General features: G+C 46.0%; 1 protein-coding gene across 1 annotated transcript; it reads right to left on the bottom strand.

The window, feature by feature from the left end:
* Positions 1–20,256: 20,256 nt before the first annotated feature.
* LOC144138569 (multidrug resistance protein mrp-7-like) lies at positions 20,257–61,187 on the bottom strand. Its single transcript, XM_077670921.1, has 17 exons — positions 60,562–61,187; positions 54,692–54,837; positions 52,965–53,058; positions 49,143–49,360; positions 47,838–48,014; positions 44,690–44,857; positions 41,451–41,635; positions 34,887–34,962; positions 32,540–32,747; positions 32,044–32,354; positions 29,744–30,070; positions 29,035–29,136; positions 26,130–26,324; positions 24,709–24,867; positions 24,233–24,399; positions 20,972–21,166; positions 20,257–20,524 (listed from the first exon to the last, which is right to left on the bottom strand). The coding sequence occupies exons 1-17, from the start codon at positions 60,620–60,622 to the stop codon at positions 20,374–20,376; spliced, it is 2,940 nt and encodes a 979-aa protein (XP_077527047.1). The 5' UTR covers positions 60,623–61,187; the 3' UTR covers positions 20,257–20,373.
* Positions 61,188–69,931: the final 8,744 nt, after the last annotated feature.

The raw sequence follows: 69,931 nt of genomic DNA, 5'->3' as shown, positions 1-69,931 counted from the left end.
AGGTGGGTTTGTGGTTGCACAATGGGCACACGTCCCTATTTGACACGGGAAAATTTTCTCATTATGAGAACGTACCTGTATGACACGTATGAGAACGTACCTGTCTGCAGCGGTCATTAGTCAATGGCTCATGCCCTCGTCAGAAGCCTCCCTGTCCATGCTTATTACAACTCTACCAAACCTCCTGTACGTTACTGGGTATATGTAGTGCCAAAAAGGGCGAGGAGCTAAGCCTCTTCACACCACTGTACACACCAATCACACCACTGTACACACTTTTTTATATATGCGCTGTCTGTAGTACGATCATTTGAGTAGCGTCAAGTTCAACGGTAGCTGTGAGGCTTGATTATCCATACCACTACGCTTAAGAAGAAAACGCAAGGAAACTACGACACGTACATCCTACATAATAATTAACTTGGAAGTTACCACATCACTAGCAACACAGCCATAACTCGCCAGTCACCGTGAAGGAACAAAATAGACGAGGCCACGCAATCTGTACAAACCTTACGTGTAAACGAGCCTGCACGGTTTCCTTTCGACGGGGACTGCTATGCCAGGAGGGGTACTCGCCCATGAGGCTAAACCCTTCGCCCGCCAATGCCGCAGACATAACCTGCAACATATAGGCACCTAAAACTAAGGAACCTTGAGAAGGGGAAATCCGTCGCAGTTGTCACCAGCTTGACCCCAGTTAGCACCACGACCGGAAGCAGCGGTACCACACACCATCAAGTAAAACGCCTCATCCACTCGAACCCAGGTGCGGGAGACCAGTTGGTGAGAAGTATTCAGGAGCCCCTTCAAAAAGACCCGATGCAAAGCTAGACCTCCTGTGGAAGAAAGGAGTCTGAAGCCGCCGTAAAAGGAAAGAATAAGTCTATTTACATGAGACCGCTATGAACGTACACCGAGTCCGATCATCATCTTCTTCCGTCTTTCTCTTCACACAAACGCTGCACGATCAGACGTCCTCTTCTTCGTTGGGGTAATTGCCCTACATCCACCGCAAAAATATAACACCCTTCCACCCCGGCACAAAAAATGGAATTAGCAAATCTCCCCTGAAAACAATGACTCCCACGACTTCTGAGCGTTCATCCGATGAATAAAATGTAACATCTCATCCCCACGCCACAGATAAATGAAATTAACCAGTTACCCTTGAATATCCGAACCCCAAGGTTCTACGAGTGTCTGTCAGGTAATCGACCGCACCGGCTCCGAGCACGGTATACATTAAAGCCATTCCTGTCAAATCCGCTGAAGCAGTCAGATAGATAGAGTGCTGCAAGAGCCCGTCTTTTGCGCACATTATGGGAGTTTGGGTGCAGACGCCGTATCCAGTTTGCATCTCGCATGCCGTCTTCTACGGTCTTGAACTCTGATGCGAATTTTTCAGATATATTCCCAGGGGCCTCAGACGAGTTGCTTAGCACCTTCCGCGTCTTTCATGGGGTTTTGGTCATTGGTGTGTTCTTGTGGGATTCATTCTTGCCACCCTTCCGACAACAACCGTTGTGACCTGTTTTAATCAACTTGCGGCGTCCATTATGGGTAATGGCAGTCTGTGGACCTTTGAAGAATCTGTCGTAGTCCACTATAAGTGTCCCATCTCTACGTTCTACTTCCGCAGGACCATCAGTTGTATTTACATGTTCGGGACTTTTGCTATATGGGACTTGTGGAGATGGTTCCGCTCTTGATGAGCTGACTATGTTACTTGGGGCCATTTCCGGGGACTCTTCAGGTGAACGTGCGAGCAAAGCATCTTCAGTTTGGATGTCCAGTGTAGCAGGGGAACGTGACATAGTTCGCCCTTTCGCTTGTGAAAGAAAATGCGATGGGAGCGAAGTTGCGAGCGAGTGCAATCCTTCAGCAGCGTATTCAACATCGGGAGGTTCGTAGCACATCTTAGTCAGTGTAAAAAACTCTTTGAAGTTTGCCGATGCCTTCAAGGTCTTCATTATCTTGCACTGTTCGTTGGTGTCAGCCTTGTCTTTTAACCGGTGGTACAATCGGCTCAATATGTCAATTATCATGTCTTCATATTCAATGTTGGTATTGACTTCCTGCTTGAAGTAGTCCACTTCTATAAACGGTCCAATGTTCTCATTTAACCACCTCAATGAAACTTCAGTTTTTCGTAACTGGCGCATGAAACTTATTAACCTAACACACTGTCCACTGGAATTTCCATTCAAGCCTAATGTCTCCTTTGCGTTGTTGCAAAGTTCTCGGTCCGTTATCCTGTCTTGGTCCCTTTTTGCCTTTAGTTCTTCGAACACAAGATTAGGCCATGTGAAAATTCGCTCATGCTGTCGACGTACTGTATCTTTCATTGTATGATAAGTTGCGACGCTCACCTCACCGTTTGCGGAATCACTGTCTCGACCCACCGAGGGCAATCGTGAGAGGTGAGGATGCATAAACGTTGCGCTTTCATCTGTCAATTCTGTTGTTCGCCTTTGGGAAGCACCACCGTGGCTCTGCCCATTGTAGCCGTCCGCCGTCTGCATCGTTGGTGTCCTTCAAGAGACCGATGGTCCGATGCCTTGGAATATTTGCCGAGATCTCATCCACCGACGCCGCCACTTTCACTTTGTTTGATACGCGTTCCGGCAGCTTGGGGGCCCCGACTTCTTTCTTCCGGGATTTTCGGCACCATAAGATGTGGAAGAAAGAAGCCTGAAGCCGCCGTAAAAGGAAAGAATAACTCTATTTACATGAGACCGCTATGAACGTACACCGATTCCGATCATCATGTTCTTTCTTCTTTCTCTTCATACAAATGCTGCACGATCAGACGTCCTCTTCTTCATTGGGGTAATGGCCCTACACCCACCGCAAAAATATAACACCACCTACCCGCCCTACGCGGGACCCCTTAATCCCCCCTCGCCCCTCCATGCACGCTGGAAGTGCTAGAAGTGACACTACGTGACGTCACTCGCAAGACCATCTTAGACAGCGTTCACATTGCACTGAAGCCTCTTGAAAGCCTGGACCGCACGGAACGACGATCTCCTTGAATATTGGACTGCTGGCACCATCCCCCAACATGGCGTCATGCGGCGCCCTACTTATCTTAGATTAAAAAACTCAATTGGGATCGAAAAAATTTGGCCACGTCTTTCACAGACTGCACTGACAAGCTGTTAGAGCACATGACGCTGAAGCACCGCACCGCTTACACCATGGGCAATGGCAACATCCACCCCACCATGTTCGGATTCGGCCTCACCTTTCTACTCGAGACATCCTATTACAAATGAAAGAAGACACTATTGATCACCTCCACACCTCCAGCCCTCCAGCAAGAAATTAAAAGGGGGCTAGAGACCAGATATTGTAGTCCGCAAATGCATTACTATTTCATGGCATATCTTAAAACCACATGGCTACCGCAGGTCTTGGCCATTTCAGATCGTCGCCGTTCCCACCCTGCTCCGGAAAACACCGCAAAGATCACTGGTGTATTCGCCACTGTTGGACTCAGCCTTGAAAAATTCGCCACAAATAATTAGCGCGACATCCATGATAAAGCACGTGCTGTGAGATTACCTTATAATTAGAGCCTCTACCGTCTAACAGCAGCACGCACTGAAAACTGCCATTCAGGTGATCCAGAAGTCTCCACAGGGGAGGGGTATCACATGCGCCCCATACAACTTTGCTCACCTCTTGCACCTTTGGAAAACGCGCGCAAAACGTTCCCGATCGGCACCTTCTCACCAAAATGCACCCGGTATACAATGCAGTTTTGCTAAGAATACAAAGTCTAGACCACACAGTATCCAATGTAACCTCACGAAGTATGCAGACAAGAGTATTTTCCAAACCAGTTGTAGCTCTATCACTATTTACCAACATCAACCGAAGCAGACTTTAATCGCTCAGATAGTTCATCGACTTGCCTACGTCCGCGCTGCACCGAATATTAGACTGTACCTCCACCACTAGATACACAAATCATACCAACAGTTCTGTACCAACCAATCCTACGTGGTCACACTAGTCGGCCACCACGTGTGACAGCTTTCGACGTCCACAATCGACACCACCACGGCGAGAACGGTCGAAAAAGCAGTGCTCGCGCTATTCATCCAGTGCAACACTAGACTACATCACTATACGCACAGACTCTGAGACAGCCTGGAACATAAACCTTAGGAGACATTTTTGGAGCGCCCCTTATACTTCACGCACACCCCAAAATACTCGACATCAAACCAGCCCTGCCTACCTTCCCGCAAACGGCGTGGCCCACGCAGCTACGTGCAAGTCCACTCGCCAGGTTGCCTTCAACTGCCAGGCTGGTTGTCCACATACCCCACTGCTCCATTCCATTACCACATATGTACAAGCCAGGAAATTATTGTGCACACCCAGCTGCACATAAAGTTTCGTTTCGAACCCCCTTTTTTGAACAGCTGTAAAGAAAGCTTTCAACCTCAGTTGCCCATGAAAAGAGCCTCAGGTGTTGGTGCGAACGGTCTGAGTTATACATACAAAATCATTATTATCACCATCATCATAATCATCATCATCATAGCATTCATTATCATCATCCGCCCGGTTGTATCCACTCCAGGACGAAAGCCTCTCCCGAAGATCTCCAGCCACGTCCATCGAGTGCTAGATTAGTCTGTAGGTTTTCGGCGAATTTCTGCTGCTCATCTTTCCATCGAGACCTCCGCCATCGTCTAATGCACTCACGGTCTTTCGGGAGCCACTATTAAGCGGGTAGGCTCCCTATTGTCCCCTATGCGCAGGACGCGACCTGCCCATTCCCATTACTTCCGCTTAATTTCAACTAGGCTGTCTTCCACCTTAGTCTGCTCCCTAATACACGCTGTCGTTATCTATCCCTTAGCGCAACACTTGGCATTTTCATTTCCATATCCCGTCGGGAGTATCTAAGCTTCATTTCAAGTCGTTTAGTGAGATCCCAAAATTCTGCCCCGCATGCCAGTACTGGAACAACGCATTGAATAAATACCAGCTTCTTGAGGTACCGAGAAAGTTTTCTAGTTGGGATATCTGAATTCCTGCGGTAAGCATCCCGCTGCATTCTGATTCGGCGGGGCATTTCCTTTTCATGGTTTGGATCAGCAGATATAATTTCCCAATACAGACGTAATCGCCTGTGGTGTCGAAGACATTGTTACGTAGATTACATTCCCATGTTCTGGCATGCTAATTGAACGTTACCTTCAATCTTTCAACACGAAAGTGTTCTATTCCCTGATACACGAAGATTTCGCTGACGTCATAACCGTAACAGAAAAGACGCCAGTACAACAAAGCAAGTGGCCTGTAAAGGGTGCACCACTGCAACCAGGGTCTTCTTGCGGGGAAGCAACCGTTATTGCCAGAGAGTAGGTTATATTTAGGGTTCGTTTTTGTGTTTTATATTTTAACACGAAAGTGTTTTATGCCGTGATACCCCAAGATTTCACTCAAGTGATATCCGTCAAGAAAATGATGCAGTACACTTTTGCCGAAGCGACCCACCAGCAGGAAGTCGTTTGCCAAGCACATCCAGGAGACAGCCGCCGAACTGCAGATGATGTTCAGCTGCAGATGTTGCTGTACATTTCACTTTCGTGTTTTGCCACAGTTTTTTGTATTTATTTTCCGGCCTGCTGCCATACTTTCCCTGTATAATTTGGATAACATGCACTGCAAATCGCTGCTACATTGACTGAACAGGACAATGTCGTCTACAAACCTTCAATGGTTGAGATATTTCCCATTATTCTCCCCCTGTTTTCCTCCACTGAAGATTTCTGAACACATTTTCCAGACAGACTAAATACTTGAGAAGATGTTGTGTCCCTGGCCGGGCACGCTTTTGTATAGAAAACCTATCAGTTCTTTGATGGAGCTGTATAGTATCATGCTTCCGTCAAATAGGTGTATGGGTCCCGCACTGAGTTGGAAACCCAGCAGTTCTTGATATTTTTTTTTCAAACTCCTCAGTTTTTGTGTTATCAACTGTTCTTCGAGCACAATGTTCCAGTTATATTTTGTACATTGGGTTAGTTTATTGCGTTTTAGTGAAGTTTTATGGTGGGGTGGGGCGTAAACCCCGATTTTAATAACGCTGTGTATCGCGCAGGAAGTGCCCAGGTCGAACATATCTTGAAACAAAATCGCCATACCATCAACCCTCCCGCTCTCTTCACTTACCACTACTGCAGTAGCCGCCGCAAATTTTCTACCCACATCGCCCTCGCCTCACTAAGAACAAATCCACTACCCCCCCCCCCCGAAGCCTATGAACGAAATCTTAACCCCTCGTACCCTGCCCAATGCAATCTACTGTTCTCCACACTACATGACCTGTGCCTCTTGCGCATCTCCTGAAACTCTGTTCTACGTTCCAGAGGAGTGGAAACAATCCCCGTCGTATCGGCCATCCCCCCATACCAGAAGTTGCGGGTGAAGCGGTTAATGAACTCGGACAATGTGGGCCAACAATAGGTCGTTGCTAAAGCCCGGAAGGCCGCCATGACCAGTTCATCTCGAACTAAGGACACCTCCAACACACCCGGCGTTCCAGCCATCTTGCACAAAATTCACATTTGCTAAAAGTGTTCATTTATCTTCCTCTCCCAAGTGCTGCTCCACCCCCTCCTGCAGCAATCCCACGGAGCAAGACGGCGCTCATTGAGGTGGACTTTTCCCAATTAAATCATAACAGATGGAAAAAGAATTTCGGAACATTCTTTTTTGAGCATTGGCCAGAAAGCTCTGAACACCCTGCCCCACTAACCTCGCAATAAAATATCAATATGGTACAGACGTCGGCTCATTCCGCCCTCCTGCGCTACGCTAACGCCAACGAAATTACCCTAGATCTATCTCGCCGTGTGGTCCGACGGTAGCAGTCAGAAACTGCTCATCCTTAGCTCATGTGTTCGTCCGCTTACATGCCATTTTCCGAATATCGCCTGCTCGGCCGGTCAGACTGTTTGTGGCGCTGTTTCGAGTGATCCTGCCTCATTTCTTCGAAAAACGTTTCGATAATGGCGTTCGGCAGCTCAGCTTTCAGGTTCCCTGGTGTCCGTACAAGGCTCCCAAAGTAAGTGCTAGCCGACCTCAGAACATGTCACGATTGGGTTTTCTAACGTGCAGACCGTCAAAAGCAAACTGCTGCATTTTGCCCGCTGGGGTTTGAAAATGAACGTCACGTCTGTTCAAATAAATTTCATTATTATTCCTAAAAATTCCCCGGTGAATAAAACTCACCACCGAGTATTCTTCCTAACGCCACCAGGAATACGAAGATGCCATCCGCATTTGTGAGTTAAAAATTCGCAATGTTACAAGCATTTAAAGAGGACCAGTGTGCTTTTGCTGCTGCTGCTGCTGCTGCCCAATTGCCCCAGCATTTGGCAGCGGCGGCAAGCAAGAACCTGATCTTGGCTTTTAAAATTTTCCAGCTTCTGCGAACTTGTGACCAGCTGCGGACGAGGCCGGTACCGGATGCGCTGAAGCCTCCTGCTGCCTGCCTGCCTGCCGCTGAGACAAAGAACCAGTCCCTGCTTTTCGTGTTTTTTTGGACTGATGTTGCTCCTAATTTCGTCGCCGAGAAGCTGACCAGACCAACGGCATCGCTACTGCATCAACGATAGCAGCGACACCGTGTGCTACTGTGGACCAACGAGGGGCGGATCCTGGCATTTGGCAGCGGCGGCATCGAGGAGCAACAACTTGATCTTGGCATTTAAAATTTTCCAGGTTGGTTCATTTTACTGGCGTTTCTTTTTGTTATCCCGCTGTTCTCTGCCGATGCTGCCAAACTTGTACCTACTAAACTTTGTGCTGCTTTTCGTTTGAGTATGTCACGCTGCTGTGTGTGTCGGTCGCCATTTGATTCTGGCGGGCCGGTCTTGACTTGTGTGGAATGTCAGTTTGAATTCCATATAGGATCATGTTCTGGCGTTACTGAAAAAACGTATAACTCAAAACGTAAGAGTTTCCAGAAAGCATGGAAGTGCGACAAGTGCAAGGGAGCGACCGCGGGATCGGAAGACGACACTGACAAACTAACAGCTCACACTGAGCTGATGGTTCGACTGCTAGCGATGGAAAAAAAGCTGGACGCGCTTCTTGTTTTACCTGACAAGGTTGATGCACTTGAATCGTCTGTGCAGCATATGTCAAATAAATTTGATGAGTTTCAGACGCGTCTGGCTGATCAAGAAAAAACCACAAAGGATTTGTCGAAGCGGCTCGACCAGCTTGAAAGAGCAGGCGCAACTGCCGATATAGCTCAGCCTTAACGGGACGTACATGAACTTGAGTGGCGTAGCCGCCGTTCCAATCTTGAAATACACGGTCTTGCAGAAACCCCGGAAGAGGATCTATTGGTTAAGTTAAATGAACTGGCAACACAGCTGCTCGTCCCGCCGATAACACGAAGCGAGATAGCTGCCTTACATAGGCTCCCGTCAAAGCCAGACAAGATACCCGGTGTCATCGTTCGTTTCGTAAGCCAGAATCTACGCGATTCTTGGTTGGCAGCTAGGCAAGAACTGAAGAAACAAAAAAGCGATGTGTATATCTGTGAGAATATGACTCGGTTCTCCCGTAAACTGCTGGCAGCAACAAAAGAATGGGCCAAAACGTCAGGCTACGAGTATACCTGGCATTCAAATGGTAAAGTGCTGGTGCGAAGGAAGAGTAGTGACCGGGCGGTGGTTATCCGTTGTGAAGATGACCTTGACGGCCTTCCTCAATAACTGTGACACTTTCTGCTGACTGAAAAGCTTTTCTTCCTTTCATGTCTTCTGAGCTTGACTTTTTACGCGACATCTCTGATCTCAACTTTCATTCAAAACTGTCGGTATTTCACTTAAACGCTCGCAGCTTGCAAAACAAAGTTGACGATGTTTCAGTGTTTTTATCTGGTTTAAACCACACTTTTGACCTTGTTTGCTTCACGGAAACGTGGTTTTCCCATAATACATACGTACCGATTACTGGCTACGAATGTGTATCGTTAGGACGCACACGAAAGACAGGAGGAGGTGTCGCTATATACATACGCTCTGGGTTAAATTATACGGTTCTGTCTGACTTTAACCTTATTCATGAAAGTTACGAATGCGTCAGTATCAAATGTTGTAATATCCTGTTTGCAGTTATTTACCGCCCCCCTTCTGGGTCTGTAAGCGATTTTTTCTACTTCATTGAAACGATGTTAGAAGAATGTGTCTCTCGAAAGTTGCAAAACGTGTTAGTGGGAGACTTCAACATGCATGCCTCAATTGAAAATTCAACATATTTTACTTTCCAAGAATTATTCCAGTCATATGGCTGCTGCAACACTATTACTACCCCAACTATGATAACAGAAAATGTTGAATCTATTCTTGACCTATGCATTACAAGTTTCCCCAGCAGTGAATTGCGATCAGGGACTTTGTCGTGCGATCTCAGCGATCACTTGCCCATATACTGTGTTCTGCATACTAAGTATCCCTCCACTTTAAGAAACGGTACTTTAACCAGGGAATTCTCTGAAAAAAATATGGAACCTTTCAAGGTTAGCCTCCTGTACCAAGACTGGAGCTCGGTGATGGGTGCAACAAGTGCTGATAGTGCCTACAACAACTTTCTAACGATCTTTCTCAGAATATACAATTTCTGCTTTCCTTTAACAAGTCCCCGAAGGCATAAAAGAACGCGGAAGCAATGGATCACACGTGAACTATTCGAACGAATTAAATATCGTAACAAATTGTTCCATGCATTCCTACGCACCAGAAACAAGAGTGATATGAAATTGTTTAAAACCGTCAGAAATAAACTGAACGCTGACCTTAAAAGAGCCAAACGTGAATATTACATACATAAGTTCTCGGGAATATTAGGAAATTCTCGATTAATTTGGCAAAGCATTAAAGAACTAATATCGTGTCAGCCACCTAAACAAGTCATAGTTGAAAAGCAGGGGTTCTCCGATGTAGAATTGGCTAATATTTTCAATGACCATTTTGTCGACATAGGTGCTCCTTCCTGCGACGTGACAGAAAAACCTTGTGAGCAATTCATCTGTGTAAACAACCCTAATTCCTTGTATTTGTTCCCCACGGATGAGAATGAGATTTTGTGCATAATTTCTGACCTGAAAGACGGTTGCGCTGCTGGCCCAGATGAGGTAAAAGTAAAGCCACTAAAACTTGTTAGTAACATCGTAAGAGTGCCGTTAGCGCACATTTGTAACTTGATTCTCACGACGGGTGTCTTTCCTGACAAAATGAAACTTGGTCGCGTTGTAGCAATACGCAAAGGTGGATCAGTAGAGGAATTGAATAACTACAGACCTATATCAGTCCTGTCAGTTTTTTCGAAAATAGCGGAACACATTATAAAGAAAAGGTTGGTAGGATTCCTAACAGCAAATTGCATTTTAGCCAGGGAACAATTTGGGTTCCGTAGAAATAAATCTACAGAAAGCGCTCTCCTTGAAATTAAGGAGCAGATACTTGAAAACATCGAAGCCAAATGTTTCACGCTTGGTTTGTTCCTTGATTTAAGGAAAGCTTTTGATTGTGTTCAACACGACATTCTTGTACGAAAATTGCCTTTCTATGGAATTCGAGGAGTGACCTTGTCACTGATAAAAAATTACCTGTCCTCTAGAGCCCAGTACACCGTTATTAATGGCGTAAATTCTGAAATTAAGTGTTTAAAGTATGGCGTACCCCAGGGATCAGTTTTAGGGCCTACACTATTCTTTTTGTATATAAATGATATGGTAAACATAAAAGGTCACGCTAAGTTAATATTGTATGCGGATGATACGAATGTATTTTTTTCCGGAACCAACGTACAAGATCTAGTTGCACAGGCAAACAGTTGGATGTCAGATCTAAGTTTTTGGCTTGCATCTAACAAACTGTAATTAAATGTAAAGAAAACCACATATGTATTGTTCAGAGCTAAAGGGATACCCGCACCTTTAAATATAAACATACAATTTCGCGGTTCCCCAATTCAGGGATCAACATCAACCACGTTTTTGGGAGTCCTGTTCCAAGAAAACCTCTCGTGGACACCACACGTAGAATCGCTTAGATCAGATCTCTGTCGTGCAATTGGTATTTTAAACAAGTTAAGACATTACCTACCGGCAGTTGTTAAACGCGATATATATTATGCGCTCGTCCACTCACGTATAAGTTACTGCTGTTTAGTTTGGGCGATCACAACTCACACTAACCTAAGAAACCTTTTAATCCTACAAAAGAGAGGAATGCGGGCTATTGCCAACCTGCACAGAACCGAAAGCGTAGCGCCGTACTTTGAAACTTATAAAGTATTCGATATCCGAACTTTATACAAATTCAAACTAAGCCTAGAAATTTTCCGCCAGCATAGGACCGATAAAGCATTGTTTGAAACTAACTACTGCCCGAAAAACACCTGTTATGAACTACGAAGAAATCTAATTGAAAAACAGCGCTCCCGAACAAATTATGGTACTCAGAGATTAACATCTCAAATACCTGATCTGCTAAATGAAAACCCAATTTTAATGCATCATTTAAATAGTTCCATACGAGTGATAACTTTCGAAATACTTGTAAAAAAATACTATTTGAAAAAATGGCATCTGAAAGTTAATTTAGAGTTGAAATGTGTGACAACCTATTCGCAGTGTTGTATTTTATATACCTCACACGACTGCTTTGTTAAATTGTTTACATCAGTTCATGTACAACAAAATTTAGTATCCTAATTTCATTGTTTATGCAATGCCATAAGCAAAAAAACTCCTGATTAAACTGATGTGATAGTTATTTCGGTTCTGCAGTTCTGTACATCTTTTTTGTTGTTGTTTTGTGTGGAAATTGTGAACAAGTGCCACTAGAGTCAAGGTCTTTTTGCGTAGCATATATCTGTTATCATTATACGTTTTTTGTGATTTGTCATTGTTTTTATATAACCAACAATTGCGTTGATATAGTTTGCCTATGTTGTCATTTGGTTTTTTGCGTGCTCATAATTTCATTGACTGGCGGTTGAATGTGCGTTGCTAGTGCTGCTGTCATTGCGCTACAACAGGGACGGGGCCTCGTCAGGCGGCCCAATCGGGCTCGATCAATCGGGCTCAATCAAATGGGCTCAAACGCCTTTTGCCCCGTTCGCCTTGGCAGAAGATTGGAAAATATTCTGTTTTTTGCACGGTGTACTTGTACTCTGCCTAAATAAAAAAACAAACAAACAAACAAAGCCTAACACCTGGCCGGCGAGGCCACAACGCCACCGGCTCTTTTTCCAACGAGCATGGCGTCATTGCGCAGCCCAACCGACTATCCAATTGCAAATCTGGCATCCCCTTCAAACCCACCTGACAAACTTTTGGGAGCATGTGACATAAACACCACGTCCACGGCCACCACGAAAATTGAGAGGGAAATCTCCAGCCAATGCAATGACGTTGTAGGCCACTTGCTTCCACGACGTGCTCTTTCCCCGTCTAAGCCTGCTCTCGAACCGCAACCAGCACTAACGCTCCGCCATCGCCCGTCAACACGTGAACCCAAGCAACTGCCTGTACCAGCTGACGACCTTAAAATAGGCATCAGCCCAAGAAACACCTGCAGCTTCCCTGGGCGGATCCGATTTCTACCACTGAGTCAATCGCTCGAAACAGCGGGTTCCTCACTCCACCTGCACCTTTCCAGGTCTGCGTTTCCAAAGAGCAGAACCTCATAGTTGTCAGCAGAGATTCTTCAGGAGCTGCTAGAACGTTCAGGAACCTTCACAAGATTGTCGTCTTCGGCAAGAGACACGAAGTCTCAGTATACCCGATCACTCGAAACAACTCTTGTGGTGGCAGCATACACAACATCGCACAAGATCATCCAGAAAAGTGTGTCAAGTCCCTCATTACACTCCCGGCTACGACATGCTCCCAGCTCGGCACCTCGGTCGGCCCAAAGTCGTCATCATTACATTTCGAGGCAAGCCAGTACCGTACTACGTATACGTCAATCAAGTCCTCCTGCGATGCTACCCTTATCTCCGAAGGGTCGTGTTTGGCGGGCTCTGTCATGAAATAGGGCAATGTGGTGTCGTGTACCCCTCGCCTCCCTCCCCGCCCAACTGCAAGGTATGCGGTGCCTCCCTCAACGAGCCTCACAACATCTGCGTAACGTACTGCGGGCTTTGTAAAGGTACACACACCTCCGCATTTAAAGATTGCCCCAAGCGGTACCTTTCCACCGTGTACATGGTCAAGAAAACTGCAAACAAATCAAATAGGATGAGTCCTGCCGGTCGCAGTCACCCCCTCCTGGCTTACAGCGCCACTGAGCATCTAATCGTTCGAGTTCAAGACCTAGCCAAAAGCAGGATCACGTGCCACAACACAGGTGGTTCCCCACCAGGGAACGCCTACCAAGCCAGACAAGCAATTGAGATCAGGCCCCAGGGACCAACACTTTACAAGCTGCTCAGTCAACAAGTCCACCGGCCACAAGGAACCACGCCAGAAAGACTCCCTCGTGGTGAGCTGGGCATTGATAGCGGCCACCAGACCAGAGGATAATTAGGCACAGTCATAACACAACTGCAGGCTTAAAACGCGGCTCTGAGACAGCAGCTCGCCGAACTGCGTGGCTCGTTAACAATAACCGCAGTCAACTCGCCTTCACTTTATCGGCAACGACAATCCCCCACTATGCAGCGCCGCCGCTAATCCCACCAACCCTGCGGTCGCACAACTCCCCCTCTTCTCACAACCTTCCCCCCATTTCGGGAAAGGCAATGCCAGCAAGCCGCACGCCATTTATTGCTGGAGGCGAGGTGGTGGGAACCCGTTCTACCATATGGCAGCGGGCCTCCTCGCAAGAAACAATTACGAAACACCTGTATGAGACCATGCAAGCCCTCAAAGCAATGTATGCCAATTTCGAGGAAAGACGTACAAAAATTGAAGCATCTTCCAGTCAGTGCCCTCGCTTCCCTACCTCCCTTCTCCCCCCCCCCAAAAGACCATGGGAGGAGATGGGTCCTCTTAATAACGATAGACGGAACTGCTCAGAAACAATAATTCGGCAATAGAACTGCCGCGCTTTCGGCGCAAAAAGCGGAGCACTAATCTATTTAAACTAGAGGAACACCTCCGCGAGTTCTCGTTTTACTATCACAATTACATATCTATCACCACCATCACCACTCTATGCAGTTGAGACGCGAGTTTTACACACGCTGGTATCCAGACCCATCACCGCCATACCCCGCGCACACTGCCGATAGCGGGAGCCCCTGGCATACTCCTATAACTACTGCCCCCCAATGGCTCAAAGTCCTCTTTACCCATCTTCCACCTCACTGTAAACTGCAGCACCAAGTGTTCCCCACAGGTCTTAAATGACAAGCTGAAACTGGCTCGAAAGAAAGCAGGCAGGCACCAAGTCATTGTCAGTGGAGACTTCAATGCGATTTACTTCCTTGGGGGTTACTTTTACACAAATCGAATTGGCAACTACCTTCACAATTACAAAAACGACACGGCGTGGCTGACACTCAACGAGTTCTGCGTATTCACTCGCACGGGCAGAAGCTCCACCCTCGATACTACGCCAGACCCATTCCTGAGCAACCAGAAGGTAATGTTCGTATGGCGAAAGAAACAACCAACACTGTGCAGTGATCATTGCATTACTTCAGGCACTTGACTAGCCCGCACAGTGGGACGTGCTTCCCTCAGAGAATGTGTCGGTTTTTTGAAAATGAGCTCATCTCGGCATACAGAGAACCATTCAGATCCGACGGAGGAATCTCATTATTCCGCATATAAAGCCTAACTTATTCAGGAGCAGGTCGCCTGCACAACAAACTTACGTTCAAATACTCACAATCCCTGACCGAAAATCCCGACAATCCCTGCATGAACAGACACCTTCTACACATACGGGAACCTAGACGTACCGTGAAAGAGCGGGGAAAAAAGCAACCATGCCATAAAAAACACCGCATGCGCATTGCGCAGGTCTCTAAAAATGGGGCAAAATACGTACCCGCAAACTATGCAGGTACGCACGTCCTCATCATGCGACGGTTTCCTCTACACTGGATACTATAGTCCGTGACATGTCTTCTGAACGGTGGCAGTGGACCAGATTACGTGATACCTGGCAATCTGCGTTACCTTCATTGTCCACCACACTATGACATGTGTCTCAAAAGAACTCACAGAATACCTAGTACAAATGCCCTCCTCTACCCATACCAATTCGGCTTCCCACCTGGCCGGTCTTGTGCATGAGCACTTGCTCTTGCAGTCCACACCCTCAGCGACCACATCGACAGCAAGGTGTCCTGTCAGGTCGGGCAGATCAACTTTCGTCAAGCCTTCTACAGGGTAAACCATGCGCTACTTGCAGAAAGACTTGCTCTCTTCGCTGTGCATGGCAACGTTCTGCGATAGCTTACGGACATAGCTGCCCAATGCCAGTTTCAGTTTCGTTTTCATGGCTGCCCCCCAGAGCGCACACCAGTTAACTTAGGTGTCCCGCAGGGCTGTGTGCTTCTACCAGTATTCTTAAACATCGTCAGCAACGAAATAACTAACACCTTTGAGTCTTTGCCCCTACTATACGCTGACGATGTCCCCTTTCATACAACCGAATTACACATCCCAATCTTTTCTTATCTTGCGGAATGCCTTGAACAAAATCATTTGCTGGTCTAATCGTAATGGTCTCTGGCTAAATCTTTGGAAATGCACAACAACGATCGGTTCAGCAAGCCATCCAACCAACTTACACTTCCCACCGATAAAGATGTTTAACGTGCCACTCACGCAGGTGACAAGGACAGAGTTTCAAGGCGTTACTACTAACCACCGGTTCTCCTTGAGTGCCCACACCGATGCCACCATTGCCTCTGCGTCTCACCTATTTGTATTATCAGCTGTGTATGCGTCTACTTGAGGCTACGCAAGAATGACCTGGAGACGAGAAATACAATCATAAAAAGGCCTGCAAGCGAGCATTGCCATTACCACCGAATACTTCTGCCAAATGCTTAATTGACTTTTGTCTGCACAACACGGCTGCAGAGCTCATAGAAGCGCATCTCTCCAGGCATCGAGAGCTCCAATGGCTGAGGCTCCCGGCTACGCAAGTATAACCCGAATCATAAGACAACGACACATTTTGTCCTACCCTACATCAAAAAACCGTAATATCACCGATACCTAGTAATATGCATCCGGAACACTACGCACGACGAAGTCAAGCACGAGCAAAAGGCCTGTAAGAACAATATAGAAACTAGTGCAACCCAATTTACATGGATGCAGCCAGCTAGCAAGGGCTCCAAGCTATAGTGTCTCACCGAATCAACAGTGCCCTTACTGGGGTTGGATCTGCAACGATGAAAACATCAATGGTTTTCAAGGAGAGGAAGCGTCTATCTCTTTGGCCATTGTTAACGCGCCTACGAATGAGCATAGAATTACGGTAATAACACATTCACAAGCTGCATGCCGTAGCTATGGCATCAGCGTATCAAGCACACAGGTTGTAGAATACTCACAAGCAAGCCAAGTTACCTCACTCCACCCACATGCCTTGTGTGGACGACCGCACACAATGGTTACGCGGAATTCTGCGAGCACAGGCTGTTGCTCGAGCGGATACCAACTGAGCACCGCATCAGTCACAACAAGATGTCCCGCAACCCATCCCCGCACAATACCGCAACGTCCTACAGCACTACTGTCTCTCACTCCAGAAGCTCCCACCGCCACTAAACACCTTTGCAGAGGAACAAACACATTTGTCACAAGCCATCAGTGGAGAACCTAATTTCTCTACAGTGAGCAATAGGCTGTTTCAGGACAGGTCACAAAGAACGAATATAGATGTAGTGATCTGCTTGCGCAGTATAACTTATAAAAAACAGAAATGGATTATTGTTCGGCGCATATCGTGATGCAACTTTGCACCTAAGCGTTATGAAAATTATTCCGACTCTTGGGCGGCCACTGACACTGACGGCATAAAATTGCCGGATTGGGGTATTTTAAACGCACTTTGTGATGTTAACTTCTAATAGTAAGCACGTGAGCTTTATGCGCAATTTTAAAGTCTCAGGTTGCCACTGACATTCACAGCATAGAAGCGGCACCACACTTTCTGCGTGTTTCCACCTGTCTTCCACTCCCCAACAGGAACGTTTAGTTACTACGCTACTGCTAAGACAACCACTGGCCATTCCTTTTCTTACACGTCAGGGAGCTAACTAAAGTTGACTAGTGCAAATAAAACATCTGAATTAATCAAAGGCATTGGAATTAATATGGAACAACTACACACACAGCACAGATAAACGTAAGCAGTGCGGCCGCTAACCCGTTGAAAGCCCATATAACATTAGACGGAATAGCGTTACCTACCCTGCCGCCCTCTTAGGTGCATTCTACGTTTTGTGCGCGTGACGGGCAAAGTATAAGATTCATGGTTTGATTGGTACAGTAAATTTATGCTACTCAGCAGATCAACACAACGCAATTACCACGGAAGTTGGAAAATACCTATAAGTCTAAAGACGGACGCTCTGACGAACAAGTTGTTCAGTGTGTACGCGAGAGAACTGGAAATGTCAGATCAGAGTAGGATATTAAATTGCATATAAATAAACTGCGAATTTCAGCACGTGGCTTATTTCGACTCCGTATATGAATGATATTTTTTTCTGTTTTGTAAGTCTTGTTCATTGTAAATTTCAGGACGGAGTAAGGTTAAAATCCCTGTTTTTAGAAGGCGTAGTAACTTCGTTTTTAAACAAACCTTACAGTTTTCCCAAAGCTACTATTCAATACACATAACTTGATGTACCGGGGTATTTTTGTATATATTGTCACCGACCAGCCTTCTGCTGGCCTTCTCCCGTGAATTACACCACAGGCAGGGTATTTCACTCGGCTCTACGCCTCCAAGAGTTTCATTATTCGGTTACCTTCAAATCTGGTAAACTGCACACTGATTCCGTCTGCTTACCTCGTTATCGCATCGAACAGCCTAACACTGATGATCGCGACCCAAATAGATGGGTCTTTTTACTGTCCGACTTCAACTACATCGATGAAATCCAGCGCCGTCATCGCGTGATGACGGCATCCTCCCCCTTTTACACCAGAATGTTGGCCTACCCCACACCTAACCAATTATGTCACGTGAGAACGCAAAAATAGGTTGTCAGGAGGGAGGTATATTTACAAAAGACACCCTAGTCACCGGCACAGAGGCAGGTTGATGGCACAAACCCAGTCCAGCGGAAACTCCAACTTCATCTCCCTTCTCTTCCTTTCCGTCACTTCTTTAACACCAGCACATACCCAGACAGAGAGAGTGGACGTAGGTGGATCTCCAGCTGTGATTAGCATCAGCTCCTGGTGATGCTGTCTAAGGTCTGCGACAGTATTGTCATGTAGCTAAGTACGGCGCATGTTTTCTCAAGGAACAAACGTTCATTGGAGCGAACTTGTGGTCCGCTAGGAACTCAATACACACGCGTCGAAGGAGCAGCCAACCAGGTGACATACCCAGGCGAGTGTCGGCGACCCGAATGCCCCAGCATCTGCTCTGCGAGAAGTATGGCTAGAATAACCAATTAGGTAGGGATGAACGGTAATCAAAGTAAAACATTCCTGGCGAGTGAAGACGGGGCAATACACCATCCCTAAAAAATGAGATAGCGTGCTCGCCATACAAACAAAAGGAAAGGATACACGCGTTTTACTCCAAACGCAGATGACGGAGCCGAGGCGGCAAGATGGTGAAAACCAAACACAAAAAAACACAATACGGGTTTTGTGGCATTACCGGTCTCAGAGAGGACCGAACCGATCATAAAATAAAATTAAAGCCGTTCCACTCATTGGGAAATCTGTTGGATGTACAGAGCAGTTATTCGCCATAACGGGCTGTAGCACCTTTCTCCGCTCACTGTTACCACCAAATGCAATTCCAATTTCCTGCCTTCGCAGTGCTCGATGGCCCCTTGCCTGAAACTTCGACAGCGGGAGTTCTGTGTCTTTGTGCTTTTCTCCCCGCACGTGCCGGCGTTGCACTGCACGTTTTGTGTTTAACCGTAAAAACCAACCCAACGGTCCTCCTTAACTAAAGGAACGTGGGCGCTGCGGGTAATTAGGTATACTTTTCATGAAATGAACCTATAGTTTTCTTTGGGTTAAACAACGGGAAGACGTGTGACAAGCGCCAGCGTTTCACGAGTTTCGAACGCTTATGACTATACAAACCGCTTGGCTTTCGAAGCCTCTGGGGTACGCCGCGTACAACAGCGTTACCCCGGGACGCCGCCTTGGTGCTCTATATACTTGTGTCGAGCGAGCAAGCTAGGACGACAAGGCGAGCGCCTAACGTCGTCTGCACATAAATAACAGTCCAAATGAAACTTCCATTCACCGGGCATACAAAGGCGGGAGGCGAACAGCGTGGAATTCGTGCAGCAAGTGTCTTCGAGATAGGCCAGAATCACCTCCGGGGGCAACCTCGTGGATGACTTGGAAAACACGTCGTTGATTTCTGCAGGGTCTTAAATACGAATGCAGAAGCTTTTCACTCAGTCCGCGTCGTCTGATTACGGTCCAAACTGACAAAATATCACACGGGTGATACTCGGCGTGTCTACGTCCAAGGTTGTTGCGTCGGGCGCGCACGAGCTGCTGGTCCGCTGAACGAACTAGAAAAAGCTTCGGTCCTCCTACGCACGTTTTAAGGTACCATTTGACGTCGGTCTTGCGGTCATCTTCGACGTGAAGCAGCATAGCGTCGAGCACGGTAATCGGCTGGCTTCTGTAGATAAGCTCGAACGGCGTCATCTTTGTAGTTTGGAAGATAGTTAAAAGCATCGCCAACGCAACAGAGCAAGCATAGTACACGTATACATACACATTGCACAGCACGTAGTACATTATTGACATTTGTATAACATTCGCGTTATTACAAAACACAACTATACATTAAAGTGCGATAAACTCAGCCAAAAGAAACGCTTTTGCGAAAAGTTATGCTAAGGCATTTTGTTCGACGTTTCTGCTTCGTACTTTTAGGGAACGTATAGCACGCAGTGGTATATGATAGCGTACAGATGAGCAAGACCAGCAGCTGCCAGGTAAAGGCAATTTATTTTCACCACGTTTCTCCAGAGCATGTTGTTATTGAGTTGCAGGACGCAGTGTTACCAGCTAGCAGCCTAAAAAAATATCACATCTTTCCGGCTATTGTCACATTTAGAGGCCGTTATTCCCGATTTTACAAAATTGACTGTGACATTTTGTAAGCTTGTTGAACCAAACTTCTCTATTTATTACAAGTGGCTAGAAGAGACATTTCCATGAAAGTTGAAAAGGTTGATTCCTGCAGCACGCGCCATGGCTCCGAAGATTGAGTCAGGGTTGTCGGCAAGCTCTTCTATGGTGCCGAATTCGGCAATTCTGCCTTCTTTCATAACCAGTATCCTGAAAATACCGCAAAGAACAAAATTTCGTCATAAAAGTTGCTCACAAATACCAATGGGCACCCAGGTGCATGCCCACAAACGCTTCCACCCTTCCACGTATGAGACACTCTCGATTAATAGCTCCGTTGGTCCGGGTTAGTCGGCGTCATGTTCAACACTGTTGGTGAAACTGCACATGCGCACATGGCCCAACACTGGTTGTGCTTGGCTTCCAAAGGCACGCAGGCTGTACTGGGTGCCACATGGTGCCTATTTTCCTGGCGGTCATAAATGATTTAAAGAGTTCAGTAAATAGTACCAGTACACGCCAGCGCAGCCGATTACAACACCAGCGCATTTTCAAACAACCGTCAAGTGGTTTACCATGGGAAAAGATTCCTAAGAATGGACTGGGGGCCATACAAGTGCTGACTTTTGTGTCTTCAATACCCATATCATGACCCACCTATCGCAACGTAGCACGGTGTGCAAACGGTGGGCGACTGTCAGTACGGTGCAGGCGGAGAAGCACTCATTTAGTGTCTGCTGGATCAGTCGGTCCGTGTCCCCGTCCATGCGAGAAGTGGCTTCGTCAAGCAGCAGCACCCGAGGAGTCCTGAGGAGAGCCCTTGCTAGGCACAGTAGCTGACGCTGGTCAGCACTGCGTAAGGTGAAAGCATTCAGATGAACCTCACCATTATTCATAACTCAAAAGAAGCAGAACCGTTAGCAATTCGCATCACGATAAAGGGTCTCTGAACACAAACCTCAAGCTTGATTCATTAGAAGGATTAGGTTAGGATAACACTGATAGAAATTTGAGCGCATGCTTCATTGAAATAAGCCATATAATAAGGAAAACAGACAACAGACATGCGACACCATAGCTAATTTTCGCGCTAACTTGAGGTGCATTTTCTGAAAGTCGTTCCAATTGGTTGATGCAGACAGAATTCAACGGAGCCTAAATGGGAGATTATATGTTTAAAGACGAGATATTTATTTGCGTTCAGATTTATTCCGCATCCTTTTCATAGCAGAAAATTTCTTGGATATACAACGCAAGATAGGAACGAGCACGTAAACATTGAATAACCAGTGCGTACGGCGTGATCTATGCCGTCTAAAGCGTCACAGCCATTGGGCGTGGTGGGCGTGCCTGACACCACACTTGCCAAATGGCAAGTGATATTGCCATAACGTGACTCTGCTCATTGAACCCACCGATTCTTTATGAATCATTATTAACCACCCAAACAAAAGTAAGCCAGGTACCAATTCGTAAAAATATTTAAAGGGTGAACACTTGTCTGAGCGGTATTTTAGCGTCCCCTATTAAAGCGGACAGTAAACACAACACAAGAAGGCCCAGCTTACGCCGTTCGGACCTGCTATAATCACCATGGTAGGTTCCGTTTCCGTTACCTTTCTTGAAAAAAGTCATCGCTTACTTCACGAAACACGTGATTTAGCGGGGACCAAAGGTTTCGGCTTAAGTTGTTTTATTATATAAATTATTGCTTGTGGCCGGACAATTGCAAAGGGCACTATAAAACACCGAATCTTTCCAATAAAACATAAGTGCAGTTTGTTTTGACGGGCACCTCAAAACGAGGAATGTCGCCTTTCAACTCTCGATTTTCTAACCACCAGGTCTGTGGCAACGTAGTGCATTTACACCCTGCCTGTAAGACATTATTAACTTTGTTGTGTGTTTGTGCGTGCATACCACCACAGATTCCTCGAGGATTAATTGTTACTCGCAAGCAATCGGTTTGCCTACTTATATCAACTACAAAAACAAGAAGTTTACTACTCCTTCCAAAAGTATGTTTGGAGACGCGCGAAAGCTCTCTGACATTGAAACTGCGTTATAATTGCGTCCACCTTTCGCTGAAAGTGCATCCAATCGATCGACAAACTTTCAAAGGCCCTAATCGCAAAGTAAGAATGAACCAACGCGACGATGTTTTGCTCATCTAAGTAAACACATATACGATACCATCAAAACTCACACCGATTCGTGGTTTATGATATAAAGAATTACGGATCTACTCCTTCTTCATTACCGATGCGTGAATTTTCTTATCTATGCCCATGCCTTTTTCGCGATTGTCAAGTGACTGTTTTTACTCGATGGCAGCCGGCTTTACCGCACGCGCGGTGTATCCAGAGATCCTTTCAAAGTTTTTCTGTAGACCAACCGGTCTACGAGGAAATGCATTCGTACATTGACAGTACGCCATCGGTTCCACTGAGAAAGCTTTTGCTTTCAAAACGCGAAATAAGTCATCGGGGCACCAAGTCCTCTCACGTGCTTTGAAGGCTAAATACTGGCGATGCTATATAATCAACCACTGCCTTGCTGCTACATCACATGTTAGTCTGTTGCACAAGTTTCGTTTCTGTGTTTTCGCAAAAGCTACTTCGACCCGCGTCTTTTCTCCGCTCCATAGTTTCGTGTTTGGGTGGGACGCGCAACACACTATTCTACAACTTTACGCTTAATTTTCGGAGTTTTGCGAATTGTGTAAAGCGGAAGCCCTTCAAAGCTACCAATTCTTGGGCAGTCCCCTAATGGACAGGTGCCACAAAAAGGAACAAGAACAATGAAAAAATCTTTTTTTCTACCTCCAGCAATTTGCGGAAACAGTACAGTAGGCGCACACAGGGATGCTAGGGGGGTGAGGGAGAGGAGGGGGTACGCTGGTTCAAGTACCGTCGGAATGCATAGGTGTTTAATATTTATTTGCAGCTCGTGCAATGGTTTTTACTGAACAACAATGAGGACGACGGCTGCATTTCGCACAATTGTGCACTTGTGGCATTCGCCTAATATTATAAGGGAGCCACTGAAGCTAGAAGATTAGAGCCTGCATTTCAGCGCCATTACACGGTTGTGCCCTTTCAAAGTCAGTCGAAGAAGCTCACTGAAGTACATTAAACAAGTATTACAAATGTAAAAACATTACATGTACAGGTAGCAAAGTTGATGACTGCACCATGACCGACGGTTCGGTTTTTATCCAATATGGGTTTTATTTTAAAATAGTTTTCATTCCGGCCTGTGCGATCAATACTTGGCAGTTTCGGCTTTAGGATACATATTTCAACGCCTGAGATGTAAGGAAAAATAGAAAGGCCCCCTACTAGCCAACCAGAAAATAATGTAGAGAAGCTTCCGGAACATTTTTTTGGCGAATGAAAAACCAAAGTTTAGCCACACCAAGTAGCCTCCTGGCAAGGACAACCGTGGGTTATCCTAGCAAACCACTGAGCAGTTTTATATGCACTAAGCAGACAAATCAGGTACAAGAAAAAAAACTGCGACATATTCTAGGGCACTGCTTTGCTTTTTCAGGCTTGGGGAGGTGTTTTTACACCAAAGAATGCTTTGTGGAAAATATACACAAATTATAGTTTATATGTGGCCGCGGCGTAAACAGAAACAAATTGGTGCACTCTGCTGGAGCATTATAATATCATTCCATATGTATTTCAACGGAAATATCCAGTTTTTTTTTTAGGATTCGGATTTACAAAAAAATTAAAAAATGAAATAAAAGCCGTAAGATGTGAATAAGACACTTTTATTGCTGCGAGCTAGAAAGGGAGAGGACGATGTCATTTGGAGCAGGTGCTTTTTAATACCAATTTTATTATAAAAGCGCGTAAATCGGTTGATCATTATATTATCATTAGTAACCTACGGGAAATTGTAATATACCTAAGATTCTCTGCGCCGTCCTCGATCTCCATAAGTAGTCCGTCTGGATGACTTGCGATAAGGTCAGCCATGTGTGCCTTTCTCAGAGCTTCCCAAACCTGCTCGTCTGAGTGACAACGCTTTCCGTCCAAATTTTCCCGCAGGGTTCCTTTCATGAGGTATGGTTCCTGTGCAAACAAAGTTATGAGGGAGATGAGCTCAACAAAGTAGTAAGGATAAATCTGCTTCAGTCCTTCTCACAAGGGCCGTTAGAACTGCTGAAACTGCGCGCATTGAACAATACTTAGGCGGGGTTGGCTATAGTCAGGTACGCAGCACCAGGCCAACCACCAACCTTAACCAATTTGCCGCAATGGCCTACAAGGGCAGATTGGCCAGAAATAAAGCAGCGTATGCCTGCGACCACTGGCGCACACCAAACGAATTGTTATTACTTTAGAATACAAGAGGTTAAACAAACTCGTTGCTTTGTTCACCTGTGGAATTACTGTGATGACAGACCGCAGCTTTCTCAGTGGAACCGAAGAAATATCCACGTTGTCAATGACTATACGTCCGAACGTCGGCCGCAGGACCCTCAACAAAGCGAGTACAAGGGACGACTTGCCTGCTCCTGTCCGTCCAACCACTCCAACCTTAAAAAAATTGCACAAGACCGTTAAACTCAAGGCGAATCTTAGAGCATGTTAACATTTTGCGTATGTACGAAGAAGACAAGGAAACAACAGCAGAAATGAAAAAATTTAGATTCGCTCTTAGTATCTTCCCTTGCAATACACATAGAAGCGTGTTGAGTCCATACGTTATCAACTAGTTCAAAAGATGTTTGAAACTTGGGGGGTATCCTTCTTTGAGCGTTACTTTCAAGGGAGCCTTTGTTAAAAATATGACAAGAACAACGGAGAATGCAGCACAGTGATTTCTAAAGCGAAATCTCCAAACGTGCAAGCCAGCGCAAGGAAGCGACCCAGCAAAAGGTGCAGACGACCAAGACAGCGTTGGGCAAGCAATGAAATTGTGAGTGAATGCCCAGAGAGGGAGGATTACAGCAGAATTAAATCCCTAAAAACGAATAATAACGAAAAAGTGGTTATTACTGCAAACGTCCTTTTTCAATAATTGCACAACTGACAGGCAGCTCATTACGAAAAGACGAAGCGGCCGCTTTGGGAGGCTCGTTCCTGCATGAGCCAAGCTTGCGGGGAGAAGATACACCACATGATTCACGAAGTGCTCCGCGTCAGGTGTGTGAGTGAGTGAGACGAGGTCGGGGCACGGACCACCTCAATCCACATCGGCTGCGGAGAGCGACTGCTGAAAGCAGCGTGACGTCAGTGGGTAAGCTTGTTTCAGGTCCTCCCCTTCCGCGCTGGCTGACCTCCACGGCTAAGGCTTCGCGGCAACGTGACAAGCAGGGTGGCCGATTTAGAATGGTAACGAAAAGTAAAAAATGTTGGCTTCGCTGAAAACTTCACTGTGTTGCGAAAATTTGTGCAGCACTAGCAACCTCCGAACATCACAAGGGCAAATCTGCTATAAAATTTGTTATCAGATCAATCAAGCATGTATAGCGTGGACACCAGGCCCCTGTATAAAGAGCAATTCTCAACTTGACCCGGTGACCAGAGATCAGTTATCTGCTATTGCCGACGGTCGACAATGCAGGCAAGTTACTTAACAGTGAAATGCAAGTCAACATCAAAAGTCTTGACTAGGGCTCTGTGTTAGCGTTTCTGTTGTTGACAGATGGTCTGTGCACCTTTAATGGGTCCTGTTGAGAGGCTTTAAACACCAGAAATTCACAACCTTCCTTACTTCAGCAATACAAAGAGGATTTCACAACCCTATTGACTACAAAAGTAGAAGGCATTAACTACACATTCACGATTATTCTCACCTTCTCATTAGGTTTTACGACGAAAGAAATGCTGTTGAGGACCGGTGGTAGGATCCCTGGTTTATAAGACGCGGTAAAATTATCGAATAATATTTTTCCTTCAGCAGGCCATGTATCCTCGATTGTATTTACTTGTGCTATGCCAGTGGTTGAGGTCAGTTTTGGCTCTTCAGTCTCGTCTTTGCTGGAGTCATCCTGAAACAATGCAGCCCGGGTAATTGTAAGTAAACGTTTTGATGTCGAAGAAGATAATCCATGTCAACAAAAAAATCGTTTTTTTGGAAAAGCTTCGCGGAACCTAAGCTTTGTATTGAGATGTAAGTTTTCGGAGCAACTCACCAATCGTGGAGTTGGTTAGTTGACTTGTGTCACTGAGCTCAGTGTTACTGAGTTCGGGGAAGGTGGGTATTGGGAGACAGAGTGCACGGCTATTGGAAACACGCGAGAACAAACCGGCCATTTATGATCTTTTCGCCACTACGCTGATTCCATGACCTGTTTCTGTTCGGGGATTTTATGTCTTCTTTGCCTTACCCCTAGCTATTAGGGATGAAGCCCCTCAGTGGCTGGGGCTGTTGGCGTCTCCTGTCGTCGTCGTCGTCATCGTCGTCGTCGTCGTCATTGCCGTAATCGTCGTCGTAATGGTCGTTTCATGTAGTCACTGTACTAAAACACCGGGAAACTCGTTTACGCCTAGCGCTAGAACGTAACGCGTACTAAACAAACACCGGGACACTCGTTTACGCCTCGCGCTGAAGCGCTTCGAAACACGTACTAAAAAAATACCCGGATACTCGTTTACGCCTCGCGTTAGAGAGCTTCGTGCTTCAAAAAGGACACTTTTACAGCAAAGCTGTGTTACTCTACCCACCAACGGCTTCATCTCTTTTGGTAAAAACACACATGCGCCAAGAATACACTTATACATTGCACGCTTTGCCCTCTCCAGGTTTCACGTTAGTGGAGATGGCCCGGGATTTTTGCTTCAACATAAAACGAGTCTACTTTTTAAAACGTAATATTACGCAGCTTAAATTTTAAGCGCAACGACATGCCAATCAGCGTCTACACGATGACAGTCACCTTTGGGACCTGTGATGACGTTTGATCTCAAAACATAGTTAGGCCTAACGAGGGGTCGTAGGGCATGTCTATGCGCTTACTCTCTGCTGCACCAGTAGTTAGGCTGTTCATATTTCTACACTTTATCGGTGACGACATAACACGACAGAGCCAATGGAAACGTCACGACAGCAGAAACACACGTTTGCTGCTAATGGAGATTTCAGAGCGGTGCGTACACCTTTTCGACACAAACGGTGGCGTCAGGTCGACGACCCGCGTACGCAGTCGCAAGGCGCGCCAAAGTCAACAGGGGAAGCTGGGCCGCAAATTGCCGTTTATGGTTTACACCTCGATATGGTTGTAGCAATTTTATTAAGTGCAGAGCACTTAAGTGGCCCGTTTTGTCGTCGTACGTCGCTCGCTGTCACGATATCGAGTGACTACCGGAATCACGCGCGACAGCGAAACAACGGACCGAAGTAGAGCTGCAGGGCGTTACGCCGTAACGTACCCAAACAGAGGCTTAGAAAAATACACGGGTCATATAGTCCTGACCATTCGGAGCTCCTGAACCGCTGGCGCTTCTCTTACATTTATCCGTTGTTATCGGAAAGAAACTGCAGATATATTTGAGCCAAAATCTGTGTATATAACCCGCCGCACCAGTTTCTATTTAGCGAGGTACGCCCGTTCGTTTGATTTTTACGATCGTAAGCGAAAAAAGTGGCCGCCAAAAACGATGCGTTCTAAACTGCACAGTAAGGCGCCAGCAAGTGCGAGATAAAAGTAATCACAAAAATAACAACTCTCCCTCGCACTGTTCCACTCAGGGGGCGCTGCGAATGCGGGAAATTTGAATGGTTTTCGACAAACCTCTGTTCAATCCATCAAGGGAAGAGTGAGAACGGGAGGGGAAGAAGATCGTGATGGGTGGTGGCAGTGAGCGGATAACGGCGCCATTATGGTGAATTACTGTTATGCACTTCCGACAGCTGTGTGGATCGGCTTATGTTAGCAAGGCTTGACGCTAGTTATGCATCCCTTCCTGGGGGTAATTTTAACGGCAGCATGCACACCTGCAGCAAATCATATAGTTCGCCCATTTTTCAATGTGCTATGAAGACAAAATACAGCGATGGTATAGCGCAAAGAACTAGCGTTTTATATTTCACTGTTTGTCGTTCACGCCCCGAAACATGGGTTTTCAACAAGGGTTTTCAACAAGAAACGCGAGAAATACAAAAACATTACAAGTTTCGTGTTGCGATGACGAAGAATTGGCATAGAACCTTTTTATCTGTGATAAAAGACAGAGACCTAGACAGAAGCAAACAGGACAATCGCTGGCTATTTTCCTGTCTTTTTTTCGCTAGTAAAATAGTTCTAAGTCAACACCAACTAGCCCAACTTTCAGCCATACCTGAAGTATTGGCAGGAGTGACGCATTACGGACCACTAATAAAATATATTTATCATCGTTTAAACTGCCCGTTCGAGCTCAAGTGACACGATCAAAAGGCCAAAGATGCCCCATTGGGATCACCCAGTCATGTTTCTCTTAAGCTGGCCTAGGCCGGGGTCATCGATCACACAAAAGATATCCCCTGACTCTATAGAGACGTTACCAGAATCTAGCTGGGAACTCGCCACTGCTTGATATTTTTACATTATATCTGTATTTCCGATTTGAAATTTACGATAAAATTGCTGTATTGGTTATGGGACAAAGCAGTTACTCTTGTGCCAGTAACAATGAACCAACGGCAACCAATCTCGCATGTTGTTTTCTTGGTGCCATTATCCAAAATGCATGAAAATCAAGCAATGAAACACATCTCACCTCAGGAGTAAGTCGGGTGTACTCCAATGTCCGCTCGAAAGCGATTCCAGAGAGGATACCAAAAAATACGGTCGCGTTGACACTCGCCAACATCATGGGGGCCTAGGAAAGAAAGAGAAAGAACACCCGGTTGTGCACTTAATTTGTTCACTTTGTATTTTTGCATGGCAATTTTTGCACTGTTAGCCGACCTCTTCTCTGCTAACCAATAAACCAAGCTGGGTTCTCAATTTAAGAATACTTAGAAAGCAGGGGCTATGGTGGAAGCCTGCATAGACCTGGGAGTCACATGAAGAGGCCACGGTGATGCTTATTATTATTGCTTTATTTGACAACTACATGGAGCACACTAACACTAAACATTAATGTCGTGTTACCTGAAGGAGGAGCGCAATAAATCAAACGGCGTCAGTGAGGAGGATGGTGACGATAACAATGCTCCGTGATCAGGTGGGTAAGTGAGGGAATGCGTCGAAATGTTACCTTGTAGCCAGACAGAACGTCATGATGACGATAACAAACCTGCGGCTAGAGAAGGTCAAGTGCGGGGATACGTCGAAATGTTACCGTATACCCAGGCAGAACGCCATGCCTTAAGTTAAACCCTTGCAAGCAATCTGTCCTTGTACAAAACACTAAACGTATCTTTGTTACGGCAGGAATTACGGTCATTACACTTAACCCTGCAGGTGCAAGTGTCTGTACTTACGGACATTGCGGCACTCAGAGCCAGGCCCAGTGCACTTTGGGAAGGCGGTGGTTGCGAAAGCGCCAGTGCAGTCACCGTAGCCAAGATGGCGCAAAGGCCAGCAGTGGCAGCGGAGACCCGCGTAACACGAAGGCATGCACACATGACCCAGTAAGACCCCGCGACGTCATCCAGGAGCCTGAAGAAGCGCTTCTGGAAGAGCGCCACAGCACCAAAGCAGCGCACGGTAGCGATGGAGTCCCTCGTCTCGGTCAGGTGCTGCAGCACGCGAGACAACCGGGCGCTCTCCAGAGATCGAAGTGCATTAGCAGCTTGAACTGACGCAGCCTACGAGTAAACAAGAGAAGACGTGATGCGCTTTCGCTTTTTTCTGTCACACAGACCAAAGTGGCGTTTCGGCGTACGTTTTAGATCACAAGAGATACCCGCCATGAAGTGTGTGTTAAATACGTAAAATCGAGTGACAGAACAGGGTAAAAATTAAGACGGCATGCACGAAGAATAATAGTAAGGGCGCGTTTAAACAGTCACTCTGTGTATAAACTGCCGCTTTGTATTGTCGCGGAAAGCTCGAGTTAGCAACGAAGGGGATCTAAACGTTTTATGTCACCTGCTAGCATCAGTGGTTAGGGGCCCAATCAGTGACGCATTTTCTGCCGTGCGGACACCTGTTTGTTTAGGTTATTGAATTAAGTATTACAGTAATGCTAATGATAAAACTTCCAAGTTGCGTCGCGATTCACATGGGTAAATATTCCAGGTAACAGTAAGGAGTACACAACATAATAAAAAACAGCACGCGATGATATTCCGTAAGTGAATTCATTTTTTTTATTACATTCATTTATTGTGCGTGGAGAGTATGAACGTTACAAAGGGTAACTTTTGGCAAAAACAGGCGTTAAAAATTAGGGGTGGGTTGTCAGGTTTGCCCAATTTCTATCGGCGGTATTACCATTATTATATCAATAGCGCGCAAATGTTAGGAATTCTTGGGAATAAGGTACGAAGCATTTTTTTTCATTCGTACTTGTTCAAGATACCTTCATTGCAGTTTCCGATCCGCAGGTTAGCTACACCACTACGCCACCATTCGCACTGTATCGCCAGCCCTTCTCCTTCAACAGCCCTATCGCACTCTTCTGACAAATTGTAAAATAATCTGGACCCCGCTACGCGTTTCTAGAGGGCAATAAGGGACCTCATGCCACTATCCGAAAGGATGCCTCCCGTTCTTTCGCTATCAAGAGCCCCCACCGCCATCGGAAGAATACGTATCCCTTCTCCGTATATAGGAAGACATTTTTAAATGCTACCGTCTCCAACGGGGTACTCCACCGCTGGTAAACACTACAGTCGCCATGGAATGGGCTAGGATGCGTACCGGTAGTAACGCAAGGACGTACTTCTCAGGAACTCCTCTGCGTGCGGTGTACGTCGCCTCCTACCCAGCCACCGTATATTCTGCCCTTACCATTCGCACTCTCCACAATAATATTTTGAGAATGCTTCGTAGCCCCTACTGTCCCTCTCATCCATGCCGTAACTCCTGAGCAGTAGAAAGCATGTTAGGAAATTTATACCCCCCCCCCGCCCGACCACCTTCACCTTTTCAAAAAGGAGGGCAGCGACTGGCCAGGAACGTCTTGAATTGAAAGACCCTTCACTACCAGGGCCCCATATATTTTAATATGTCGGCCACACTAAAATTTACTCTTCCTCCTTCTCGTGAATTCCGATATAAAATATTGGCTTTATTTACTCGAAGATTACGAGTTTTTAGAATAAATCAATCTAGATGCATTCTGTTGATTTATTCGCTATGTGTTGAAGTAAGCAAAACCCACACTATGCCTTTAAAGTCCAGTTTTTGTAGAACAATCCAAACAAAAATATTGTTCATTTTACGGGTGTTATACGCAGATCATGCCTCACGCATAACTTCCACAGAGAAGATGAGAAAATTGTTGCCATGCGTATTCCAGGATATACCATGCTTAATTGCAATAACTAAGCACTCCTGGTCCAGTGATTTGCAGTTAAGAAGCAGATCCTAGCGAATACGGGAAGTGAATAAGAGGACTTTAAGGATTTATACGAGAAATAATCGATTTGTCCGTATTAAGCCAAAGGTACCATGTGTTCTATCACAACAGAGTGAAATGCTGTTGAGGAAAGCCCGTTACCATTCGTAATTCCTACAAGCATTAGACTGAGCAAAAAATAGATTTTGACGGCCTGACATGTTTTTTCTTTTTAGAGTATCGTAGTCGAGTTACTTGCCACAGCCGTGCACTCACCACCACAAAGAGGTACACAATTACGGAGATGACCCCGAAGATGCAAGCTGCTGGCGCCTGCATTCCTACCACGACGAACTTGGCAAACGTTACGCTCACGATCTGCTCCACTCCTTTGCTCGAAAGGTACAGCTGGCAGTCGACAAGGTCCAGGTCAGCTGAGAATCGGTTCAGAATTCTCCCTCGAGGTGTCGCCTCAAAGAAGGATACCCCGGAGGACAGCAGGCGGCAGAGCATGGTCGTGTGGAGGCGCATTGAGAGACGTCGACATGAGACCGCCAGAAGGCAGCCGCTTACTGTGCCCAAAACCACTGCAGGGAATAGCGCATGATGAGGTCAAGGCTTGGTGTAATTGTGGAGCACAGTCGGAGCGACTATTAAAATAGAGCGTAGCAAGCATCATTGTTAATAACAGTAAAGGAATAACTGTTATGATTGCATGTCATGAACGGGCGGAATTTTCATCGTCTGAAAAAGATAGTCGCAAAAAACTTACGGTCACAAAGGCACAAGACAGCGAGCACCACGATCCAGACTGGGTCATCCTTGCTGTCATCGTCTCCACAAGCAATCATGTCAGTCCACATCTTTATCCAGTACAAGAAGAAAGCGACGGTTGCTGCCCTAACAGTCAGGCTGAGTATAGCCAAGGGTAGACAAGGGCCGGACATCATTGCCAGAGACCGAAGCAGGTCCATGGTTCCCTGAAAGGCGACGCGCGTACAGTGTGTAAGGTTGGATTACATTTATTTGGCAGAGATTGAAGCGTTCGCGTTACATAAGCCTGCTCCCTCACATACGCACAGAAAGCGTGTTTCCAAAGTAATGTTACTTACCTCTAATACTAAGCGGTAGCAGTTATGTTAAAATCAGCTATATATATCTGAGGAGTTTTTGGGGAGCCACAAAATGTGCGATCGGATGCCAGTTTTGTCGTTTTCTCAATATAAAAAAGTTCTTTGTATCCGTAGGAGGCAGTCGCGTGGGATGTCGTGAGTGATAGGGAGCCAGGGACGCAGTTCGTGCACCGGTCATTGAAGTGCAACGATCTTCACCGTGACCTCATTAGTGTCCATGCCAGAACCTTGTTTCCGGCTTCCTGAGGGAGATAGCAAATTCAGCATCTTGAAAAAATGCCCAGTGCCTTAATCTCTGCGCAAAATTTGTGTTAGGCACAAATATAAAGTTGCGAATTCCACTCACCCGGAGTTTGTCTACTGGAAGCGACGCATCAAATAGTCGTGTTGGTAATATATTTTCTTACAATAACGTTTAATCTGATCTCATCTCTCACGCTAAAAACGTCTAGAGTGAAATCTATCTCGGGTGCATTCAATACGGGGAAATCTGCCTTTTAGATATTTGGAATGTTCTAGCGGTAACATTTGATTCGCTTTGAGCAAAAATGTTAAAAAATACAGTTTGCGCTCTGCCACTTCGGGCATGCCCCCTCTTGTGTCAAAATATTTGCCGCGTACCTGCTTGCTTCGCTGCCAGTGTTGACGAAAGACAATGATTTTTGACGACGCCCTTGCAACGCAGAAGATACTTTTCTACCCTGCCCACCAGCCACGGTTTCCCCTCACATCCCATTCTTTCCGCGGTAAGCACAGTGGATGTTACCGCCAGTCAAATAAATTTTATGGAGTTCCACTACCAAACATCAAAGATGTTTCACAGGAACCATTTGCTACCGTGGGGCTGTTGTGAATGCCGCCACGAGGAACGAGCCACACGCACAAGCGCTTTTTGTAATTGGCAAAAAAAATATCGCTTTTAACGCAAATTGTTTTACATTCTATCGCAAAAACCAAGCAACTGCAATTGCAAATTATGCATTGACATTTCGCCTCATATGTGCCTAACGATTTTTTGTTTCTGAACAATGTCGACAATTACGAAATGTGCGTCCAGACTTCGTGATTTGTAAAATGTTTCCTATATAAACCTCTCATTCAAGTATTCGTTTGTCTTTTGGCTGGTACGTTGAATCGGGGGGAAGACTGACAGCCATACAGAAAAGCAGAGACTGACTGACATTTTCGTCTTCAAGTATCCCAAGAACGACTAGTGTCTTCAAAACTGATCTTAAGGACTTTCCGTTCCTCATGTCATATAGAATAAAGCGAGTTCGCTTTTGCTGCATGGACAGTCGAAGGCAATTAAAGAGAAAACGTAATTACTACAACGTTAAGAAATTCCTATTAACTATATGTTATAAATTTCTTGACGCATTAACAAACCGGCAAGTTTTTAAAACAAAGACTTTTGCATATATTTTGGTTCAGCTCCCAAAAATTCAGCACCTATTTTTTTATTTCAACACCTCTCCTTCCGCGTTTTTGTGATATCAGGAGACAGGCTTTCAGACGCTGATGATATGGGTTGATGCCGCGTTTTCAGCAGCTACGGCCACCGCGAAAATAAAACTTATACCATTTGACTCAATTCTCCCCATTCCGGTGGTTGCCCCAAAACTGGTGGGCGATGTAAAGAATTGAGAAATATTCTGAATATGTAAGCAATTAATAGGTACTGAATAGTAAATTTCAAGCACACTCGGTGTGTCATCATTTCTTCACTTGCCGTCAGCGATCATTTTCAGCGATCGGTATGACTTGAGCAGGTTATCTGGACGTAGGTATACTATTAAACCTCCATAAAATACTACACGCACCGTGTGCAAGCAACGTAATGGGCGTCGAACTTGGAGGGCTGCTAACAGAAGTGCGGCCTGTGTAACGCTAAGACTGAGGGGTCAAACACAGATAGGACAACCAGAGGAACCTGGTTGTCCTGAGTGTTGATGGAACCTGATCGTTGAAGGAACCTGGGGTACCTACCACATTTACGTCTCGAACTTCATCACTAGTGATCCTTGCATTGGTTGCACTTCCAGTCATTTCCTGTGCTTCGTGCCTGTGGAGAAAATCTTCTTTAAAGTGCAGAACTCCGGAAAATAGATATTGTTGCTTAACCTAATGCACGTGTTGAGGAAAGAGTTGAGAAAAGTTACCCTTCTAACTGCTTCTTCACTCCAAAGAACGCATAAGACGACAGACTTGATGCCTCTCCTACCATGTGCTCTCACCCTTTTCTCTTGTTTAGGTTATTCTCACCTCTCCATCCTCTTATTCACCCCACGCTAGCGCTCTTCACTCTCTCTCTTAAACAACACTCTTTCTATTGCACATTTGGCTATCTGTGTGTCCCTTCCCTTCGATTCTCAATACCTTTCTGATCCCGTGGTACCCCTTTGATGCCCCCTTCATTCACTCTCTTTTACTTCCGGTTCTCGTGCTGCAGTGTTCCCCATTGTCATAATCGTATAACTCGCTTTATTCTTCTTCCTACTCAATTTCACTGATTATATTGGGTTCCTCTTACCGGCCCACCCCCCATTCCCATCACCGCCACCCGATCTTTTGCTTTTCTGGTCTCCCCCTGTTGCATTTTCTCCACTCCTGCGACTCCTGCACTCTCCGTTATTTTTCCACCTAACTTTTTATCTCCTAAATCACCTTCCACTACTTTAAATGTTACTCCCTTATTGCATGTCTGTCCGCTTCTTCTCATCTCCAGTGAACCTATTTCACTCTTTTCCTAACGTCTGCTCCATCTTTCACACACATGCTATTCGTCCCTTTTACCCCTCTCTCTCTCTCTTTCCTTTCTCGGCTCATTTTCTCTGTCTGCTCGGCTCCATCCGCGACTCGCGGACCACGTGATGATTTGATGGGTTGGGTAACACAGTAGAGACCTGCTCTTTATTTATGCGAATGTCACAGATTTTTTGCTAGTAATTGCTAGTAATTTTATTAACTGGTTACATGGTGCTGGCGCCTCGTGGGTCTCATGATACACAGACGACTCATAAATGGGTGACTAATTCGTCATCAATGAACAATCAGTGACCCACCCGCCAAAAGCATGTGGAGAGGCCGACCAGTACTTTTTGATTCGAAATATACCCATACAGAAATTATCAGTTTATTGGTATCTCAACAAAGATAATAGTCTTTAAAAACTCAGGCAATAGTAGATACCTTTCATTTGCTTTTGCCGCTAGCTTTGAGCTTAAGGAAATACTATTCTTGTGACAAATAGTCCTCTGCCGCACGCCTAACCTTAGTACACTTTCAGCCAAGCCCGTAGCCAGAAAATTCTTTCGGGGAGAGTGAGGGGGAGCACTTGCTGAAGGTCTTTACAATTTGAGGAAAGTACGCACCTTCGTCATTATTTTCCTTAAAAATGGCAGTATGCAAATTATGCCAGTTTTCAAATACCATTTTATTAGGTTTTATATGTTTAGTTTGAAAAATAATTTTTGTAATAGTATATTATTTGTATGCGGACAATTAGTCGCCACAGATTTCGTTAATAAAAATAAAACAACATTGCTCCAAGCCAAGGATGAAGGGACGAAGAGTGCCAATGTTGATTTTATTGAGGCCTGCTCACGACGCTTCCATTGCCTGGAGTGGAACGGTCGGTAGTGATCTCGTCACGTACTAGACGTCCATTGCGCGGCGCGTCCGTTTTCTTCATCTTTTGCACTGGTAACTTATGTTCCCGAACATAAAACACACATCTCTGTGCCTTCATTTTAAACATTTCAATTGCATTGCTCACGTCCAGGGAATCTCTCTAAATAAACATTATAGGCAAATCATTCAGCCGTTCCTCAACGCAGCTGTTGCGAAGGCAGGACTTGAAGCGCTTCAGCGCGTAACCGCTGTATGAGTTGCCGCTGTGGTAACAGAAACTGTGGCAAGTATATTGAGTAGAGTGCTCATATTTAGGAGCAGGCTGGTGTTGCACTCTTTGGTGACCTCGGTCGCGCACATTGGCAGCTCTTCTGGAAGTCCTTCTTGCCGCTTCTGCTTCCAAATTTCCCACTCTGCCTTCATCACATTGACATTTTCCGGTTCCCTGTCTGCCACATAGACTTCTACTGCCGGCTGAAGCGACTGAAAGCTGCTTCTGGAGGTTTAATTCGGCGGCACGAACTGAGCACTGTTCTACATTGCGCGGTAACCAATGAAGCGCTCGGTCAATGCAGAGCGCCGGTTGTCCAAGCACGGGATGAAGCAAGGCAGTCTGTAATATTCTTCCGGATATCAGGAAGCATGATTTTCTGTCAACTTCTGACAACCGCTTTTTCTGTCAGTCTCCGCTGAACGGCGAATCCTCTCGCTGTAGCTTCACATAAACGAAAAATCTTGTTGGATTGAGCATCGGCATCTTCTCTAATGTCACTTGGTTGTTTAAGCAGTATGCTCTAGTACGGCGCTCATATCCACGAGATTGCCTTGGAGGTACTGAGACAAACCACGCGTTAGGCTCCGAAACATTTCGCTCACTGCGATGGAGACGAGAAAGTTGAAGCTGCCCAGAGAAGTGTGAAGTGCGGACGCAGGCGCATTTCTCCCTGTTTCGCTTTCCGTTAGTTTTTCCAGCGACTTGACAGTGTCATCCAAGCGCGTCACTAGAGAGAACTACGGCTTCGTCCCGCTCAACCCACCCAGTCTCGCTATTATTATGAAGGCGTGAAAATGGTCGTGACGAAGACTCGAGGTGTTTTTTGAAAACATCGGTTCTTTTTTAGGAGCTTCTGAAATATGTAAGAGTTTCACCAGTCGTTGCGAAGGCGTTCCGGATGTCGCTAGCTTTAGGTGCATCGTTCAAGCAAGCGTATAGAGAATGCAAAGACAAGTGCGCACGCACTGCTAAAAGATACGCGTCGCTAATTAGGGTCTTTACTCCACGAAATGGACTACTTATGGCCGCAGCTCCATAATAGGCTTGACTTTTGTGGAATTGAGGTCTAAACCTGAGCAAACCAGCTCAGACTTAACGTTTCTGCCAAGACCTGATCTAATGAGTTGTGAAAATACCACAAAAGAGGGAAAATGAGCTGTTTTTTTTTTTTTTGAAGTGATCCAGATCCAGACCCCCAAACTGAGTCGGATAAAGCTGCAGTGACAAAACCCGGCAAGTCTCCTTCAAAAAAGGGGTGGCTGGAAAATACTTGAGATAACACCCTGAAAGCGTGTACGCAGATTGTAGTTTGTATCAAAAAATGAGGCAGACCCACTGTTTCACGGATCAAAATGAGCCAAATACATTTGCGCAATGGCGGTTTGGTTTTGGCTTGAGTGTTCCAACTGTTTCGTGGGTGTTTTGGGAAGTGTTTTTTGCGTTTCCGAGCGGGCTTATGAATTCAGACGGCAATTAGGAGATCTACGGAGACTCTGTCCCCAGATATCAACGACGAAATGAACTGAAGAAGTGAACGAAATGAAACAGATATGTGAAAAAGTGATTTCAGTTAGCCTTCCCCATTCCTACGAAAGAACACTGGCTATATTTCTTTTTTTACTCCCATATTTACCATTTCGGTACATAACTAAAAAGCCACCGCTTACAAGCCCTGGCAAATCCACTCCCGCTTCCTGCTCTGAGAGTACGAGCCACTTCATGAATGTGAAGAATAAGATAAGATGAGTGTTCTTGTGAAGCGTTTTGGAAATGTATTGCAAAGCAATAAAGAGCTTGCTTACTTTGTTAGTTCCTTGAGGCATGCACAAGATAGTTGTCCTAGGGAACAGTTCGAAAATGGCAGCTAATGGTGCCAAACGGGCTCACCTGCTCACCATGTATAATTCAACTATTCTTGAAGCACTGTTGCATATTTTAGTGCCCTTTCCCTCATAACTGAAAGTCAATTTACGTAAATTTTTGATAACAATGCAGCATCAACTTGAGTGTTTCAATTCAACATGAGCGAAATCAGAACTAATCACCCCAATATTGCGCACGCGCCGCGTCTTGTTGCATTTTTTGCTTGGTCGGGGCGGAGAAAGAGAGAGAGAGAGAGAGAGAGAGAGAGAGAGAGAGAGAGAGAGAGAGAGAGAGAAACAGCTTTCCTTAAGCTCACGGATCAGGGCAAGAGGTGGGGTGGTCCACGGTGCCGCAGTGACCGCCAGGGTCTAGGTGGTCACTGCTGCGAACCGCCTTGCACTCGCCCGCAAGACTTGAATGGCGAAGCTGTTGTTTGTAAGAATACTTGACACACAGATAAGCTTCAGTGTCATTGTTTATTTAATTAGTTGCGGTACGAGTAATCGTCGTCATATGCATCGAAAAGGTCGTCGTCTTCTTCGCGGCTGTCGATGGATGCAAGGCCACCCTCAGCATTTCAGACTGGAGAGTTCCACCAGCTAAAACTGGCGAAACTTGCACTAAGTCGCGCGAAGCTTCAAACAGTGAAACTGCAGGATTTCTGTATGCGCTAGCACTGAAGGACGGCACCACGCATTTGTAAAAGCTTTAAATGCTTAATTGGCATTTTATGTCGTTGCTTTGCACTCTCCTAGTAGTAGTTATATTCATGTGCATCTATATAGTCGTGTTCCTCATGCCAAGGCTTACATGCGCGGTAGCGCTTGACGGCAGCGCTGGGTCCTTTTTTTTCTGCTAAATCCACTGCCCGTGCTGGTAACGCTTGGCGGTCGGTTCGAGGCACGCGCTCACGAGCACTCCACATTTCTTGGTATTTTTTCTGCAACACCGCACTTAGGGCTTGTACAAGAGATCGGCTGTTGGAAAAAACATGGTAGAAATATTTACATCCCGGACAAGTATTCTATTCTTTTTGTGTCTTTTTCCTATGCTGTCAGGAATGCACCAATCAGAAAAATTCATTGCGCTCATATTCACGCCCACACACTCACACAGATAGGGCACGTTTCTCTCTAGCACTAGTGACCGACCGTTTGACTCCGCTGAGGCAATCGCCCTAGTGTCAAAGCCCTTCGGACCACCGATGTTGAAGCATCGGGATGACACATAGGACCCTGGTATTTTGGTATTGGTGGCTCGACGAACAACGGCGTTTACAGCGTCGCCAGTCACGCCAAAATGTGCAGGACAACTATGCGCGGCACGCCCCCAAAGCAGCAGGCAGGAACGCATAGCCTTCCGGCAAAATGGAGGCGCCGCTTGAGGCCTTTGTCACCGCCTCCGTGGAACGCCTCTGGACATAAGGCAGAATTAGCGGTGGGCGCTTGGGTGGCCGAGATGTCTCCGAAAGCGGATTTTGCCCAGCTGTAGCACGGGTCTTCGACGCATCATTGCGTAGACGTCAGAATGTTCCTCGTTGATGAGAGGGGGGTGAGCAGGAACACCTGGCCGAGAGGCAGGCTTGGGTGGTTGATCCCAGGATGGCGAAGACGGATCTCACGACATCGTCTTGACTTGGCTCGATGTACCCTTGTCGCGGAGTGCCCACACCCAGAGGGATGGGGAGAGAAGGGGTCTGCTGGGCATTTGTAAAGAGGGTAATAGTGCTTGTCGAGGGCGCCGCAGAGACGGCATGGTTGGGAGTGAAAAGGTGTGGATGGTGCGGGACGAAAGGCGCGGTGGCTGCAAAGTCAGGAGTGCAGCCGCCGTTCTCTTTTTATCGGACGCCTACCGTCGGGTGCGGCTTCCTGTGCTCTTTTGTGATGTTCTGGGTAAATTACGCGGCGGCCCGTCCAGCCCCTGTACTCAGCGCCGTACCGCACGGGCACAGAAAGATCTGCTCAATTTTGCACGTGGTCAGCAACTTTTCAAGTCGCAATAGTATGACGAAAGCCTGGCTGCAGAACACTCGCCACCTAAATATTTCGGGGGAGAAAAAACAGGCCCTTAGCCTCCTCGCCCTCCCCCCCCCTCCCCCCTCCCCCCCCCCCTCTGGCTACTGGCCTGGTTTCCGCATTGTGGTAACGCGCGAACATTTAGCTCTTTGTAGTTTTTATGAAGCCTGTCTATGACGACTAAATCTTAAGCTGTACGTGAGGTTAACACTACTTTGGGCTAGTTTTTGATTCGAAGCATACGTCCTAGACGTTAAGGCTATAAAGTGATTATCATGATGAGTTACCGAAGAGGAGAACGGGGAGGAAAGAAAATAAACCAGGTAGTATAGGTATGGACGCCATGATTGGCTGCAGTTATCCCTTACGCAGTTATCCCTTATCCCACATGCACGTAATATGAATACAACGCTGCTATCATTATACTACATTTGAACGTTCAATTCTTCAGATGCCCGGCAGATTTACGAAAAGAAGGTATGCTTCATACGGCATTAGCCAGCGAAATACAATAGGAATGCTTATTTGATTATGGATCCTTATCTCTACGCCAAATAGACGGCTGTGTTTTTTTATTTCACCTTTTTTTCAGATTACGAGGTTGTTTATGAGCGTCTGACTTTGAAATAAGGAACTACAGAATAAAAAGGATGCATTGGATTGTTCCCGCTCCCGTCACACCGGCCCTCACGTCCATGAAAGGTAACTCTTCAGCAGTATTTTAATATTAGCAATTTTGCACACAGATATTCTTATTTCTGTATTCACCCGCTTTTGAGATCCTTCGGAGCTGATGTCTTTCGCTTGCTTCCCAGAAGTAGGGTCTTTGGGGCCCTGTCGTCAGACGTTAACTCAGAAAGAGAATTGTAGAGTATAGCACTTTTCGCCCATAACAGCACCAACTTGTCCATGCGTGCCAAAATCTGGCCCTGGTTTGTGACGACGACGCGAGTCTGCAATTAGAGAATCAGGAAATGTATAGTTGTGCCGAAAAGAAGTGCAGGAAGGAGTACAGAAGCCAACCCAAGTGAAATAGAAGGGTACAACACTGGTGTAAAGATCGAACACTTAAGTTCTTCTACCGTCCGTAGACTTCTTATAATGGATGCTCTAATGCGAGAAATAATATTGGCGAAATTACGACTGGTGTGCTTTCTCGGCTCGTGTCATTCCCCTGCAGTAACAGCGGTAAAAATATGTTCTGACACTATTTTTCCGTTCACCGTAGAAGCGTTGATCATCAGGATATGTATTAAAACAACGAATATTGCCAATTTTTGGGACTGACACAGGAAACGTTGGGCGGTGCATTATTCTATATTGTATCTAGTATTACACCAAATTCTGCCTGTTTCGCTTGCATGACCTCGCCGAGAGCGCAATGTATAATGCACGGCTTTACACTGCTCTTACGTTCTAACGGTTTACCCTCGCATCCTAAGAGCAGCCCAGCCATTACAAGCGTTTTGCCACAGCTTCCGAAAATTTCTCAAATTTTCTAGAACAATAGTGTTCTCCGCTTCGCTTTACCATGGTTTCACTCTGCAGACTGCTTTCTCACGACTACTCCTCCACGCCTCTCCCTTTTCTGCCTAAATGCTGCAGGCGGAGTCCACATGCAGCCTCCATGGCGAAGTTTCGCCACCTGCTGCAAAAGGCCGGCCCGCACACACACATCACTTCCGTTTACAGGAATGCTAAGAAAAGGGCCAAAAAAGTTAAAGTAAAAACTACGAATATTTTGATAGCACACATACGAAATATTGTGCACACGCAGCATACATTGAGGTCAGAAAGCGTTGTTAAATACCGGATTGGCCTTTTTTATGCGTAAATTAACACGTTGATGGGATTCACAGTACAGACACAAGATTCTCAGTACACGGACAGACGTTTAATAGACCGCCCTCGCGCTACAAATAAAAAACTCTGCACAAGAATCTCTCGGGGCAGCTGGCTGTGCGGACACTGTCCTCCAGGTCTTGCTGGTTGCGGGAATGCTGGTGGAGAAAACGTTGGCAGCATAATATTACCTGAAACGGTTGCCTTCAGCTACGAAGAAAGTTTATTTTAACCTGCCAAGTAGAGGTAAACAGACACATTACAGCGATAGAGCACCATGATAAATTATTGCCGCGTGTAAAGGTATTGTTTTGCGGACAATCTGTCATTGCTCGACAGGATAGGGTATGAATAAGAAAAAATGGCAGCATCTCCACTCCGTGGTAATGGCGGGGTGCAGAGTACAGGGATCCGAAATAACATCCAAGTTGCGCCCCGAGTGACATCCGATTTGCGCCTCGACCGTCATTCGATTTGAGCCGTGAATTGCACCTTGATTATTACCTAAGTGCAACTGCAACTCACGACTCAAATCGAATTTTGCTTGATTTTCGCTTGATTGTGGTGTGCGCACGGATGAACGGGGGCGGATATTGGGAGTCTCCAAGGTACTTCGCACGGTCGTAGCCCAATGGGTAAGACGAGTGACACTAACTCTGCCTGGTCTACTAGACACAGGTTCGAATCCTGGCGGTGCCTGTGTGTTTTTTTTTGCGATTGTAAATGTTTTGTGCATGAACGCGGACGGATATTCTGTGGTCCTAAGGTACTCGAACCTAAGATTAATGGTGAAAAACAGCGCAAGGAACACAGGGACACAAAGGAAGAGTGGACGACGCACAGCGCTGACGACGTCCACTCTTCCTTTTTGTCCCTGTGTTCCTTGCGCTGTTTTTCACCATGAGTCTTAATCTGCACCAACTAGCCCAACTTCCCATCTTACTCTGAACCTAATATGAAAAGCGGAAGTGCTGTGGAAAGACCTGCTGTCGGCACCTACCAAGCACCAGGAACAAGTGGCCAGTTGGGCTTATGTATGGAGTAAGTAAAACTTCTGTCCTAGAGTTTGAGCCCGGGCGTTTTTATGAAGATATAGCAATAAATGAACGTATCTCAATGGGTGCCGACGTAGCAGGCATTAGATCGTAATGGGGAAGTCTGAGAAAGTACGCCACGGCGGAAGAGGCTAGAGCAGCCCGAAGTCAAAATGCCGCTCGTAGCAGCCACCGTCGAGAGGATGCGGCTACAGAGAAAGCTGCGGCAGGCCCCCGACGACCGCAACAAGAACACTCAGCAGCAGATCAACGTAAGGTTCAAGAAGCCTTTTTTTTACATTTTTAGGAGGTTTTGTGCGTCCCCCGTCATTGTACCAGGCAGCAGCCCAACCGATCAATAGCACTTGGGCTGCTGCTTACCTTTCTACAGCACGGATGCTTGCCGGAAAGCGACTTTAAAACGAGATGTGACACTAACCTCTAATCAATGTCGTTGAGTTCCAGCGAAGTACACTTTATAGTGCTTGGTGTTTAATCACAATCGCAGGAGGGATTTAGGCTCCAAAGAATGCTATGCGCGGTCTAATGGGTACGTTCAAACGACAGACCAATGTAGCTGCTCTTCCTGGACGCAGTAGGGAACAAATCATAAATATATCAAGGCTTTAAAGTGAAGAAGAATGGCAACTCGGTCTAGGTGGTCGGAATAAAAATATAGACAATAGATTAGGATACACAGTGTCCCACAACAAAAGAACAAGGGATTTGATTTCTGCATCAGAAGAAACGAGGGAAGTGTGCGAGGGATTTGTCTGTATCATTACTAGACAAGACATTTTGTCTTGTCTCCAAGAAAAATTTAATCTTGTTCAGTATAGAGCAGCACATCTGCAATCATTTGCGGATGACAACTTGCAGTTGATTGCATACTTTGCTGTGATCTGCCTTCACTGGAGCGCACTCCTTTATGTGTAGGTACACGTTTTAGCTCAAATAAGAAATTCAATTGCCATTGCAGCTCTGCGCCGTCGTGGTGTCCTCTTTTGTCCTTATTTTTGTTACGTTGTTCTGGGAATTACAATCTTTGAATAGTTTGCAGGGGCTCATGTACTAATTAGCCTAATGTTGAGCCGTGAAGTATATTTTCCGCAAGGTTGAAGCTCTTCTTACCTTGTCCCTGAGCAACCCTTTTGGTCCGATGACCTGTGCGAAAACCCTTGCGGACACGTGCACATCCAGAGCACTGAGCGTATCATCCATGAGATAGACATCACTGTCGCTATAAGCGGCCCGGGCCAGTGCCAACCTCTGCTTCTGGCCTCCGCTCAGTGTCTCCCCCTGCAACCACGTTGAAAAGCCATAGATATTCCGCTCCTTCAACATGTACACCGGAGAAACACATGCTTATTGTGAAACGTCGTTAGGCTAGCCGTCCAAGATTTTGAGGGTTATAACCTTTGAAAGTTAAAAAAAATGGTGCAGCTTGAACCACTATTGTTGCAGCTCACAAAATGTAACCTAAAAAGAATGATATATTCCATCTACTTTCGCTACTCCTTGCAGTGTTTGGCTGTAACAAACACACACTCTGGACAAGCGGCGTGAGAATGCTGCGTATTGTTAGACACCTCTCTTAATATGTGCAGGTTTTGGTTTTAGCCTTCGGTTTTACGTCGCATCTTTTCTACATCCCTTCTAATGTGCTTTGCTTGCCTGATCTTATAAATACCAAACTGGTGTGGGGCAGTTAGGCTAAAGATGAGGACGACAGAATGCTTCTTACAGCTAAATCCAAGAATTTTGTTTGTTTGTTTTAGTGGTATATTTTATCCCGCTTCACTCCTGCAATATAAAACCAGTTTTCTAGGTGCTATCGGAGGAACGACATGACGTGTATTCTAAATGAGAGAACGATGGTAGCCTCAGTTACGTACTTGCACTCTGCCTCTTATTGTTACTGATGGGAATACGGGAAAATTAAGGTGTATTTTACACACGTATTTACAGGGAATCGAGCACCGTGTTGGCCCTAGCCCGAACCTTTTCTTCTCCCTTCTACGTCCCCTCGAAGCTCGAGCATGCCTAGCGTCTTTTCTGCTGAGACCCAGCCCATACCCGCAATGCTTGGGGCTATGTACGAATTTCCCATCCTTCGGCTGCTAACAGACTGTAACAATATATGCCCGCGGTTTCCTTTCAGCCTTATTAATTTTAATACGTAAGAGCAAAAGCAGCAAATTCAGCAGTTTGGAACCGTCTTGCTCATATATTCTTCGTGCTCAAGTATTATCTCACCCGTTTCTTGGCTTGGCGGTTGAATTGAGCGACAGACAGGTAGGCTGGCATACCAAAATTTCGTATTTTGCCTCTTGAAAAAGCCTATCCTCCTAAAACATGGGCGTTCATCGTTTCTTTGTTTGGTAGAATTTAACACGTGCTAAGTATGAAATTGATTCAGTAAGGCGAGTGTGAAATTGGGAAGAAATAAAGGAGGACTTATTTGTTATTGTTTTTATGGCTTTTGGTTTCTGGTTAGCGGCAGCGGTTGTAAGGAGCTAAAAACTACCTAAACGCTTTCAATCGCAACTCAGATGCTAGGGTTCAATACATTTTTATTTATACGCCTCTGGCGAGATTGGCAACACCATACATCTAATCATTGTGCCACGCAGCGTGCTGTAGTGATGGCTTACACGTAAGGTTCAGCTTTCAGCGGCTACCGTAGCAACCACCGAGTGATGTCAGACCAGACTATGAAGCAGTGTGAAACTGTTTCCGTTGCGCAAAATTTCGTTTCTCCTCACGGTAAACATCGCTATTATGTATGCGGTCATGTGTATGCATGACCGGGAGCCCTGAAGTTTGCACCGATGAACTGCGAACTTCTTGTCACAATTACGTAATCACATCGGCTGTAGTAATGTGCTAGCAAAAGTAGAAGGTTTGTATAAACTCAACGGCGAAACCAGCCTGACAGTCATAAACGCTTTATGTTTAACTGTTTCACGCGATGTGAAAATGCTAATGCCCTGGTTCCTCGCTCCAAATTCCGATGTCCCAGGAAGTCAGAGAGAGTGACAGAGAATTACTGCTTTGATAGAGTACAGCCATTCGAGGAAAGGGATATATCGCACATAGCTAGGCGAGTTGGACATGAAAACTCTGAAGCTACTTTCAGTATTATGAATACATCTTGTGAAATTCGCTGCCAACGTTTACTACCCGTGCATTTATATGAAAAAGTTGCAATGGCTGAGGAGTTTGGCTGCGCAACCTGCTAAAACGCCCCCCTTCCCCCCGCTCCCGAATACTAGATGTGCAAATGATTTTGTATTGCGCTGAGTAGCTACGAAGTAATCACTCCTGCAAGAGCGGCGATGATGCGGAAATCTGCATCTGTAATAATAAAGCTTTATAGCGCCTTTATTTCTTTATGCAAGCCTCCCGGTGTGGCCCCTAAAGAAGCGTCTCCTGAGCAAAGCATTTTCATACAGTAATGAAGCTGCTACAAAGGCCTTATGTAGCAGAGGGCTACAAAGGCCTACAAGGGCCTTAAGGTTTTGTTTGGGTGTAATAATAGGCCCTAGAGCCTCTATATTTTTAACCGAAGACTGTCTTTCACCTCAGAAATGTCTTTCAAGCACTGCGTTTGTGCATATTAGTGAAGCTGGATTTTAAAACAAAGGCCCAGTGTACAGCGCTTTGTAGAGATACATGGGCTCTTACGGAGGTATTTAATAACGGACCCTTGCGCAGTCAGGTATTCTTATGAAATGGCTTTAATTGCCCCTAGACAAGTCTTCGTGCAAAGCGTTTGTGTGTTGCAGCGAAAGCGACATTGGACGGTATCTCCATAACTTTATTTATAGCGTCACCTGTTGCCTTAAAGGGACCCTTCAGCACTTACCAGCGACTACTCGTAATGTATTGTGGATTAAAGTATATTGTCCCCGCAATTTCCTCCCGCAAGTATTATAAAAATCCGTGTACTCTCCCCGAAGCTACGCGCGGTGAAAAATCACGCATAATCGTTGCTTATCAACTCGACCGCGGACTACGCAACGAAAGTTGCGAACTCGCTCTAGCGCTTTCTCCCTTCATTCATGGCTGGGTCAATGAAAGTGCTGCAGTGCATTTGGCAGTATTTTTCTTTCAAATTATACTCATTACTCTAAGTAGCAGGCGAAACTCCCAGAATTTATGGCAACATTTTCTCAATGGGTTACTACAAAGGAAGTCTTTCTAAAAAGAAGCTCTTTCAGTGGGCAGCGCGTAAATAATTCAGGATTTGTCTAGATATTCGGTGGAGTGTTGTCACCTTTTCTCCGACTTCTGTGAGGTCACCTGCCGGCAGCATGGAAAGGTCGCTGATCAGCTCGCAGGCCTCTAAAACTTGGGTGTAGCGGGAAGCTTCCATTTCTCTTCCGAAGAGCACGTTGTCTCGTATGGACATATTGAAAATGCAGGCAGCCTGAGGAACGTACGCCACTCGTCCCTGGGACATATATGGCACAATTTGAAAATTTTAGATGGCCCTAGAATTTACCACTAAAATTTTGACTATGCAGACACAGTGTCACCGCAAATTGCCCAAAGGGTCACAAAACAGGCACTTGGAAAAAAATAACATTTTTCCGTTATTTGCGCTAACATATTCTGCCTTCCCATTGCATTATTCGAATACGGCTTCCCACACGTTCTTCACATTGCCCAGAAAAGCGCTCTAACACAATCTGAAAAAAAAAATGTCAAGGGTTGCAAATGTACGCACGTTGTTTTATAGTTTTAGTTTTGTACACGCGAATTAGTGACCATGCTTCCAAAATGGGCTACAATGCTTGCTGTTAAAACCCACTTAGTGGTGCGCAAATATTTCGTAGTGGTGAATTCATTAGTTTTTAACAGTGTCATTTCTTTCGCCTGTTCCTATCACTTGTTGGCATCGGGAGAATTAATTGTTGCCCACAAAAAACCGTAAATGACTGAGAACTGAGCGAAGTTTCATTTTGGGCTTCCTGCGCGGGAACTGCCGTAAAACTGGGCTATTTCCGGCTAGGTCTTTAATATTAACGAAATATTTCTAACTTTCGGGCTATTCGTCAACCTGAAAGGGATCGTTTGAGATTGTCGTAAACCTGCAAGAAAAATAATTAGTTTATACCAATAACATTTTTGGTTGATTAGAATTGGGAAACATGGAAGCCCTTGGTGCTCCGCCCTTTGCTGATTTGAAAGCTTGGCTAATCGGTGCGCTTTCTTATTGGTATACAGTGCAGGTTTTCGACTGAGTACAGCTACGAGGAAGCGCTGACTCGAAGTCAATGTTGTTTGAGATACACGATAAGGTTATTTGTAAATATATAGGCACCACTAACAGTGTTTTTTAATCCGCACTCCAAAGATCCTAAACTTCAATACAAGTGACTCTTGGAATTGCCGAAACCCCGCACAGCACGCATAACAAAAAACCCAATCAACCTTTTTTGTGATATTCTTTTACGGGGCTAAGTCATCTACAGCTGAGTTTTGCAACGCTATACCTATCCACGCCTTCTCGAGGAAGGCGGCCCCACAGCACAACAGTGCGAACTTCCGAATGGTATTGACATTTCATTGTGCTTACAAAAACCTGCAGAGTTCCTTCGATGCATCGCAGTTCACCGAGCATGGCCTCAAGTAAAGCAGACTTTCCACTTCCAACTACTCCGACAACGCCGACCAATGCGCCCGATGGGATGTCGAGGTTGACACCTGAAAGTGCGATCTCTCCGTCCGTAGCCTTTTCATCGGTCTCCTGTGGTCCGTTCCACGAAAATTTACATTTTTCCAGTACTACAGCACCTGTGGGGTTATATAGATTTTAGTTTTTTTTTTTTTGCGTTGTATCGCGCAAAAAAATTAATAACGTGGCTCCGGCTGCACATGCAATGTCGCAAGAAGCACAAATCAAAAATGCCGAATACGAACACGCTAACTATTCATACGGTATTATCTACCGAGAAGAAAGGCGACTAAATCCTCCACTAGGTTCCCAAAACCGACAACAGAAAAATAAAGTGCCCATCCACTTTGTGTTGAAGGACTACCGGATAAACTAAGGTGCGTTGTGCTAGGATAGCCGTAGCGTGCTAATTGCCTTACAATTTTTTTGGACAGTTTTGATAAAACAATAGTCACAGACATTTATATAACGATACCCACTGCACAGGTGGTCATATATTGACATCTAACGGGGACCCTGCAACGATTACAACTTCACGGGGATCTAATTTTAAATAATAAATTAGTTTCGGCGCAATGGTAGAGTCCTTTAGAGTCACATATGGTAGAGTCACATATATTTTTTTTATATTGTTCTGATAAAAAACAGTTGCAGCCAGTTTTCGTAACCCTACTCACCCTGTAGATGGTCAGGCATTGAGAGAAAACACGAATTCTGCATCGTTTACAAGTTCACTGTGGCCTAATTATGACAAGCAGATGGAACTAGGCGTAATAGTATAGTCATCCTAGCGGGTAATCGGCATGTAATTTGTCCAGGATTGTTTTGAAAACAATTGTTAGAGCCTTTCTTTAATAATACTTCCTACTTAGAAGGTCATATTCCGCTTCGAAACATACAATTCGTAAAAGCCGGCTTACAAAAACGAAGCTTACACCGATCTTCCCAAAGATAGCTTCACCTCTACTAACCAATGCTTTGCTCGGGAGGCGTTGCTTGCAGGGCGACATAAGCCGTCTTCGTCTTACGTCAAAATAGGAAGACCTTAGAAACTATCTTGCTTTATGCTTTTTGACGCAAAGCTTTCTACCTCTAGCAGCCAACGGTTCTCTCGTGGCATGCGGGACAATAAGCACTCAACGCGGCGAAAGCGGTGACGAGTGGAGGAGGGTTTCACTCATGGGCACTCTGTATATGGCGCCGCGACTTTACCGAGCCTTCCCCGCGCGGAGGTGCGGGCTTGCCGGCGGGCGCGTCAGCTGTCAGGCTTTGTCATCTGCTTTAGCGATGGTTGTTTTGGGCCTGTTTTGGCTCAGCTTCAAGTCCATTGCGTGCTTGCTTCGCACAGTTTGATCAACTTGTTCGACAGCACATCCTGGGTGAACCGGACCCGGAGGAATTAAGTGGTCGTACGGAAGAGATACGTTAACGATTGTTTTGCAGGGCTGAAAAACAAAATGTAGAGACCCCATACAGACATCTGGCCGCTAGAGAAACGCTTCCTTTGGCGCACTGCTTGTCGCGAATGGGACTCCGTTTCTTTAATTGGTAAATACCAATTCGGTTCTGTTTTAAGAGGTATTACCAAAGGTGAAAGGAGCAATTGGTTCTGATAGATAGCGATTATAACAGTTCCCTCCGTTTTCTCGCAATTCTCAAACTTACTAAACTAACCAGTTTTGATCGGCATAAATGGGAATCTCTAAGCTCACACTCCGAATTGTTTCCGTGTCTTCGCTTGTGTCGCATGGTGGTGTAGCACCAAGGCAGCACATACGGATGGCTAGGTTCCGCTGTCTCAGCCTTCGAAAGATGCTCCTCTCTGTTTTCTTTCTGCTGACGCATGGCCGGGCTACAGCGGAGGCGTCTGCGCTGTAGCCCGACCCTGGCCTACGCTGCTGTGTTCGGGACGCCCCCCCACGAATTCGAGGTAACGGCTGGCAGAATCTCTGGTTTAAATCTTTGTAGAGCAACGTGTGTGAATTCAAGTGGCGTCGCATGGGCAATTGTTGTGGGTGTCGTTTAATGCTTTGCTTTCCAATCACCTTCACAGCGTGGATTGGACGATTTTTTTGTAATACGGGAACCACTTTTTTTCAGGCGGAGAAACCTGCTCCAGAGAGAAAGTGACACCATACCAGCAGACGCTGTCGTCCGGGTCAGCCATAGAGCAGCTGCTCTGTTACAATAGCGGCCCTGATCCCAAGAACTGCAGAACTAGCTTTGGCATGCCGTTTTACGAGGACCTATGCATAAAACAATGCTTCGAACGTCAGTTACATGCTCTATACCTGAAAATTTGCAACCAGCGTTGGTAACTTAGCAACGAAAATTATTACGAAGTTACGAAAGCTCCTTTTCAAAGTTGCGATTGCAAAGCAATAGTGTCCGATAGCCGAACATGTCGTTGTATTATTATTATCTCCTCCTTTCTGTCGTCCCTCGTAGTCTGTTTTCTGTTCATTGCTAACTCGTCACATATTACCGTTGTCATCGCGAACCAAGCAGGACATTTAGCCAGATTGTCTTTTGTTACGCACCTAATGACTGCTTGTGTAATTACCATGCATAAACTATTTAATAGGCCTTAATACGTGTGCCTAACAGCAGTTCTTAAACGAAGGCCACAAAGAATTCACCATGCATGCTTACCCTTAGTGCACGTTTTTCGTCCAGCCTGATAATGTTGGGTATGCGCGCTCGCCTCACATTCCAGAGGCTCCTAATTCGATTGTCAATGACCTTGGATTTGAGCCGTTCTTGGGCTACTCAAATACGAAAATTTAGGTTTCTGTGTCTACCTGCCCTCGTGTCTGCCTTCCGCCTAATGGTAAAAAAATACTTGAACAAAAGTTTTATGTAACCATTACCATTAGAAACTCCTCAACTGCTGGCACTGGTCCTACATGTCAGCATTATTTACCGCACCAAAAGCTCCTGGTACATTTATAGCAAAATACATCTACTTAACGGGGAGCCCGCACGTTCTTCTATCTAGACTTCTTGGTTAGTTTGGTTTAGGGATAGTAAGTGAAAAAAATTGACCGCGGAAGACAAAAAAGCCCGCGTAAAAATTGCGCAGAAAGGCACATGCGGGCTGAAACAAGCTCAAAAAGAACATAAATCCCGCACGTGCTGTTCCAGGCAAGACAAGAAACAAAATATAAAGAAAAGTAACTACGATCTACCAGAAGACGTTCTTGCAATGCGAACGCGGGAAAATTAAAATACATTTGAGGAAGCTGCCTTCAATACTTCACGATATGAATTACACGGGGAGAGAGAGAGCGTCAGTGCTGGTAGCGCAGAGCGAAAAATGGGTTACTCGGCAGTAGCGTCAGATGATGAAAGTCTTTCAACAAGATTTGCAGTGAAGCGTGCAAATACACCGGCGATTTTTTTGTATTCAGTCCCACTGCCTAACTCTAATTACTAAAGCTGTCTACTAGTTCTAGCATTATTAAGAACATTATTTCACAAGGCCTTTGTTTTTGAGGGGGCCGCCTTTTTATGCCACCTGTCCAACATTTCCTGCATCATCTTTCGCCCGCCTCGCCAAATTTTCAGATAAGTTAGATAATTCCGATTTCGTGATAAAATGGACCAGGGAAAACATTTTTTGTATGGGTCATGTTTGAGCAACAGCCCAGAGGCGATCGAGTTGTTTGCTCAAATAAATCACGCGAAACGTTTTTCCACTTTGAAGTAGTGTAAGATACTAACCTGCGTTGTATTTCGTGTCGCCTGTAGCACTCACTTGGGTTTTTCTTTCTTCAGTCGTTAGAGCTTTTGCCAGCCTCTTCAATCCCTGCCATGCCTAAAGGTAATAAAATCGGCCATTTGTTAATACAAAAAAAATTCACGCATCTCCATGAAGTGAATCATGACGAGTGGGCGAAGCACTGGGGATTGTTCTTACCGTAAATAACCCGTGAAAGTTCTTACTGCTGCTAAAACTGTTTCCAATCCAATCCAATCCAATACAATTCAATTTATACCAATCCAATCCAATCCAAATCCAAATTAAAATCAATCCATTCCAATCCAATTCAATGCTCCTCGCGCCTGCGCAGCACGGCTCTCCAGGAGCTCTCTCTCTCTCTCTCTCTCTCTCTCTCTCTCTCTCTCTCTCTCTCTCTCTCTCTCTCTCTCTCTCTCTCTCTCTCTCTCTCTCTCTCTCTCTCTCTCTCTCTCTCTCTCTCTCTCTCTCTCTCTCTTTCTCTCTCTCTCTCTCTCTATCTCTATCTCTCTCTCTCTCTCTCTCTCTTTCTCTCTGTCTCTAACCTTTTGTGAACCTTTTATTTTGTCATTCTTAACCTTTTCTGAACCGTTTGTTCAGAGATCTTTTGATTTATACGGCGGTGTGCGTCCCTCTCTCTCCCTCTCTCTCTCTAACCTTTTGTGAACCATTTTTTTGTTCTTGTTAACCTTTTGTGAACCTCTTGTTCACAGATGTTTCGATTTACACGGTGCTGTGCCGTGAGCACGGATGCCGGACGCCGTATGGACAAGCCTCGGCCTTAAGGTGCTTCGCCCCTAAAATCTATTGTTAGGCTCCACAGAGGAGCGTACCCTGCCGATATTTTGCTAACAATATGATTTTAAATGCGTGGCTATGTTCCATTAATGATAATGGTGTTTGAATTTTTATGGGGCAAGGCCAACTGGGCCAAAGAGCCCCAAAACAATGATAATATACGAGAGATGAAGACTTGAGCACTAAAATCCGTGATCAAGAATAGAATTAAAATGGGTCAAAGACAATGAGGATGGCTGGTGTAGAAGGCCAAGTAGGGATAATGCGTGGTATGAAATTAGGTCTAAAAATTTCCCTTCTGTAAATAGTTAAAAATACGGTTCACGGGACCCAGGGGATTGCCAGACAGGAAAAATTCTGGGTCTGGTGGGATGTGTTGTCTGTAGAGTTCGGCGAAGTGAGTGCCTTGCATTGAAGTAGCACGTGGATCACAGATAGGCCGTATCCACACCTGCTGCACAGGGGTCTTCGGGATCCCGTGAGAAGGTGGGAATGCGTTACATGTTTCATCGAGCTTTTATGTAATTCTGTTCTATTCCATTTCATGCTTAAGAGATTCTATGAGAATATGAGTAGGTAGCTCTCGCAGGACCGTTAATTTACAACGGCGATCTTTATTGTAAGCGGCTGCCTATGCCCTAGTGAGCTTTTGTTAGTTTATTTGTTATTTGTTAGTTTATGTCCAAGCCGTAATAGCATAGAGGAGTGTTGCTTGAGGCCCTTTGCATATGCAAATGCCTACATTTAAGAGATTCCCGCTATTCTAGTACAGCAAGTCATCCAGATTACTTCCCCAGTAGAAACCCAGTGTTCACTTGTGGACAAGTTATAACAATTATTCGTAAATTTGAATTTCGAATTTACCTTAATTTTGAGTTTTTCCGACCGAATGCCACTAGGCTGCGTTACTCACCATGCTCCTGTAGCGTAGATTAGTCGCCATATTAATAAGCATGGCTTCCACGATTGACAGCATGTAGAGAGAAGAAAATGAGTGTGCCGGGGTGAAGTATGCTGAATCATTCACAGCAACAAGCGTGCCGAAAGTATGATCGTCATCTGCAAACAAATAAGGTTACACATAGACACTGGTGATCCAACTGGTTCATTATTCTGTCGCGACCAACTAGAGTGCCAAGAAGACAGGACCAAGAGGAGACGGGGGTAATCGTGTCTCCTCTTCATCCTGTCTCATTGGCTCTGCAGTTGTAGAGACCATGGTTTCTCTGGGCTACCTAAACGCAAAACGTTGTTGCTATCGGTCAGTCCCCCAATTCAGCCGCCCAGCAAAAAAAAACAACTATTGAACTTGAAGTATATATAGACAAAACGCTTCCACACTGAAAAATCTCTTAGCAGACTTCAAACTAATGTTTATTGTTCAGCAAAAAGAAAGCCTTAGGTATACTTTAACAATATATAATTTCATAACTGATACTACGATCATTCTTTATTAGAAATGAACGTTGCCTTTAAAACAATTGTTGAAAAATAAATGCAATACAGGCTCACGTCCGAAGTCAAGACGGGCGCCACCGTAAGCGCAACAAGGGTCCCAACAGGTGGCGCGCGAGCAGTGGAACGCGCAAAACGGAAATAACCAAACCTCTATTGCATTTATCATGGGATGAGGGAGAAAACCACGGAGAGGGGGGGAGGGGAATGAAGCAAGATGATAGGCAGCTACGTGGCAGGGGTGCCTGACGACTTTCAACATTTATTACAACGCGAGAAGATTCGCCACAGCCAATTTGTTTCGTTTTATGGATGAAGTTAGCCACGCCACATTGTATGTTCGTCTTCACTGTGGGTTTATTCCGAAGCAATTTAAAGCATAATTAGTCCGAAGCAATTGTACATGTTCGACATTTAAAACGTCTATATTTTGGTATTAGGTCTCCGTAGCCACCAGAAGTGTAACCGTGATCCTTAAAAAACTGTGATTGGTTCCTCTTTCATAGGAATCAGTAAAACACGAAAGTGAAATGTGCAGGGAGATCTGCAGCAGAGCATTATTTGCGGGTCCGCAACAGTCTGGTGGGTGTGCTTGGTGAGCGACGTCTTGCTGGCGGGTCGCTTCGGAAAAGGTGCACTCGCGTCATTTCCGTGACGAATATGACGTCAGTGAAATCTTGGGGTATCCGGGCATAACACACGTTTGTGTTAAAACATAAAACCCGAGAACAAACAGCGCTAAGTGTAACGTACTTTTTGGTTCCAAGGGTTGCTTCGCCGCAAGAATACCCTGTGTACAGGGGAGCACCGTTTGCAGGCCGCTTGCTTCGTTGTACAGGCGTCACTTCAGTGACGTATATGACATCAGCGAAGTGTTCGTGTATCCGGGAATAAAACACTTTCGTGTTAAAATGGCAGACCATCACAGAAGCTGCAATGCGATTTCTCTGGAACTGTCGTTTATTATTCCTGAACTCGAAGTGCACTATCAATAGTTTCAAAATGGGCAATTCACCTCCTCTGCAACGCCGCCGCACCTAACATCGCCTCGAAAGAAGGTTGCCTCACTAATGACACTTTCCATCTGGTTTTTCTGGTTGACATCTGGTTTCCAAAGTTTTCCATCTACGCTGACGGAATGGCAATGAAAATTATTTTGATCCAGTACGGTGACGGTTACGTCAGGCGGCACGGGCCTGCTTTCGTTCTCTCTCCGCCATGTCGCCAACGCGGCAGCGACGGTACCATTATAATGGCTGCTCGTGTCGTCGCTCTCCTAGCGACGTACGATTCGCTGCGAGAGTGTTCTCTCTCCCTGTGGCTCGTCAAGAAAGTCACAGAGAAGTGGCCCTGGCGCGTTTTGCCGCGAGGCACTCCACGGTCTGTTGTTCTTTGTGGCTTTGGGACCCTCACACTCGATTTCCTTCGCTCATGTGCACAACCTACTTTGAAGGATTTACTGATCGCTTCCACGTGAACGGTTAGTCGTAGCCATACGCAGGTAGGACGGGTGCCTACTCGCATATCAATCTTCAGGTAAACAGGTAGCCGCGTTTGCATGTCGGCTGCTCATTTTTCTACTTGTTAAGGTGGAAGATGGTTAGGTGTAGTTGCGTTTTCCTCTACGCACGGGATGAGCCGAGACATTTTAAACGTAGTGAACCCAGGTTATTATTGCCTAATTGCAAGTCATCGTATGCTTACCATTGAACTGGAGGAGTTCTGCAGCGAGTCGACGAAGCCGTCAAGCATGTTATTGAGAAATATGTATAAAGCCTCTTTCTTGCGCTGTTCCTTCACGGTCATCGCCACAGCTTCTTCCCATGCATAGAATTTCACGAGTCGAACACACGACAAGATGTCCGCCATCTTTCGCAAGCGCTCATCACGGTAGCGGTTGACGGTTCTCTGTAGATTACACCATAATAAAGAAAACAAGAATTCTTCCTGTGACTATGCAATGAATAAACATTTATGATAATAAATTGACGAAAGGCCCCTGTCGCGAGAGATCTTGCTCCTTGCTTAAAAAACTACTCTGTATAAGGATCAGAGAGACAAGAAGCTAAATAACAACTTAATGGACCCGTGGGGTCAGCTAGACTATCCACCGACTCATAGGAACAGATGGCGGTGCAAGATATATTAGTTAACGCACCACAAATATATAACCACACAATTATCCAAAGTTTGGACACACATTAAAGTCAAACAATCTCGTTACCAAGTATACAAAGTGCAGCGTCGAGTCCAGCGTATAGAACAAATGTTAGCAGCGCCCTTGGCGCGAAACATGCCTTTCCTGGAGCTATTTTACGAAAAAAGCCTGTGTGAAGGCAAACGAGCGGGCAGGGGCAGGCGAACCACAATTCGCGGTGTTTTATTTGAATTCGTAACAAAGCCACACGCAGAAAGTACGAATGGCGTCCTCACGAACTGCACCAATTTGGTAAGGCGTAGGAAGTCATCCGGAGCTAAGAAAAGCATTGACCACCCCTCCGTCTACTGACGACAATAGTTGAAACGCGAAGCGTTTTTGTGTGCTATAATTAAATGGTGAAGTGTCAACGTCAAAGCAAGAACGAATGTAGTATCGCCATTGCTGAGGGCACTACTGACTTCCTGTGTAATGAAGGCACATATTGAAGACATTGCCTTTATTGGATCGGTAATTTCGCCATTTACACGTTCACACTCCCTACGACAACTTAACGCTTGCACAGTATCGCCTTGTGATCGCTGTGCTAGACAATTATATGTTCTGCCATCATGACGCGACAGAGATTGTTTAAAATTGCTCTCTGCGTTGACGCTAGTGGAATGGCACAATAGGATGGACATGGCCTTCATCTCTCGATCGACCTAGGTTTCATTCCGACTACGCCCAACGTTTTGCTGTTGGGGCGCTTGTGTAAAGTCGGCTTTCCTTTAGTGCGTTTTGCGTTGCTCAGGACGCCGTTATAGAGTCATAGAAAACCTTGCTTTAGAATTCTTTGTGTAGGCCATGCTAAGTCCGGTGTGGTACAGGAATGCTTTATCATGCTTACAGGGGCAGGTTAGTATCCGGAAGGCGCAGTCGTGTTGATGGCGTGCAGCAGCACGAAGGCGGGGTACGTCCAGAGGAAACGCTTGGAGCTATTGGGACCAAAGGACCAAGATCGCACCGCCTCACCTTGTAAAATGAAGTTCGGCTTTTGAGGAGTCATGGACGAAAGGAAAGCTTGGGCAGATTCACCGTTACTAGTGATGCCACTGAATGCCAGAGGACAGCATGATGGGTATTTGTTACCGACGTATGCAAGTCACTGTTTTTAAAGCGAAGCTTTCGTTGCCTCACTGATGACGACCGCATGCACAAGCTAACTGCAGGAAAGCTACCTCTACAAAACGGGAGGGCACATGATGGCAATGGGCTTCCACAACCGCACGTCAAGCACGTAAAAAAAAGCCTCCCGTGGTCAGAGTCACACCTGGGTCAACTGCGTTCTAAAGCCAGCGCCTCTCCGATTGCATCATTGCGACACGGACGAAGCAGTCTGAATTTTGGGCATTGATTTTGACTCAGGCTGCATTAAAGAGAGCGTCGTGTTTTAACCATCTTTCTCTTAAGAAGGTGGCTGATAATGCGAAAGTATCGCCGGCTGCTCAAGAACTACACGAGGGTTGGCGAAGATGCCCCATGCCTTGATGGCTGCACTTAAAATGTGCTCCAAAGCAGTGCGCAGGGCTGTCGGTTTCGTAACCATCGACGGCGTTTTGTGGGCGAGCTAAGGGGTGATTGTTGTGGGATTGACGGGATATATTGCCTAACGCATACGACCGATCTTTTAAAACCGCAAAATAGCCCCGAAAAAAATGTAACTGTAGTAGAGGCAGGCAATTATAACGTGCTCTAAAATTAAGAACTTTAGCTCAGAAGGAGGCTGTTCAGTTTGTTCCTGATACCAAGAAATTCTATTGCAATGATTCAAAGACAAACGTCATGGTTGCATTATCAAAACTTGGTGGGGAAAGCACGGGACAAAATACAGGGGATGAAATACACGTAGCTCAGCTTTGAAGGGGGCAGCCAGCGGAGTTCCAATATACCTCTTAATCATTGCAGGCGTGCGCGAAGGAATTATCGCATACTGTGTATAGTTGCAAAGTGACATGTACACTATCTAATGGCACCAGGAATAACGTATTTTTCAGTACCCCTAGGAGCGCACGGAGCGGTTTCACTTTCAAGCATTCTAGAAGCCGTCCGGTAGATTTTTCAAACGGCTGAGGGGAGGCACGCTGTAACGAAGCAAGCCGTCACATTGTGGGTTGTACAGCTCTATGAGAGTTAGCACTAAACGTCTCCAAGCGCTGCTGAAGGGCATGCAGAATATCAAAACATACTCCTCGAGTTTCAAAAACGCTAGTCCTTCTTGGTCTAGCTAAATGCAAAAATTTGGTATTTCATTCTGTCTGTCTGCCAACTGATTTACCCACCCGGCCAAAAGATAAAAAAATTGAAACGAGAAGTTGGTATGCGCAAAGCCTGTCCAAACAACAAAATCTGGTAACACTGTTCAAACTTGTCAACATTGTTGAGCAAATACTAACATTAAGTATTAATCAGACAAATCATCAATGCATAGGTGGTAATGGGTAGATTTTTTTATCTGAAACTAGATGTGCGCTTGTTGTTTGAAAGAGCAAATAAATATACGCATAGAAAACTATTTGTGCACCAAATAATAAAAAGAACTCGTAGCCGAGCCTAGGCCTCGTGGCCAATTTTAAGTCGAGCCATAACGAAAAGTTCCAATAGAGGGCCCGCAAGCATTAGAGCGCAAGGAAATTTAATTGATTTGAGCAAACCTCCACCGTCTTTATCCTGGGAGCAGCGGTACGGTAGGGGAACAGAGTGCAGAGGTGGGATGTGGACAAAAGAGACGCATTTATGTGGCCGGGGCGGCATATTATCCCTTGACGACATTTTCAGCATAGCGAGCATATAGGCAGACAATTATTTGTCATTTGTTTCACTGCTATATATCGGCATACTATTGAGTTTTGTTGGCAACTATAGCGCATAAAACGTTATGACAAACTACGGTGCAGAAAGGCCTATCCGTGGTAGAGGATCAAAGAAGAGACCACACGTTGTGAAATCAGTCGCCCTTCCTTTACCCGATATCTCAACGGACGACGCTGCCAAGTCTGCCTTCATCGCAATAGTGGTCGTTTATTACGTGATGCACTTTATCCGTGGGTTAACACCTGAGCACCACATGCTGACATCAACTACATAAGAATAAACCTCCGGAGAAAAGAAAAAATAGTGTGGTGACTCACCCACAGTGATGCCTGAAGCTTCGACGCTACAACGTACAAGACCAAGCAGAATAGCTGCCATGCTACACAACCGACTACTGGCAAGACGCCCGCGCGGCTTATCAGCATCCACACAAGCACAGGAAGGCTGAGTATGCCAGAGGTGTCTCGTGCAAAGAGGACGACGGCGATGTTGAGCTTCTCGACATCGACGGCTACCACCGACACAAGGTATCCGGCCGAGGCCTTGGACAGTGCGCTGGCACTCATGCGGGTCATCTTCGGAGAAAAAAAGATGACTGTCAGAATAGCCCAGCGATTGGACGCTGGTAAACCACGGGTCACTTTACACTGGTCCAAGTTGTTGGAATTGACATTAGCATTGTGAACGTACACGCTTACGCGATTTCTACTTTTGTCTATCTATACAATACCCAAACAGTAAAGTACAGGGTCGTTATTAAAAATTGCCGGCTAGCATTGTATTTCTTATACCTGCTACTGCAGCTGGTTCTTAGTTGATCCACATACTTCAACATTGCTCAGCGCGCAGCCTAAGCTGCTGTTGTGGGAAGTGATTTTTCGACACACGGCAGCACGCCGTTCTTACTGCGGCCATACATATTGGCTAGCGAGTGATTCCAACAAGTGGCATCACATTTCAAAGTTTTACGTGGAAATGTTGCAATATCCACGGACATCTTCCCGAGTAAACGTTCACCTTGAGGTCCCGACGTTACATGAGGCATGAAATGTATTCCCTATTCCCCTCTGTTCCAACACGGTGGTTTTGTAGACACCCAAAAATATCCCCACCGCGGTGAGCGCACCTAAAATTTTCACGAGTGGAAAAAACAGAATTGCGGTAGTGATAATTGTGTCCTCTGAAAGCCGAAGGTGGCATGATAGGTTGTGGACTTAAGTCTTGCTTAGCTGCTTACACGGAATTTCATAAACCGACATCAAGCAGAATAGGGATGCGTTTGAAAATGTGATCGAGTTATGAAGACATCGAAGCCACAGCACAGGCAGTGAGGCTCGTGCAAAATCACCATCTTCATCAATCGAATTAACCTAGTCACCAGAAGGTCGCCAATGAAGCGGTGCTCTTCGAATCGCGTCGGCTTCCTGGTCTTCAACAGTATGTAAATACGAAGAGCTACAGGAAATTACGGTAGTCTTTTGAATTACTAAGTGCGAGTTCTGTTCCAGCATACTAGGTGCTCCTTAACATCAAAAAGACAATGAACGTATATGCCATTGTATGGAATACAGAAGAGACAGCCAATTTTTGTGGAGTTTATGCTCTCCCTCAAAAACGAAAGGGAATCCCTTAAAACACCTTGAACAGGAACGATTTTCCTGATAGTGCTCTAGAGCATTTGAAAGCGGAATATTGAGGTCTCCAAGTCCTAAGTCTACAGCCAAAAGGAATGCTGGAAACCATAACAGTGAGTCCTGCTGCAGCCCAGCTAGAGGCATTGAAAAATTGGGCCCAACGAAAACGGCATTAAAGTGCAGTCTTTGCTAGTTCTTTATGCGGTTTTTGAGAGACTCATTGAAACCGACCGAGGGGATTGTGTACGTACTGTATTGTAACGTTTAAGCGTACGCGGCGCCACATTTCAGACGTCTGAATGTTGAGAACCAAAAAAAATTACTTCCGCTAATTTATTTAGAAATTCGTTGTGGTTACACCCTTCAATAAAACACTGGCATTCACACTGGTAGAATTCATAGACGCCACGAAAATCGGTTGGGAATTTAATTGAGATCTGGCCACCAAAGCATCATCTTCAGGGTGTTGTTTCGTTTGTGCAAGAATGCTATAGCTGACTGTCCCGAACCACCACAGGCATAACCATCACATGGATCCATTCATTGGTTGGTAGATAAACGTTGGAGTAGTAACCTGGGCGCACAAGAGTGAAAAAGTATTTTGAAAATGTTTGTAATATTGCTCTCTTTCACCGGCACAATGTTAACTTGGGACACATTTATGTTGTTTTGTATACCTTCTAGGGCGTCTACTGCATTTTCAAAAGCTACCGTTATTTAAGCCACTTTTCCAAAGTAGGTAACATAATAATTTCAGAGGAAGAGGGTTTGCTGTAAAGGCGTCGATTCCGTGCACGGATGGTGGCCTTGACTGCTGACAGGCGTTCGACAATCAAATAGTAGGGGGAACGAGCTTCACTGCGCAGGCGCAGTGCTTGCTGAGATCCAGTATATATTCTTTCGTACCTGCCGCTTTTTAATTGTCCTCCCTCTGCGCTGCTGTTCTGTGCGCTCGATCTCAATGAGCCTGAGGCGAGTGCATGCATTGTGTCTGCCGCCGCCGCAGTTTCCCGTTGGCGGCGATGATGACTTCTCTGCGCGGACGCTTGGTGAGCACGCCTGGTAGCTGACGCCTAGCGCCCGTGGAAAAGTGGGCCATCAGAAACCACACTATTGGTATGGACTGGTGGAGCCCACTATAGGAGTAAACTACAAACGCCCTGAGAAAACCGGCTCAAAATAAACCATTCCATGCACTAATGCCGTTGTCACGCACCTTGTCTCTGGTGTCGGTAGAGTCATGCCATAATTGATTGGTTGATTATAAGTTTTAACGCGCCGACGCTACACAGGGCATGAGGCGCGCCGTAGTGAAGGGCTGCGAATTGATTTTGATCGTGTGGGGATCTCTAATGTGCGCCAAAATGTCGAACACACTGGCGTTTTTGCTTTTCGCCTCCATCAGAAAAGCGGCCGCCACGGCCGGGGACCGAACCCCTGACCTTGGGCTCAGCCGCGCAACGCTTTAGCCACTGAGCCAGCATGCCGGGTGAAGTCTTGTTATAGATAAAAATTAGCAGTGACTTAGCTCGACTATGTCAGAATATACGTAGGGTGCGTAAGGTTCCGCTGGTTATTTTTAGCTTTCCTTGTTGACTAGGATTAGCTTGATTATCATGCTCACTGCTGCTTCAATGACACACACACGGTATACGCATTATGTGACACGTGTATATTTATCAAGCGGCTCCGGCGCAGCGTCACCAATCGCCCCAGAGCCAAGCTGGTTCCACAGGCGCACGCCGGTGTTGCTGCGACGCACGAGCAACCGGTTCCACACCCGGCCACCCCTCGCATGATAATCAAGTGGACCGGGCCGCCACGTGCGGAACAGAGGTCGGCGAAGACGCTGGACGCGTGGGTTGTGGTTCCACAGGCACACTCCGGCGTTGCTGCGACGCATGAGCCATCGGTTCCACAACCGGCCACCCCTCGTGTGATCATCATGTGGACCGGCCGCCACGTGCCGCGCTTGCGCAGCACGGTGTTGGTGCGACGCACGAGTCATCGGTTCCACACACGGCCACCCCTCGCATGATCATCAAGTGGAGCGGGCCACCCCGTGCCGCGCTTGCGCAGCACGGCTCTTCAGGAGCCACGCAAAACTGCTCAACCTCGGCAAGTGTAGCTCACGCTACAATATCCTTTATTTCGTGCCCACCGCTTACCCACCGCTGTAGTGCAGTGGTTAAAGCGTAGAGCTGCTGAGTCCAATAAAGCATCTTTGACGCCAAGCGCGATGGCTGCTTTTGAGGTGGATGCGGAAGGCAAAAACGCCCGTGGATGGACTTTTCGGTGCACGTTAAGAATACCAAAGAGGTAAAACTTATTTCGGAGCATTCCAGTAGTGTGCGCATCGTGGCAAAATGCTTCGACATGTGGCGTTTGAAGGGTCGAGGGCTCATTCAGGCTGGCGAAATCACGCTTGCAACATTTCGCTTGTCGGTCCCTTCACTACAAATGTCACTTTGCTCAATCGATAATAACGAGGAATAATTTTGACATGGTGCCCATTGTCACGCTACTTGCCAATTCCCAACACCAAACAGCGTTTTTTAGGTTATAAAACCTTCTGCCACAGGTACTTGAGAGGGTATTTATTATTGATATTTGTTTGCTTATCAGCTGTAAATTGTCGGCTTGATATGAACCGCAACAAAAAGAAGGCTCTCAAAAACTGTTCAAGTCTACGTACTCAAGCATTTGTTTTCTATTTCAGAGAAATGGTACCTCGCCGCTGCAAAAATGCCCTTGTAGCAATAAGGTGTCTTGTGTGTAAATAACAAATGCGAAAACACATCAGACCGGTGTGATGACACTGCAAAATTGGGTACGGTGGGGCCACTGAGTTTTTTTCTTTTCCAGCCCTGTGCGAATGCTCTAAAATTTCGATAAGATGCCAAATGACTGATTATGAGGTTTAAACCACACAATATAAAGGCGTATACTCCCTTGACAAAATGACTTCCCCATTTTTTTATAGATTCGAACCGGCTTCCATGCTTCGTAACGAGTAATAGCAATACTCACTTTTGAGAACACCACCGCCTGCATTAAAAATTTTAGTTGAGCACCTAGTCGACGTGCCAAGTACTCCACAAATCCAGCAAGACAGACTTCTGCGATACACGCCGATATGAAGAGCGTCATTACTGCACTTACATCCTGGTTGGCGATATCTTCAATCAATGCCCTGAATGGAATGCGCAGGAGTTTAAACGCCACAAGAATTCCTTGCCGACACTTCCACTTCTTAAATACTACATATATTTGTACTGACATGAAAGATACTCAAATTGATAAATGGATTATAACAACACAATCAAACTGTAATCCATTCAAACATGGTGATATATAAGAAAACCAATCGTGCCACTCTGAGCAACAACTACCATCAGTTTATCCCAAGGAGCGCAATAAACGATGTAAAATGCCTCCCATCCCATTAAGACTTCCTTGCACTCTTCCTGTGACGAGGCCGGGGATAATTTAAGAAAAGCACAAACGTACAGCCTCCCACATTTTTAATAATATCGCGGGAGCGACGACCGATCGGCATGTCAGCCCCTTATTACGGTGTTCACCGGCAAAATCGGCTAGGGTACGCGTACGCGCATGGGAGTATCTGTTGTGGGAGTGTCGTCTGCTCCGCTGTTCTTCTCAGGGCAACACACCCCCTGTTTTTCTTATCTTGCAAGGCCGTTTCGCTGCCGCCAAAGGTAGCTAAGCAGCGTAGGGCACAAAGTAATTCAGATGCAGTGGCAGGGGGTGTGCCACTCTCAAGGAAACAGCCTAGCAGACGACACTCATACAGCAGATGGCCCTATGCGCGTGCGCGTACTTTCGCCTATTTCGCTGCTGAACACCGCGATAAGGCGCTGACGTGCCGGTCAGTCGTCGCGCGCGCTATATTATTAAAATTTACACCATCTTCCCGCGAGGGGAACCATGGGTAGATGCGACGCATCGTGGGGGGTGGAAACACGCTGCGTAAAATGGAAACATAACAACAATGGACATGCTAACATACCGGAAACGCAACGGAAACCCACATAGTCTCCATTCAAATCATCGGTGGTCATCGGATGTCATCGGCGGAGCGGCGCGGTGGAACGGCTGCGGAACGACTGAATGGAGCGGCGCAGTTACCGCGTTTATATGTAGCGGAGTGAGAGAGAGCAGCGCATGCGCATGTGTTTAACCGAGCGCTAACGCGCGCTGACACACAGCTGGCACGGCGACGGGAGTGAGCGCCAGCGAGCGCTAAACGCAGATGGCGCTGCGGTGAGAGAGCGGCGTTAGCGCGCAGCTGGCGCGGCGAGGAGAATGGGAGAGAGACGTGCGGACTACGCCGACTACGGCGGACAAGGCGAGTTAAAGAGATGCGCCGCATCTAAAAATTTTGGAAGCTGTACACATATGCGACGCAGATATTGCAATATGGTGTGCTCACACTCTGGTCCCCCTTGATGGCCGCGCTCGAGCGGTAGCCTGGCATTTACCCACGGGTCATTTAGTTTTCGCCACGTCCATACAGCCGGCCTCCGCGTAGTGTAGAGGCCCGTATAAAATTTTCTAACTTTTGCGCAAAAACAACGTCCTCTGTGATCAAAATTGATTGCGAACCCGCCGCGGTGGCTCAGTGGCTAAGGCGTTGCGCTGCTGAGCCCGAGTTCGCGGGTTCGATTGCCGGCCGCGGAGGTCGCTTTTCTGATGGAGGCGAAAAGCAAAAACACCCGTGTGTACGAGATTTCGGCACACGTTAAAGATCCCCAGGTGGTCAAAATTAATTCGGAGCCATCCACTACGGCGTGCCTCATCGCCTGAGTTGCGTCGGCGCGTTAAACCTCATAATCAAATCAAAATTGATTGCGAGCATTTCCCAAGAATCTTTTGATGAAAGCAGGACTGTTTTCCAGTAGTACAGTTCGAAATTCCATGTAAGGCTATCGTGCGATAACGGAAGTTTATATGAAACTGCAGTATTTTAGGCGTATTCGAGCCACCGAAAAAGAAGAAAAATACCTCGTGGGCGGGGAGCTTTCTTAGTTTCTAATGGGCCGTGTAGATTGGTTACGCGTGAAGTATGAAGCATGAAGATTTCTTAAGCATGAGCGCTTGCCCCGTCGTTCGTCCTTGTGTCGCTGTTCAAGTAGCGCTCAATGTTTCGATCACAGTGCACCCACGTGCGAAACAGCTTTGTTTAATGAAACTAACTGCACCTTATTTCCTGTCGAGAATGTTCGTTGCGCTGCAAATGTGATATCATTTGGCTTTTGGTTGCCTTTGAGCAATTGATATTAAAGGTTTTGCTAAGTGATCACAAAATTCCTGCTAAGCGCCCAGAGCAGTGTCAAAGGTGCAAACCTGCTTCCAGGAGTTGCGAAATAAAGTAAAGACCTGCTTTCTAATCCCTAATAGCATCGACCACCTAACACCGAAGAAGTGCCAAAGAAACGCAAATTTTGCAGCATGACAATCGTCTAACAAGAGAAAAAATAAACCTGATAGTAGGTGGCAACCGAAAAAAATGTTTCTTAGGAACTCACTCGAGTAGTGGCGCACGAATTAGTAAAACGGAATAGTAAGTGAATCCCGTTAGCAGAACCCAAAGGCCCTCGCACCACAGAACCCGCACGAATGCAAGTGTAATGCGTGTTCCAGCATTTGGGCCAGTCCTGAAATAAAATCACTTGTCATTGACAGGAGGAGGGGAAAAATCGGGATAAAGAAACATGTGGCAGATTGTTATTGGATAAAGGCAAAAGAAAATAGAACAAATATGCACTATCCTCTGATAATTCTGTCACGTGTTATTGTGACTCGTGTTACCTCTATAATACTCCAGAAGTTTGTCGACGGAGTCGTTGGTCTGCTGAGTTCGTGCAATTACGACTGGATTCCTTCTTCTCACTCTGTCGTGAACGCGCCTTTCCTCGCGTATTTCCTCCAAAGGGATCAATTTCAGCGAGAATCGCAATGTATTTTACGCGCTCACTCCATAGCATGCCAGTGGCGCCTACTTTGCGGGGCAAGCTACTCGGCCATTTTAAGGATTACTCTCTCCGTATTACCATACTCACACCACTCTCGCACCCTCGTTCTAATTGCTCGTTCTCCTCGTTACCATAGAGGCTGCTCTCATCACCCACTAGACTCTGTGACAAAGCTGAGACTACCACGATCTTGTAGAAGCATACCACAAACAGCCAGGCTGGATATCGAAGCAATAAAACAGGGAAAAATGTAAGAACATCTTCCCTTTTAACAAAAAGCTGCATCACCTCAGTGAGAACAAAACCGAACAAAATCAAAACACAATACCCGAAAAGCGAAAACGAAAACACGTCGGCTAAAATAAAAACCCAGTGACCGAAATGAAAACGCAAAACATTCGATCATCTAAAATGAACCCCTTTTTTATCTCTGAGCTTCACTCGAACGTAGTGTTTAGAATACGTTATGGCAGAAAGTTCATCAGCGATTATATGGAGCGGTTACATCTTTCAATGACTGCCAGCTTTTCCACGAAGCGAACCATGCGTGGCCTACCCGCGCAACGCTAGAAGGGAATTTCCCGACGAGAGCGAGCGACCGCATCGGCGCTGTGGCGTTACGTGAGTTACTACGCTGATTAGCTTTAATTGTCGCGTTATATAGAGCGACACTTGTGCGCGCGTGGTCACGACAGCTGGGAACGGTGAGCTCCAACAATCTATCGATAAGCACCACCAGGAGCAAACAGAACATTTTATTCCTGTCCAACACACGCGAGCGGGTAAGTACCTGACATTTCAAGGGTTCCGCTACCATTATCACCCTCATCATATTCATCGTCATTAGAGCACGTGGATAAAGTTAGCTTTCCCGCAGGCGTTCGGTGCACGCCACTACCGGCACCGCCAGTCAGCCTATACAAGCTTCGCTTGAAAACGCAGCAGCCCTGCTGCCAGCATGGCTTTACGTCACCTTTCCCTGCATGCGCTCTTTTTTGTGTTATATCGGAGCAAGGGGGTTTATACAGACCCATTAGCAAGTTTGTATATTTTAGGCAGAGAATTTATGGTTATTCTTTCTATTATTTCTTACGCCAGGTTCGGACACCCCTAAACCCGTTTTTTTTTTTTTTTCATTTGTTATGTCACTTGCCTCACGTGTCGCATGGCAGAGGAGACACCATGCATTTGTCGCTTTCACCCTCTACCGAGACTGACCAAAGGTCATTCTCTCCGTATCTCTGCTTTCGCCAAACATCTATCTCTATCTCGGCCTTTCTCAATTATGAACCGTATCCCCGGACTAGCCATGAGCCCACAACAACGTCGAATGTATGTTTCAAACAAGAACGAGTCCTCAGATTCACTTAAACGGTACGAATGGTGAGAAGGAAAATAATATAAGGCTTTTACTTTTGGAACTGGTGGCGCTACCTTTCTTAACAGTGCTGCGGATTTCCCTAGCCACACAGCCGAGTTTCCAACGTCCACTGGGCTTCCGTTGGCGTTTTGCTCCTTTAATGAGCTCCACTGTTTTCTGACCCCTGTACTCCAGTCGCCACTGTCGGCGTTTTATGGCTCTCCCCACCTGAATTTTATACCCCCTTCCGCATCCGCTCGGTTGGACACATCACCAGTCAAAATACGAGAATCACGAACAAAATGAATCGAATACAGTGTTGCCCAGAAATGAGCCACAAATATAGTAATCGGGCTCTTTTTGATGCTACAACACAACCGCCTCAGCAAAGATGTCGTCCTTAAGGGCCATCGTGTTCTAGGATTGTTTGGGGGTAAAATTTTCTTTGAGTTATTTGTTTTAACGTGAAGTCGCCAAAGTTCTCCGAACTCTTTCTTCACGCACCTGGTGTTGCATGTTGGTACACTACCAATTGCAGTGCTCATCGCACTTAAGCATAGTAGTTATCCCATTTCTCGTTACAGGCCACCCCGCATCTCCTGCTTTGTCACACATTTTAGTACACACTCCTCTAAAGCTACCCCCTTACTGTCTCTGTTACAACAATTGTAAGCGCTGTTGAACCTACCTTGAGACC

Source organism: Haemaphysalis longicornis, unplaced genomic scaffold (genome assembly GCF_048455015.1).
Source record: "Haemaphysalis longicornis isolate Haplotype H1 unplaced genomic scaffold, Haemaphysalis longicornis Haplotype H1 scaffold_5, whole genome shotgun sequence".
Classification (NCBI taxonomy): Eukaryota; Metazoa; Arthropoda; class Arachnida; order Ixodida; family Ixodidae; genus Haemaphysalis; species Haemaphysalis longicornis.
The sequence above is the reverse complement of the archived record's forward strand: the minus strand, read 5'-3'. Positions and strand labels throughout refer to the sequence as shown.

Bases quoted from the DNA above. Each gene is read 5' to 3' on its own strand.
- LOC144138569 (XM_077670921.1), bottom strand. From the start codon at position 60,622: ATGGCAGCTATTCTGCTTGGTCTTGTACGTTGTAGCGTCGAAGCTTCA. The intron at 29,137-29,743 runs GTAAGTACAGAC...TTTCTTTCCTAG, and splicing joins CTCTGAGTGCCGCAATGTCC to GCCCCCATGATGTTGGCGAG. The intron at 21,167-24,232 runs GTATATTACAAT...CACCTTACGCAG, and splicing joins GACGGCGCAGAGAATCTTAG to TGCTGACCAGCGTCAGCTAC.